At 40.8% G+C, this 72,089-nt stretch overlaps 2 protein-coding genes across 2 annotated transcripts; one reads left to right on the plus strand and one right to left on the minus strand.

The window, feature by feature from the left end:
- Positions 1-26,763: 26,763 nt before the first annotated feature.
- On the plus strand, positions 26,764-28,026 carry LOC133807089 (uncharacterized). The gene is made up of 3 exons (XM_062245237.1): positions 26,764-27,401; positions 27,518-27,661; positions 27,763-28,026. The coding sequence occupies exons 1-3, from the start codon at positions 27,030-27,032 to the stop codon at positions 27,802-27,804; spliced, it is 558 nt and encodes a 185-aa protein (XP_062101221.1). The 5' UTR covers positions 26,764-27,029; the 3' UTR covers positions 27,805-28,026.
- Positions 28,027-28,186: 160 nt separating this feature from the next.
- On the minus strand, positions 28,187-32,407 carry LOC133807088 (uncharacterized). The gene is made up of 2 exons (XM_062245236.1): positions 32,252-32,407; positions 28,187-29,688 (listed from the first exon to the last, which is right to left on the minus strand). The coding sequence occupies exon 2, from the start codon at positions 29,686-29,688 to the stop codon at positions 28,711-28,713; it is 978 nt and encodes a 325-aa protein (XP_062101220.1). The 5' UTR covers positions 32,252-32,407; the 3' UTR covers positions 28,187-28,710.
- Positions 32,408-72,089: the final 39,682 nt, after the last annotated feature.

The raw sequence follows: 72,089 nt of genomic DNA on the forward strand, positions 1-72,089 counted from the left end.
ATTGACAATGCCTACTGTATATATGGGGCAAAAACAATTATTTGGGAGACTTGATCACTCCCTCTAATCTCTCTCTACCCTCATTCCCTCTCTAGCTCCAAGAATCTCTAGTTTTCTCCAAGAACTCTCCAAGAAAGTGCTTGACTTAGAGAGTTGAAGGCTTATTTAATCTCAATCCTCATTTTCTCAAGAGAAGGCCTCAAGCATCAATGGTGGCTGGGAAATAGAGTATTAGGACAGCGTTTCTCAACGTGTATAAGCATTGGTTTGTGTTTGGTTTTGCTCAAGGGTTTGCTCTAAGGATTGTTCAAAGTGGTGATTTTCCTAGGGTTTGAAGCTTCATCAAAACTTAAAGAACACCATTGTTCTACTTGGGTTTTCATGTTTTTTCTCAATATTTTTTAAGTCTCTATCAATCCAAATTTTGTGTAGATTCTATTTTTTGTGGTGGTGTTATCTCACTCTCCCCCAACATTCTAATACTCTATAATATGAGATAGCATATCATGGAAGAATCTAACTCTCTTTCAGCTTTGAGATTCATGACACAAGACTTAGTTAGATTGGATATATTTGATAGGACTAATTTTGTGCGTTTGCAAGACAAGATTAGGTTCTTGCTCACTACTTTGAAGGTCTACTATGTCTTGGATAAATACCTAAAGGCCTTGGAAGAGCCCAAGGAAGATGATACTCAAGAACTTGTCAAAGAAAGGAAGAAACGTGAAGAAGATGAGTTGATATGTAGGGGTCACATCCTCAATGCCCTCTCGAATAGGCTCTACGATCTCTACACCAACACCAAGACCGCAAGGAGATTTGGGAGGCCTTGGAAAAGAAGTACAAAGCAGAAGAGGAAGGTACAAAGAAATTCCTTATTACTCATTATATGGATTTTAAATTTTATGATGATAAGCCTTTTCTCCCACAAATTCATGAGCTGCAAATTATTGTGAATAAATTGTCTACTCTTAAAATTGTTTTGCCAGAGCAATTCCTTGTTGGTGCCATTATAGCCAAGTTACCTCCTTCATGGAGAGGCTATAGGAAAAATATGCTCCATAGAAATGAGGAGATTTCTTTGGAGGAGATTCTCAAACACGTGAGAATTGATGAGGAATCTTGTTCTAGAGATTTGAATGATGAGAAGTCCAATGGAGAGGCTTCTAAGGCCAATGTTGTGGCAAATCCTCCTAACAAAGGCAAGGGAAATGGCAAGAACAAGGACAAGGGTCAAAAACCCTTGGGGGCAAAGAAGAGTGAGGGGCAATTCAAGAGTTCCAAGGGACCTTGCTGCAATGACCCAAATTTCCTGGTAAGGCTCAAGGCCTTGATTAGGGGGCTAGGATGACAAATCTTGGAATTATGTGATATTTATGTGTATCATTATGTGATTATGCGAGTTATATCATAATTTGACTTTATATGCATGTTTAGGTGTATTAAATATGCATGTGGATCCCATTTCTGTGTTAATTGGGTGATTTTCATATTTTGGCCATTTCGGGTATATTTGACATATATGTGGCATGTGTATGGTGCTTCATTATTATTTAGTTATGCTAGGGTTACTCAACATGAGACGATCCTAGGAAGCAAGCTAGTGAGAAAGTCACAACGGGATTCATACTTGACTCAGAGTGAGTCAAGGGGTATTTTGGGTATTTAGCACAATACCGGGATATTGGGTAATGGGAATAAATATTTGATGATAAATTGGGAGTTAGTGAGACCAGGGGAAATTATGGGACTTTTGACTATTTTACCCCCGGGGGTGTTTTCGGGACCCCGAGCATTAGGATTTACTTGAGGTTATTTAAGCTTGAAGTAACCTGCCAGAAACATAAAAAGAACATTCTCTCTTCCTCTCGTTCCCTTTTCGTCACTTGATCGCATTTTCGAAGGAAACTTGAGTTTTAGGACTCCGATTCAAGCGATGATCAAGGCATAGCGATTCTAGGGAAGATTAGAAGCTTATTAGCCGGAGGATTTAGCGAGAGAAAACTTAATTGGAGGTAATCCAAGTATTAAGTTCTTAGTTTTAAAGTTTTTAAGCTTTGATTGAATTTTATGTTTTGATGAGTTTTTTGATGAATTGAAACTTGGGTTTGATTGGTTTTGGGAGATTAGGATGTTTAGGAACTTTAATTTTGAGATTTGGTTATGTTGGGGTCGAGTTTAGAGCTTTGAAGCTCGAAGAACACGAAGAGAGAAGCCCAGAAGTTTGAAGTTTTGGTTTGGGTGTTGCAGCGCTAGGTTGGTAGCGCTACAACGCTAGGTGCTCTGTTTTGGGGGAGTTGGGTCTGCTTGTAGCGCTACACAATCTTTAGAGATTGGTTTTTTGGTACTTTTTGGGGTTTTGGCCCGAGGGCTTGGGGGATGATCCCACCACCTTGTCTGGTGGAATTGGAGGTCCCGAGAGCGCGAGATTGATCCTGGGATTTGGTTTTAGAACTTGAACTCATTGAAACACCATTTATGGTTGTAACTAGATTAACGCTAGGGACTTGGAAACAGGATCGTGCTCGAGGGTCGTTCATTGGTAACCTGTGCTTGGACCAAAGATAGGAAAACTGCACCCAGTATGTGATGCATGTGATGCATAAGATACATGTGATTAGGACCTGGCATGAATGTTGAATATGAGATTGATCAGAGCTTGAGTCTATGTAATTGTGCATGATTATAATTATGCTTTTTATTATTGATTAAGCATGCTAAATGCCTTATATCTGAATATTGGACATATGATACATGTCTGTTTGCATTACCTCATTGAGGAAGCACTGGCTTATTAGTCAGGGAACGACAATGGTATCAATATTGACTGTGAAGCTGTGGCTCATTAGTCAAGTTCGACAGTAGTACTGAGCACTGGTCGTATGGTATTGGCTTATGAGTCAAGAACGGTATTAGCCTATTTAACAACAGCCAAAAAGATTAGATCTAATCGACATAAGCATTATCATCATAAGCATGAAATGCTTGACTGACCTTAAGTTCGATGAAAACAAAAGCGCTTGTCTAGTCTAAAGGCTAGTTACATAGAGTCGGGGCTATAAGCTCAAGTGATCGATACGTCACATGGCTAGGAGGGCATGGGACCTCAGAGATAGACTTATCATTCATCTAACAAAGATAGAATTATTAGTCACCTACATAAGGAGAAAATTATTAGTCATCTACCTCAGAGATAGACTTATCAGTCATGTAACAGAGACAGACTTATCAGTCATCTACATAAGGATAGACTTATTAGTCATCTATATGGAGAGACTTATTAGTCATCTATATAGAGAGACTTATTAGTCATCTACCTCAGAGATAGACTTATCTGTAACGCTCTGCTAATTAGGGTCCATTATCAGGTGTGTTTTGAAACCAGTGCTGGACTTATTAATAAGTCATTTGGACTAAACATGTGATTAAGCCACTAAGGTTTGGGTATTAAAACTTTTGATCATTTCATAAACATTTCCATTAAGTTAATATCCAGTTCTTTACATGGGATCCCAAAAACATTAGTTTAAAAGCCTGTTACAAAACTCAGATTACACATTAGGCTGTCCTAAGCGGCAAAAGCTAGGTTTAACCCTAGTTCCTCTGAGCATCTCGGCCGTGGTGGACGAGCGGACTGCATATGTACATACCACTGCTAAAGCCCTCCGACTCATGGCTGGTTGAGCTTCTCTTTACCTTTACATGCACCACAAAGCACCTGTGAGCCAGAAGACTCAGCAAGAAAACATAATCAACAGTTCAGTGAATAAAACAACCATCAAACAGTAATAACTGAATCCAGTACGTTCAATAAATCCGGTTGGAGACCATAGAGTCACACAAGTACATGTCACACTTTCTTTCAAGTTGTTGGCATCCGAGCCAGTCAAGTGCATGTTGCACTCCCAGGGTGGCCCAGCCATGGTGGCCTGCACTCCACGTGCATTATGCCAATCTTAGCTTATAAACTAAGTCCCTTATGCCCTTGACTTATAAGTCAAGCCACCACGTGCCTCCAACTTATAAGTTGAAGCCTTGGAATTCTCAACTAATAAGGATCTCCTAGAGCCCATCATATTCTCAACTAATAAGTTGATCTCCACTTAATATCCTAATGATACCCTAGTTTATAAACTAAGCTTCACAGTCATAACAGACAGTCACATGTCTCATATAGCATACTTATCAAATAGTCACACCATGCATTATAATACATTCACTCAACAGTCACAGGCATAATTATAATTATGCACGTTACAGCATGCCTAATCAGACATTCGAAACATAATTATAATCATGTTCATAACCTTAACTAAGCTCTAATCATGTATTCACATAAAAGGTGCAGTTTTCTTACCTTTGGTCCGTATTCGAGTTATTAGCGAGAACCCTTTGAGTACAATCCTCGATTCAAGCCTTTAGCGTAAACCTAGTCACAACCGCAATAAGGAAGCTCCATCAACAACATGAAAATAAAAGCTTCCAGACCAAATCTTAGCCACTGGGACATCAAATTCCACTTAACAAGGAAGTAGGATCGATCCCGAGCCCAAATGGTTAAGTTCCCAATCTAAAAATCCCATTTAAGCCAAATTTCCCTTTAAGAGCTGCGGCCCCTCACACCCGAGCTGCGGCTCGCCTCTAAATCCAAAGGCTCGACCTCCTTGGAATCCAACGCGCACCACGGCACACCCTTGAGGCGCCGCGGCCCGCCCCTGCATTCGAGCCCTACTGGCTCCAAAATCTTCTTCGCAGGCCGCGACTCACCATAGAAGAGTCGCGGCTCATCACCACGAGCCCAGAAATTTCTAGGTTTTTCTGCAACCGAAACTCATCCAATTTCATCCCACTCCTCCAATATAATTCCCCCAACCTATATATTCATTCTCACCAGTAAAACCCAACTAATTATCATGATACAACCTATCAAAACCCCAAAACCCAATCTCCCAATTATCAAACATGCATGAACACCATAACTCTAGATATACCAACTGAATTAACATGATATCCTTCAGTTCAAAATCCTTACCTTAACTATATGACTCCAGTGACAATAACTCCTAGCAATCCCTTGGTTTCAAGCCTTCCCTCCAAGCAAGATCCTTCAAGATGATCAAAATCACCAAAGCTCCAAGAGAGAAAGTGTAGAACGAGAGAGAGAAAGAAAGAGCTACTGCATTTCTTTCCTTTAATTCTCCAATCTTCTGATAATTACCCAGCCATCTATATCCTAAACTGAATGGTTATGACTAATTTGCCCCTTGCCCTTAGCCTATTCAACAAGTGCACACAAGGGAAATTTTGTCCTTGACCTCAAATCCCGCTATCCACAATTTACATCCTATAATTCCCGCTACTTCCAATGTTCTCACTCGGTTACCAATAAATTCCCATTACCCACTAATTCCCGGTAATGTACTAAATTACTAAAATACCTCTAAGCTCACCCCGAGCCGGGTATTAAGACCCCGTTGTGACTTTTCCGCTAACTCGCTCATCGGGACCGCCTCTCGTCGAGTAGCCCAAATATATCCACATAATAATGTGGTCTCAATCACACAAGCACATATTCGCATTTATACCCCAAACGGGTCAAATTACCAATATACCCTTCTTATAAGAAACGGGCCCACATACACATATTTAATATCTTTAAAATACAAGCATAATTATAATTCACATATTAACTCAATTATTGTCTCCCGGCCCCCTAATCCAGGCACTAAGCCCTATTAGGAAATTTGGGATGTTACATTATCAGTTATCTAACAGAGATAGACTTATCAGTCATCTACATAAGGATAGATTTATTAGTCATCTATACAGAGAGACTTATTAGTCATATACCTCAGAGGTAGACTTATCAGTCATCTAATAGAGATAGACTTATCAGTCATCTACATAAGGATAGACTTATTAGTCATCTATACAGAGTGATTTATTAGTCATCTACCTCAGAGATAGACTTATCAGTCATCTAACAGAGATAGACTTATCAGTCACCCATACAGAGGTAGACTTATTAGTCATCTATATAGAGATAGACTTATCAGTCATCTATGGATAGACTTATTAGTCATCTATACAAAGTATGACTTATCAATCATCTATTTGGAGATAGACTTATTAGTTGTCTACCTCAGAGAGACTTATTCGTCATCTACCTCAGAGCGAGAGACGTATTAGTCATCTACTCAGAGCACGGGACTCCACAAACATTTATTTGGAGTTGTTTGCATGCATGAGTAGGGTTATTACTGCTAGGCATGCCTATTATGATTTAGTAACATGTTATTACCTGTTCATGAGCATATTGAGTTTTCTTGCTGAGCTTCGGCTCACGGGTGCTATGTGGTGCAGGTAAAGGCAAAAGAAAGCTAGACCATCCTTGAGTTGAAGAGCTTAGGTGACGATGTGTACATATGCAGCTGCTCAACCGCCACGGTCGATGGTTTAAAGAGGAACTAGGGTTAAACCCTATTTTGCTGCTTAGGTCGGCTGGTTGTAAATATTTTATTACAATTATCCTTTAAAATATATTTTTGGGATCCTAATGTATACAGTAAACTTTTAGTGAAACGCTGTATCTTAACCAAAATTTTTAACCCTAAACCGTTAATCATACTTAGTTACACATTTATGGCTAAATGACTCGATTAGCGAGTATAGCACTGTTTAAAATGCACACTGTAACGGTCCCTGGGTAGTAGGGCATTACAAACTTGGTATCAAAGCGAGCCAAGGTTAAGGGTTCTTGTAGACAAGCTGGGCATGTGCACTCGTCACTAAAGACAGCTTCACTCAGGGTATGGTAACTATTTATGTGGTTATGTGCTTAACTGCTTAAATAGAATGTAAATGCTTTACCTGCACATTGTACTAGGGAGCATGAGATTCTGATAGAGCCTGTGATTATATGATTACATGCTCCGTGAATATATATATATATATATGAATGTGATAATTGCATGCTGGAGTTGGAAGCATGGTGTGTATGTGGGAAGAGCAGGGGTTATGAATTGATGAACAAATGCCATGGGCATGTGTTTTAGCACTACAGTGGTTTGTGAATGTAGTGTGGTAAGATTTTTTCCGTGGGGAAAGATTTTGATATGCTCATCATGTTTAATGGGTCAAGTTATTGACTGCAGATTCAATCAGCAGGTATGTATCCAAGGCAGATAATGAGACCTGGTGGTGGTTATACTGGGGCTGGGGATCACAGCCAGGGTTTGAGTTCTTCACTTGCCCCTCAGAATTTCCAGCAGGTGTTTACAGATATGCAATTAAGATTGCAGAGGCAAGTGGAAGAGATTAGGTGTTTGAAGCAACAGCAGAATCTGTTAGGGAACACCTCTTCCTTTGTTATGTCAGGAGTGGCACCAGTTTTGGCTCAGCCTAGGGTTGAGAACAGGTGGGAATTTCTTTGTGGAAGATTCCAGGAGTATTACCCTCTAGTCTTTGAGGGAGGCCTAGATCCATTTAGAGCTAAGCAATGGATGGGCATGATCGGTTCCATTCTCGATAGTATGGGGGTGGTAGGTCACGATAGGGTGATCTGTGCTATATATGTATTGCGGGATGATGCCCGGACGTGGTGGGAAGTGTTATGCCAGACACGAGATACATTTGTGATGGATTGGAAAGAATTTAGGCAGCTGTTTAATGAAAGATATTACTATGATGCAGCCAAGACTACTAAGATGAATGAGTTTCTGAACCTGGTTCAGGGAAATGCAACAGTTTCCGAGTGTGTTAACATATTTGATGGGTTGACCAAGTTTGATTTTGATATGGTACCCCCAGATGTAGCTCCGAAGGAAAGGTTTATCTAGGGATTGAATCCCAAAATAACTCAGGGCATTAGAGTTGCCCCAATGCATGAAACTCTACCTATGCTCAGGTGGTAGGGAAGGCTCTTGTTGTTGAGAGCACATGAAATAAGATTATAAAGGAGGGTGTTGGAGAGCGTAGTACTCAAGTAGTGACACCTCCGTTTATTAGAGCGAGGAAGAACAAGGATTGGAGATTTTTCCCAATATGCGCTCGGTGCAAAAGGCGTCATGTGAAGGGATGCTAACCAAATGTATGTTTCTTATGTGGGATAGAAGGGCACCTCAAGAAGGATTGCCTAGAACGAAGGATAGATGAGAAAAAGGGGGTGGACAGCTCAACTCTAGCTCGAGTGTTCTTTCCGATGCAGTCAGAGTCGAAGACTGAGACTGAGGCTGGTTCCTCAATGGTGGCAGATTGCATGGTTATGCTGTGATGAGTTAGATTATGGTGGAAATGACTCATCAGTTGTTTTGATAAAGTTGGTTATGACTAACTTTCATATAATCCTGGATATGGATTGGTTAACCAAGTGTGGGGCAATGCTAGATTGCAAGGAAAAGATAGTAACTCTTGGGTTTGAGAGTGGGAAACCTTGGTGGTAGTTGGCACCGTGCATGGATTTTGTATGCTAATGGCATCTATATTTAGAGCTAGAGATCTAATGTAGGATGATGCATAGACCTCCTAGCTAGTGTTGTGGATACCACTTAGGTCATGCCAATGGGATCAGGACAGACTGGATAGTCTGTGAGTTTCTGGATGTATTTCTAGGGGATTTGTCAGGATTACGTTTACCCAAAGAGATAGAATGGTAATTGGATTGGTGCCAGAGAAGGAATCAGGTCTAGGGTACTGTATTGAATGGCTTCAGTAGAATTGTAAGAACTAAAAGACTCAGTTATTGAGTAAAATGGTATTCTCCAAGGTGGATCTTTGATCTGGTTATTACCAGCTAGAGATCAGGGAGAAGGATATGCAGATGACTGGTTTTATATCAGATAAGGGCACTAAGAGTGTTGAGTTGTTTTGATGAATTAGATGAATAGAGTATTCAAGAATTATCTGAATTGGATTTGTGATTGTCTTGATCGATGGTATTGTGGTATAATCTCAGTTTGATATTTTCCAAGGCCAAGGAACGCCTTAAGGGCAGGAGTTTCCTTGGACGGGCAGGATATTATATGCATTTTGGGAAAGAGTTCTGAGTCATCTTACAGATCAGAACCAATTAATAGGTTGTTATGACACCTCAGTGATAGGGAAAAATGGATTGCCTATGCATCATGTTAGTTAAAGGATATGACCAGAACTAGAGTAGAGTTACTGGTAGGCCAGGTGGCCAACGTTATGTTTGAGTTACTCTTGTAGAAAGGATTAAGGGAAAATAGTTAAGTGAACCACATATGGGAGAATTGAGGGGAATGGCTTAGCTGGATTACCTAAGGATTATGCAATGTCAACTATGGGTTTATTGTGGTATAAGGATCGGATTTGGAATCTGATGGACACTGGGATTAAATGGGAGATTCTGGATGAATATCATACTAGTCTCTTATTCTTTTCATCCAGGCATCATGAAAGATGTGTTAAGATCTGAAAGCCTTATATTGGTGGCCTGGGATGGGGAGGGACATGACTGAATACATGGCAAAGTTCTTAACCTGTTAGCAGGTCAAAACAGAGTATCAGAAACTAATAAGGCCATTGCAGCCTTTAAATTTTTCATAGTGAAGGTAAGGAAACATCGTGATAGGTTTCGCGATGGGGCTGCCCAAGATAGTGGGTCAGCATGAGTTGGTTTAGGTCATTATGGACCAATATTTAAAGTGAGCCCACTTCTATCAGTAAGAACGAGTAATACAGTTGATCAATTTATAGATCTCTATGTGAGAGAGGTAGTACGCCTTCATGGAATTCGAAGTCTATCTTATTAGATGAGGATTCTGTTATTACTTCCAAGTCTTGAGAAATATTGTAGAAGGCAATGAATATAAAATTGGAATCTAATACAGTTTATTATCCTCAGACTGATGGTAAATCAGAGAGAGAATTATCCAGTTATTGGAAGGGCATCTTATGAGATGGGTGAGATGTTATATATGGATCCTGAGGTAGTTCAGAGGATCATTGAGGATATTAAAGAAAGGGTTAGATCTTGGATGCTCACTTCTCAGAGTAAATGGAAAAGTTATGTTGATTTGAGATGCAGGAACATGGAGTTCCAAGTGGAAGACTGTATCTTCCTTAAAGTATCACCATGGAAAGGGGTGAGGAGTTAAGGGCAAGTTGAGCCTTAGATTAGTAAGACCGTTTGATCCTGTATAGGAACGGTCAGATTGCCTATGGATTGGCCTTATCTTTGGCATTGTCAGCAGTATACAATGTATTTTGTATTTCCATGTTGAGGACATGGGTTGGAAGAGACTCATGTGTTGAGTCATGAGAATCTGGAGATTGAGGCTAAGTTATCTTATGAGGAGCTAGCCAGTTTATATATGAGACAGAAAGAACAAGGTTCTGAGGAAACAAAGTTGTACCTTGGGTTAAGGTATTATGTAATGACCCACTAATCTAGACTAATTGGACCATTATCGAAACTATACATAAAACTTACATTTTTACAAAAATACCATAATTTATTGAGTAACTTGAAAAATAAGAGTTATTTACAAAGAAACAGAATACTAAGAAGGATTATGGGATCCCATTGTTTTTAAAACAAAACATGATTTAAAATAAAAGACATTACATAATAATGCGGAAAATACACATAAAAACCATAAAAACATAAAAGGAGACTATATCCTCGAATCGAATAACGCTCGGCCCCTTGACTCCATTCATCATCGATACACATCCTCCAAGCGTCACGAATCTTACCGCCTCTAAACTTATTTTCCTGCACATAAACAGAAAGGAGTGAGCCTAATGCCCAGCAAGGAAAACCTAACACATAGTCATATACATAATTTCATAAGAAAACATAAAGACATATCATAACACATAATTCACTTATTATAATGGCCATTATTACTTGGGGTCCCATAGACTAAACAAGCTTATGCCCATGAGATTAGTGGGGTCCTACCAGCTAAATAGGCTTATGCCCACAATCCTTTTGGGGTCTTGTTAGTCAAATAGGCATATGCCCAAGCCTACAACATACACATCAATAACATATAACATATGAAAGCATAACACATAAAATAGCATAATCATAAACATGTAGATTCTAGCCTATTTTCCTTACCAAAGTTACCGAGATTATGGACTGAGTTGGGATTGTTGGAACACTCCTAAAACCATAAGAAAGAGTAAGTCTAAAGAAAGGAGATGAAATGAAAGAGATGGAAAGACTAAACCATAGAAAACATACTTACCGACTTATATGCTTAAAAGCTTGGATTCCCTAACCAAAATAAGAATAAGGTTAGGGGACTGAGTAGAAGGTTTTGAGAAAGGAAATAACATAAAAATACAGAAAAGAACTAGAGTCTTGGGTTTACCTCAAAGATTGCAAGACCAATCTAACATCCACCGAAATACTATAGCACTCACTTCCCAAAGTGTTTGATAAGCTTATGATGTTTAAGCTTATAGTTTTTCCCCAAACCAAGTGTTTACACTCTCACACTCACTTAACACTAGCAGCCTCTGAACTTAGAGCAAATGGTGAATAATGGCTGGGTACTAGGTCCTATTTATAGAGTTTGGGAATGAAAATATCTTGATTTTACTTGAATAAAAATAATGGCTTTTTAAGTGAAAATCATTTGAATAATCGTTCAGCAGAGGCTGAAGACTCGTTCAGAAGATGCTGGACTGTTGAAGGAGTTTGAATGGCTGAAAGGAAAAGAATTCAAAAGTATTTGAATTCATGCTGGTGGAGGCGATATATCGCCCCCTATAGGCGATATATCGCCTGGACCTTTGTTCCCGAGGCGACCGTGCATCGATTCGTGTTTTCCGTATCTACGTGCTGCGACATATCGCCCCCTATAGCTGCGATATATCGGCATACGCTGAATATTTAAACACGAATTTACACATTTTTAGCTGAGTTTGAATGGAGTAAACAGCCTTGACTAAGCCCTCAACGTGCTCAAAGCTGCTGACTGACCCTATACATTCAAACTTTTACCCTTATTTAATTTAATCCTAAAAAATACTTAATCCTTAATTACCATTCAAAACATGTGCTTAAAATCCTATTGGTTGATGTCTAAACCTTATAATATAATAATATAATCCTTAATATCAGACACATTAATCAAACCTTAGGTTATACTTAATATTCTTAAACTATAGGTTAAACTTAGAAAATCTATAAGTACTACTATGAGTGTCCAAATAACTCCCGGTCTGAACCAAAAATCCAAAGTAACCATGATAACACTAAACATACTATAATACTACTAAACAATTAGCTAAGTAAAGTTCTTGGACTCTACATATTATAAGGAAATAATAGGGTCGAGAGAGTGACCTGGGAACTGGAATCAGATATGCGGAATTTATATTCCGGGCTGTTCAGATAAATTTCGAGGACGAAATTTCTGTAAGGAAGGGATAGTTATAATGACCTAAATTTTCTAGTAAGGCTTAAGGCCTTGATTAGGGGGCCAGGATGGAAAATCTTGGAATTATGTGATATTTATGTGTATCATTATGTGATTATGTGAGTTATATCATAATATGACTTGATATGCATGTTTAGGTGCATTAAATATGCATGTGGACCCTTTTCTGTTTAATTGGGTGATTTTCATATTTTGGTCATTTCAGGTATATTTGGCATATATGTGGCATGTGTGTGGTGCTTCATTATTATTTGGTTACGCTAGGGTTACTCAGCACGAGACGATCCTAGGAGGCAAGCTAGTGGGAAATTCACAACGGGATTCATACTTGACTCAGAGTGAGTCAAGGGGTATTTAACACATTACCGGGATATTGGGTAATGGGAATAAATATTTGATGATAAATTGGGAGTTAGTGAGACCATGGGAAATTGTGGGAATTTTGACTATTTTACCCCCGAGGGCGTTTTCGGGACCCCAAGCATTATGATTTACTTGAGGTTAATTAAGCTTGAAGTAACCTATCAGAAACATAAAAAGAACGTTCTCTCTTCCTCTCGTTCCATTTTCGTCACCCGATCGCATTTTCGAAAGAAACTTGAGTTTTAGGACTCAGATTCAAGTGAGGATCGAGGCATAGCGATTCTAGGGAAGATTAGAAGCTTATCAGCCAAAGGATTTAGTGAGAAACAACTTAATCGGAGGTAATCCAAGTTTTAAGTTCTTAGTTTTTAAGCTTTGATTGGATTTTGTGTTTTGATGAATTGAAGCTTGAGTTTTATTGGTTTTGGGAGATTAGGATATTTGGGAACTTTTATGTTGGGGTTGGATTTGGAGCTTTGAAGCTCGAAGAATACGAAGAGAGAAGCCTAGAAATTCGAAGTTCTGGTTTGGGCGCTGTAGCGCTAGGTTGGTAGCGCTACAGCGCTAGGTGCTCTATTTTGGGGGAGTTGGGTCTGCTTGTAGCGCTGTAGCACCCAAAGGTAGCGTCTTAGCACTACACATTCTTCAGAGATTGGTTTTTTGGTACTTTTTGGGATTTTGACCCGAGGGCTCGGGGGATGATTCCACCACCTTGTCTGGTGGAATTAGTGGTCCCGAGAGTGTGGGATTGGTCCTGGGATTTGGTTTTAGAATTTGAACTCATTGAAACACCATTTGTGGTTGTGACTAGGTTAACGCTAGGGGCTTGGAAACAAGATCGTGCTCGAGGGTCGTTCATTGGTAACCTATGCTTAAACCAAAGGTAAGAAAACTACACCCCGTATGTGATGCATAAGATACATGTGATTAGGGCATGTCATGAATGTTGAATCTGAGTTTGATCAGAGCATGAGTCTCTATAATTGTGCATGATTATAATTATGCTTTTGATTATTGATTAAGCATGCTAAATACCTTATATTTGAATATTGGATATATGATACATGCCTGTTTGCATTACCTCATTGAGGAAGCATTGGATTATTAGTCAGGGAACGACAATGGTATCAGTATTGACTGTGAAGTTGTGACTCATTAGTCTAGTTCAACAGTAGTACTGAGCACTGGTCGTATGGTATTGGCTTATGATTCAAGAACGGTATTAGCATGTTTAACGCAAGCCGAAAAGATTAGATCTAATCGACATAAGCATTATCATCATAAGCATGAAATGCTTGACTGGCCTTAAGTTCGATGAAAACAAAAGTGCTTGTCTAGTCTAAAGGTTAGTTACATAGAGCCAGAGCTATAAGCTCAAGTGATTGATACGTCACATGGCTAGGAAGGCATGAGACCTCAGAGATAGACTTATCAGTCATCTAACAGAGATAGACTTATTAGTCATCTACATAAGGATAGATTTATTAGTCATCTACATAAGGATAGATTTATTAGTCATCTATACAGAGATACTTATTAGTCATCTAGATAAGGATAGACTTATTAGTCATCTATATAGAAAGACTTATTAGTCATCTATCTCAGAGATAGACTTATCAGTCATCTACATAAGGATAGACTTATTAGTCATCTGTACAGAGTGAATTATTAGTCATCTACCTCAGAGATAGACTTATCAGTCATCCATACAGAAATATACTTATTATTCATCTATATAGAGATAGACTTATCAGCCATCTACATAAGGATAGACTTATTAGTCATCTATACAGAGTATGACTTATTAGTCATTTATTCAGAGAATGACTTATTAGTCGTCTACCTCAGAGAAACTTATTTGTCATCTACCTCAGAGCGAGAGACTTATTAGTCATCTACTTAGAGCACGGGACTCCACAAACATTTATTTGGAGTTGTTTGCATGCATGAGTAGGGTTATTACTACTAGGCATGCCTATTATGATTTAGTAACATGTTATTACCTGTTCATGAGCGTATTGAGTTTTCTTGCCGAGCTTTGGCTCACGGGTGCTATGTGGTGCAGGTAAAGGCAAAAGAAAGTTTGACCATCCTTGAGTTGAAGAGCTTAAGTGACGATGTGTACATATGTGGCTGCTCGACTGCCACGGCCAAGGGTTTAAAGAGGAACTAGGGTTAATCCCTATTTTGCCGCTTAGGTCGGCTGGTTGTAAATATTTTATTGTAATTATCCTTTAAAATATATTTTTGGGATCCCAATGTATACAGTAAACGTTTTAGTGAAACATTGTATCTTAACCAAAAAATTTAACCCTGAACCGTTAATCATACTTAGTTCCACATTTATGGCTAAATGATTCGATTAGCAGACATAACACTGTTTAAAATGCACACTATAACGGTCCCTAGGTAGTAGGGCATTACACTTGCTATGTGTGTGGCAAGAATGACCACTTTGCTAGAGATTCTATGTTCAAGAGGAGCCATAACAATGATGCAAAGGTCAATTTGGCTCAAGAGGAGCTAGTGGCCATACTTAGTGTGGTAAATTCCATTCATGGAAAGGTGAGTGGGTGGTGGTATGATACTTGTGCCACCATTCATGTAACCTATGATAGATCTCTATTCAAGACCTTTGAATCTTCAAAGGAAGGCCATGAAATTCAAGTGGGCAATGAGAAAAGGTCCAATGTTGAAGGAAATGGAACTATTGACTTGCTCTTCACATCCGACAAGAAGGTTTTACTCACTAATGTTTTGTATGTAACAGAAATGAATGAAAACCTTGTGAGTGGCAATTTTCTTGGAAAACCAGGAATCAAGGTTGTGATAGATTCCGGCAAGCTCATTTTACCAAAAGACAATATTTTTGTTGGAAATGGATATGCTTGTGATGGCATGTTTCAATTTTGTACTTCCATTGATAATGTGAACAATAAAGTCTCTTCTTTTTGTTATATGCTTGACCCAAATTATATTACTTTGTGGCATGTTAGAATTTCACATATAGGATTTAGCACAATTAAAAGGTTTGTCAAATGTGGATTAATTGATTGTGATAATGTTGAACATGAAAAATGTGAATTATGTGTTAAATCTAAAATGGTAAAGAAACATTTTCCTAGTGTTGAAAGAAACTCTAAGTTGTTAGATTTGATACATAGTGATTTATGTGAACTTAATGGAATGTCAACTAGAGGAGGAAGTATATATTTTATTGCTTTCATTGATGATTGCTCTAGGTTCACATATGTATATTTGCTTAAAAATAAAGATGGAGCATTTGATGTGTTTAAAGTGTATAAAGCGGAAGTTGAAAATCAACTTGAAAGGAAAATTAAAATACTTAGAAGTGATAGGGGTGGTGAATATTTTTCAAATGAATTTAACTTGTTTTGTGAAGAACGTGGAATAATTCATGAATGTACAACCCCTTATACTCCACAACAAAATGGTATAGTAGAAAGAAAGAATAGAATATTTATTGAAATGATTAATGCTATGCTATTACATTCTAAATTGAGTTTTAGTTTGTGAGGTGAAGCCTTGCTATTCGCTTGCCATATTTTAAATTGTATTCCCATGAAGAAAAATAATATATCTCCATATGAGTTATGGAAAGCAAAGAAACCAAACATTGATTATCTTAAAGTGTGGGGGTATCTTGCTTATTGCAAGAGCGTTGATCCAAAAAGAACCAAGTTGGGTCCAAGAGCTATAAGAAGTGCATTTGTGGGCTATGCCCAAAATAGCAAAGCTTATAGATTATTAGACTTGGAGTCTAATGTAATAATTGAATCTAGAGAGGTTGAGTTCTTTGAGAACATTTCATGCAATGACAACAATTTAGAACCAACTCAAACTTGAGAGCCTCAAGAGGAGACTCCTATAATAGTTGGTGAGCAACCTCAATTGCCTAGAAGGAGCCAAAGGCTCAAGGATTTGGGATCAAATGAGAAGTGTTCTCCAATAGAGACACTATACCTTGTTGAAGGTGATAATGAGGAAGTTACTTGGAAACATCCAATAATACTTCAAATAGAAGATGATCTTAAGACTTTCAAGGAAGCAATGTCCTCTAGGGACTTTTCTTTTTGGAAGGAGGCAATTAATAATGAAATTGATTCAATTATGTCAAGCCACACTTGGGAATTGGTTGACCTTCCAAAGGGATCCAAACGAATTGGATGCAAATGGGTATTTAGAAAGAAATACCATACCTATAGCACCATACAAACCTTCAAGGCTAGTGTGGATGCCAAAAATCCACCAAATAAAAACTCTTTAGTCCCTGGTTGGAACATAGGGATAAAGGTCACTTATTCATGTTATTGGGCTCGAGCCTATAGGCCTTGTCGAATACAGGAGATCATCTCATGAGAAACAACACATTATGAGCCACAAGGTTTGGCCCTGCTAAGCTGAGGGGCCACAATGAACACTGCAAGAGGATAGGTGCACAAGGCCCTCACATAGTGAGGTCCGACGTGCCCGCGCAAGGCTGACACGCTCATGGGTCAAGATGCACTCATACGCGTAAACGCTGCCAAAGACGCCCGGGACATACACCTGTGGATGCTCGATATTCCACGCTTATAAAAGACCCAAAGAACGCACTTAGACCCCCATACGCCTGCACTCTCATTGGGTCCTCGGGCCATCAGGCACGCGCCCCCCAGCGAGGCCCTCATGCGCGCGCGCCCTCTAGTGAGGCCATCAAGCGCGCGACCCCAACGAGGCCCTCCTACGCGCGCGCCCCCTAGCGAGGCCATCAGGCACGCGCCCTCAGCGAGGCCCTCATGTGCGTGCCCCCAGCGAGGCCATCAGCCGCGTGCCCTCAGCGAGGCCCTCATGTGCGCACCCCCAACGAGGCCATCAGGTGCGCGCCCCCAACGAGGCCCTCCTGTGTGCGCGCCTCCTAGCGAGGCCATCAGGCACGCGCCCCCAGCGAGGCCCTCATGTGCGCGCCCCCAGCGAGGCCATCAGCCATGCGCCCCCAGCGAGGCCCTCATGCGCGCGCGCCCCCAGCGAGGCCGTCAAGCGTGCACCCCCAGCAAGGCCCTCATGCGTGCGCCCCAAGCGAGGCCATCATACGCGGGCGCCCCCGTGAGGCCCGTAGGCCACCATCTTCTCGGGAGGCCGTTGCACCATCACGTCACTAGTCTGGATCCATGCCGCAAGGAGACAAGTATAGCTAGGCCCTTCGCCACTAGAAGTCTTGCAAGGCACGGCCAATGCATGGGTCATTACCACCTCGCATCTATGCCTTGCAAATGAGGGTCACATGGCATTGATCTCATGAGGTACGGAGTCCACTGACGAACTGAAAGGAGTTAGAGTACGGACATAGTACCCACGTCAGATAAGTAGTGGAGGTACGAACAAAGTACCATGTGTTGTCCTCACCAGCCACTCCTCTGACACCCGTACCAGGCAGGTAGTGGAGGCATGACCAGGTACAGGAGGTGAGGTGCTCCCATGATCTCTGACCTTGTACCAGAGCCGACACCACTACCCCTGGAACCACTCTCCTGTTAGTGTACTTGTGTACCATCTGGTCCCTTGGACCACCATGTACCCAGGGCCATTAGAGCCTACTATAAAATGAACCCCACTTCCACAGAGAAGGGGGTTGGAAAATTCATTGTATGCAGAGGCTATTGAGAAATATACCAAGGCTTGCTCCATTGTTGATCTGTGTTTACTTTTCCTTAAAGTTTATTCTTAGTTCTTATATAAACATCACCTGACTTACCTTTGAGTTTTCCGATCTAATTTTGTTGACGAGATTTTACCGTCAACATCTAGGCTAGTAGCTAAAGGTTTCAAACAAAGAGATGGAATAGATTACTTTGACACATATGCACCGGTAGCAAAAACTACTTCTATAAGATTGTTGTTTTCCTTATCATCTATATATAACCTTTATGTTCACCAAATGGATGTCAAAATGACATTTCTAAATGGGGAACTTGAGGAGGAGGTCTATATGGAACAACCGAAAGGTTTTGTTTTTCAAGGAAATGAACATAAAGTGTGTAGACTTGTCAAGTAATTATATGGTTTGAAACAAGCGTCAAAACAATGGCATGAAAAGTTTGATAAATTCATTGTTTCTAATTGATTTAGACACAACAATGCAGACAAGTGCTTATATTCTAAGACTTGTGGTGACTTTGTCATACTTGTCTGCCTATATGTAGATGATATGTTGATTTTGAGTAATGACATGAAAGGAATAATGGAAACGAAGAGGTTTCTATCCTCTAACTTTAAAATGAAAGACCTTGGAGAGGTGGATACCATTCTAGGTATCCAAGTTAGAAGGAATAGTGGGTGTAACGCTCTAAACTCCAGGGACCGTTATAGTGTGCCATATAAACAGTGCTAAACTCGCTAATTGAGTCATTTGGCCAAAATCGTGTAACTAAGTATGATTAGCAATTTAGGGATTAAATTTTTTGGTTAAGATATAACATTTCCCTAGAACGTTTATTGTATATATTGGGATCCCAAAAATATAATTTAAAGGTCTATTACAAGAAAATATTTACAACCAGTCGATCTAAGCGGCAAAACAGGTTTAACCCTAGTTCCTCTTTCAAACCTCGGCCGTGGTGGTCGAGCAGCTGCATATGTACACATCGCCACCTAAGCTCTCCAACTTAAGGATGGTCTAGCTTTCTTTTGCCTTTACCTGCACCACATAACACCCGTGAGTCGAAGCTCAGCAATAAAACTTAATATGCTCATGAACAGTAATAACATGTCATCAGATCATAAGGCGCACGCCTAGCAAATATATCCCTATTCAAGCAGGCAAATAAGTTCACGTAAAGATGCGTATCCAGGATAAAGAATCTTGCCCTCCTAAGTGGATGACTATCAAGTCAATCCTAATCAGATAAGTGATTTAACACTGGTGGTTCCAATAATCATACTGGGTTTATAGCCCAAAATAGAAGAGTGACAGTTGTAAAAGTCACTACGGTGGGTTCCGTTCCCTTTATAAATAAGTGATCCTTTTACCAGCTTAAACAAGATAGGTATCTGGTGAAAGAGTCACCAGCATAAACCTACCGAGTAGATAAGTGATTCTTTCACTAGCTTAAACAAATTGAGTGACCACACGGTCACTAACATGGGATTCCGCTCCCTTAGCCATGTGACAAAATAGTCACCTAGGCCTTTGGCCTTGGCTCAGAGTAACTAGTCTTAGACTAGATAGGCGCTTATAATTTTCATCGACCTTCAGGTCGGTCCAGCATTAATGCTCCTAGAGTCATTCAACGCTGATATCGATTAGATCTAATTTTTTATCGGCCATGCGTTCATGACGCTTATGCCGTTTCTGACTCTCAGGTTAGTAATACGCGACCAGTGCCGACCTTGACTAGTCAGTGCCATACACAAGTAAGCAATGCTACCAAACATATATCACATGTCAAATATCCGAATATAAGACATTTAGAATGCTTACTTAACGATTGCTAGCATAATTAGGATCATGCATAAACACAGAGGCTCAAGCTCTGAACAATCTCATATTCAATATTCATAGCATGACCTAATCATATGTCTCTCGTGCAACACATGCATCACATTGAATCACTTGACATGCCTCAACAATAACCATGCATGTCACATTTAATCATCCAACATGCATCAAGAATAACCATGCATGTCACATACATATGGTGTAGTTTTCTTACCTTTGGTCTAAGCACTTGTTACCAATAAACAAGCCACAAGCACGATCCTGATTCCAAGTCCCTAGTGATAACCTAGTCACAACCATAATATAAAACCTCATCAAAATGAGTAAATAAATACTTCCAAACCCAACCCAAGCCTCCGGGATGTCGAGTCCCACTCAACTAGGTAGTAGGATCGATCCTAGGCCCTCAGAGTTAAGTTCCCATCACAAAAACACAATTCTGGGCAACTTTTTCCTTAAGGGCCGGGGCCCTCCATGGACCATGCCATGGCCCGCCACCCTGGCAGAGCCTATCACCACCTTCAGCAAGCTAGGGCCGCGGCCCAACCTCGCACCAGCCTAAAAACTTCGTTTTCTCCTTTCTAAAACTTTCCAAAAACCTATCCAAACATCTCCAAACTAAAAAATCAAAGTTCCCAAACATCCCCATGATCCAAAACCCATAAAATCCAAGTCTCAAATCAATCAAAAACTCATCAAAACACAAAATCCAATTCAAGCTTAAAAGCTTAAAAAACTTAGAACTTAAAACTTGAATTACCTCCAATTGAGTTGTTTCCTAACTAAATCCTCCAGCTAATAAGCTTCTAATCTTTCCTAGGATCGCTATGCGTCGATCCTCACTTGAATCCGAGTCCTAGAACTCCAGTTTCCTTCGAAAATACAATCGGAAGACGAAAATGGAACTTTGAGGGAGATAGAGCTTACTGAACGTTCTTTTTATTCCTTTAAAAGGTTACTTCAAGCTTAAGTAGCCTCAAACAAATCCTAATGCTCGGGATCCTGAAAACACCCGTGGGGACAAAATAGTCAAAACCTCCAGAATTTCCCTTGATCTTACTAACTCCCAATTTATCATCAAATTCTTATTCCCATTACCCAATAACCCGGTAATGCTCTAAATACCCCTTGACTCACTCTGAGTCAAGAATAAATCCCGTTGTGACTTTCCCACTAGCTTACCTCCTAGGATCGTCTAATGCTGGGTAACCCTAGCATAACCAAATAATAATAAAGCACCACACACATATCACATAAATGCCAATATGCCCGAAATGACCAAAATATGAAAATCACCCAATTACTCAGAAATGGGTTCACATGCACATTTAATACACCTAAACATGCATATTATTATTTAATAACATAATAAATCAATTATGGCCCTCCTGGCCTCCTAATAAAGGTCCTAAACCTTATTAGGAAATTTGGGGCATTACAGTGGGGGTTATGTGTTAAGTCAAACCCACTATGTTGAGAAAGTGTTCGACAAATTCAGCATGCACCATTTGATTCAAATATGAAGTTTTAAAAGAATGAAGGAAGAGCGGTGGCTCAATTGGAATATGCAAGTGCAATAGGTAGCCTAATGTACACCGCTCATTGCACAATAGCGGATATTGCATATGCAGTTAGTAAACTTAGTAGGTTTACTAGCAATCCAAGTATCAAGCATTGGAAAGCTATTGAGAGCATACTTGGTTATCTTAAGGGTACCAAGGAGTATAGTCTTCACTATACAAACTTTCCAAAGATACTTGAAGGATATTCCGATGATAATTGGATATCGGGAATTGGAGATAATCTCTCCACCACCGGTTGGGTGTTTACTCTTGGAGGAGGTGCTTTCTCATGGGGCTCTAAGAAGCAAACGTGTATATCACACTCAACCATCGAAGCAGAGTTCATAGCTTTAGCGACAACCGACAAAGAGGCCGAGTGGATTAGGAATCTCATGATGGATATTACTTTAACCACGGATATGGTATCGACAATTTCAATACATTGTGATAGCCAATCCACACTTGCTAGAGCATATAATAGTGTGTATAATGGAAAGTCTAGACACATTAGTCTAAGACATGAATATGTGAGACAATTGATTCAAGGTGGAATTATATCGATCTCATATGTTAAAACAAGTGAGAACTTACCAGATCCATTTACAAAACCTCTTGTGAGAATGTTAGTAAGTTTTACTTCAAAAGGGATGAGATTAAAACTCCTACAAGAATAGATTCACGATGGAAACCCAATTCTCAACTTGTACAAATCAAGGGGAAAAGTTCAACGGGTAAGAACAAGTCATTGATAAGTGAATAGTTTCAACACTAAAACTTATGATGAGTTCCATTGAGATGGTTAGTGTTGGTTGCTACCGAGTTAGGGTTAGGCCTAGGGCTTTTAATGAAGTTCAGTTGAGTGTAACAAGCACCTATAAAGGTAGCAATGATGTTGTAAGAACTTCACCTATGTGGACTTAGAGGTGGTGTTGCCTCTCATGGGAGTTGGAGTTTCTCCCCGGAAAGTCCATGAAGAGATGAAGACATGGCCATGATAGTGCTAAGCGAGAAAGTGGGAAAACAAAAGATGTGGTGGAGGTGTGTGAGGTATCACCGATGTTATCATATGGAATACTTGGTTCAAGCTCTAAGCTACTAATGATTTCGATAATACTTTGTGGTATTTTCACTAAGATAAAGTTCAAACCGAAAGACACTTTATTTTATGCACCAAAACTGTTTAAGCTAGAGAATGTAGCTTGTATTTAACCAAGTGGGGGATTGTTATGATTGGTTAAATACAAATGGTAAAGTGTTAAAATACAAGCAAGGTATAAACACTTAGTAGAATTCACATAGTGTAGATGTAAATTTGAGTTTCAAATTGTAGGCACTTATAAAATGAAAATTTGGGTCCAAAGTGATACATAAAAATATCTAAGGGTTCCCAAAAAGTTTGGTGGCATTTTGAGTATTTTTTGGACCTTTGGAAGTGTCCAAAGTCAGGCGATGCGCTGCATGCTGTATTATGTGGATTTACGTAAATGCTATAAATTGCGTGTTTTGCAAGTCTAATCCTATTGGTTGGACCTAATGATGGTGCCTACTTTATATATGGGTCAAAAATAGTGATTTGGGAGACTTGATCACTCTCTCTAATCTCTCTCCACCCTCATTCTCTCTCTAGCTCCAAGAATCTCTAGTTTTCTCCAAGAACTCTCCAAGAAAGTGTTTGACATAGAGAGTTGAAGGCTTGTTCAATCTCAGTCCTCATTTCCTCAAGAGAAGGCCTCAATCATCAATGGTGGCTGGGAAATAGAGTATTAGGACAACGTTTCTCAACATGTATAAGCCTTGGTTTGTGTTTGGTCTTGCTCAAGGGTTTTCTCTAAGGATTGTTCAAAGTGGTGATTTGCCTAGGGTTTGAAGCTTCATCAAAACTTGAAGAACATCAGTGTTCTACTTGGGTTTGCATGTTCTTTCTCAATCTTTTTTAAGTCTTTATCAATCCAAATTTTGTGTAGATTCTATTTTTTGTGGTGGTGTTAACTCACTCTCCCCCAACACCCACTAAACTTCAATGCTACATCATAAAATATTATCAAAAATCTCACAAAAACTGACGCATCCTCCCAATGTTTTTCGGATGGTGGTCCCTCCTTTGGCTTCCCATCTTTTTCAACCTCATTAAAATATTTCGAATAGTTTCCATCACCTTCCATTCTTTCAAATGCCTTTCGAAATTTGAGCACACAATTAAGCATGAGGAATGTGGAGTTCTACCTTGTTTGGACATCTAAACAGAAAAGTCCCTTGCATTCGATCCCTTCATCTTTCACACATTCCTTAAATGTTAGAAGCCTAGAAGGGGAAGACCTAACATATCTCACCTCATTTCTAATTGCAGTAATGGACTCATGTTTTCCTTCAATCCTTCGCTAACAATTAAGTTTACTATATGATCACAACACCTCACAACGCTAACAATTAAGTTTCCAAAATAAGTCATTTATCTTTCTCCCTGAACTTCTTCTTCAAGTATCTAAAGGCAACATCATTAGAGGAAGCGTTGTCTATCGTAATGGTAAAAAACTTAGATATACCCCAATCATTCAGACATCGCTCGATCTCTTTACCAATAGTTTCCCCTTTATGATCTACCACTTGGCAAAAAGTAATAATTCTTTTTTGGTATGCCCAATTATTATCAATCCAATGAGCTGTGATGACCATGTAATTCATATTTTGGATGGAAGTCCATGTGTATGTAGTAATAGATAACCTTTCTTTGCTCAAAATCTTTTTCAATGTTACATTTTCTTCTTTATATAACTTTAAAACATCCCTAGCAACAGTCATTTGAGAAGGGATCGCAAACCTAGGTTGAAGAGTTGTCACAAATTTTTTGAAGCCCTCGCCCTCAACATGTCTAAAGGGTATCTCATCAAACTCAATATATTGTGTAAGGGCTATCCTACAAGCTTCTTTGTTATAAGCCAATGCTACTAAGCTTGTTTCCCCCTCATTTTCTCCCTTAATCTGTTCAAAACTAAAAATATTATGTTTTTTGGTCATCTATCCTCCATGAACTAAGCTCACAAACGTTCTTAAAATAGTTCCATAGATGACTTGTCCCATGTTTTATCGCGTCACAAAAAAAATTAGATCCACAATATTTACACATACACTTAGGCGGAGGAGGCTCTTCCAAATGATTGGTTGTTGATGGGGGTGGGGGAGGAGGAGGGTCTTCCTTGGTGAAATGTTCCTAAATGGAAGATCATTTTCCTTTTTAGCAGGGAGATGAGCCTTAGTGTGAGGTTTACCCTTATTCCTTTTACCCCTAAGTTGACCTATATTTGTGAGGTTTTCAGTGGGAGGTTGATCTTCATTCTCTTCCGCATGAGTTTCATTGGGTTGATCAGTATCCATTACCTAATACAAATGATTTAACAAAAATACATAACTAAACATAATCAACATAACAGCACACAAGCCTATAATCCACTACAACTGAGCAGCACACATTCACACACAAGCCTAGAATCCACTAAAAGAAAGATAATAGATTAGGATTTACCTCAAGCTTTTGAGTAGAAGCGAACTCTTCAAATTTATCGACCACTCACCTTCTTCTCAAACTCACCACCAACTTGTAAATTCACAAAAATAAACAGTAAAATTTTAGCATATCACCTTAGACATATATATATATATAAACCAAATAATTAAATTGATTAAATAGATCCTAAACAAAATAATTTTAAGCTTCTTTTCGACTGCCTTTGATTTGAACACACACAAATAATGATATGCATATGTCTATTTGATATTTTATTTATGCTCAACTTTTTATATGTTTTGTTCTATATTTAGACCAAAAAAACTTTCAAAATCATTAACATAATTTTCTAGCTCCCTCTGTTTTATCTCTTCTATAATTTTCTTCACTCCTGTATCAAACAATAATATTTGTAAATTTCATAATACTTTAAGAGTGTATAGTATATACTTGTACCAAAAGAGGGAGGAGCCGAGGAGGTGAGGTCTAAGGTGAGCTCCAAGTCCAAGCCGCTGCTACTGCCGACCTGCCGTGCCTCCGAGGTCCGAGGAGGAGCTACGATGCCGACCAACCGACTTACTTGAGAGTGTGAGATAGACAGAGAGAGATGAGACGAGAGAGCCGACGAGAGGGTGAGGGAGGGACAGCAGGGGTCGAGAGAGAGAGGAGACAGACGGAGTCACGGAGGGGCCGAGGGGTCACGCTTGGGACGGAGGGGCTGGGGTTGGGGACGGAGGCGCCGTGGCACTCAGTGTCGAGGAAGAGAAAGTTAACAGAGAGAGAGGTATATGCTATACGGGCTTGGGGCTTAGGGGTTAGGGTTAGTTTAGTTAGAATTAGAACTTTAGAAAAAATTCAAGGCTTTTTTTTTCGGATTCCATTTCGGATTTCGGGTTTAACCCGAACCGAAACCCGATTGGGTTCGGATCGGTTCGAGTTCACCCAAATTTTTTGGATTTTTGGGAAAATCGGGTTTCTCGGGCTTGGGTCGGTAAGGTTTCTCGGGTTTTGTGGGTTAAATGTTCACCCCTAGTTGATTTTACCCTCTAAAATGTCACGTGGGGCCCACAAAAAGCCTATAAACCCTACCTAAAAATTGAACCAAACGTGGAAAGTACTTTACATTCTCATTCCCACACTAATAAAATCCCATACCAAACTCTCCATAAAAGTTTAAAACTAACACAAATCAATTAACATTAAATATAATTAAAATAAATGACATTTTTTTCAAAATCATTGGGAAATTTAATTCCATATAGTTAACTTAAAAGGAGATTGCCATATATTTAGAGAAAATTAGAAAGCCATATTTATGTTAAAAAGTGAAGGAAAAAAAAGTCATATTTCTATTCTTGTAATTTTCACTACTAGAAACCCCAAAATGGGCTCAACATCTAACTTTCACCCTTTATTGTGCTAGGATTTTAGTCTTCTAGCCCAATTAATACATAGATTGGTCTTAGCCTTAAGGTGAAAATCATAAATGACAAATCAAGGCATTTGTATGTTTCTTTTTTTGCCATGCAATGTATTATTAAGAGTTATCTGTTTTGGAAAACACGCATTAAGAAATTTCTTGGCATAATACTTTCCCTTGTTTGTATTTTGAGTCCGTTACATCTCCAAGAAATTTTTCTTTCATTTTTTATTTTTCATTTTTGAATCAGTTTTTCAAAGCAAGAATGCACTCAGATAGAGCCTCAAGAGAAACATATTCTTTAGAACAGAGCAAATCAATGGGAAAGAAATTGAAAGACGAGGAGGAAAAGAAGAAGAAGACTATCAAGGAAACAACAAAGGTACCCAACAAAACAAACGAAGTCATCATCACCGTCCACGTCGAACAACCATGGCCATGGCCTCGTAAAGAGGCTGGTGATATTCCTTTTAAGAAGAGTGCTAAATCAAAGCTGATTTTCCCCCCAAACCAACAAAAAACAAAAACAAGAGGGTATGATCGCCGGGCTCAGCTGCTTGCCTATGCTCAGCAACTTAGAAAATCCGATTCAAAACAGCTACAATGGCCAAAAAATGGTTCCAAGCCAAAGCACAAGGTGAGTGGAGTAGTGCTTTATGTCTTCTTGTTTTTGTAGGTCCATTTCTAATTTTATATGCATTGCTTGTGTGTATGTTATATGTACGAGTTGAATCTGAATTCTATTTTATGCAGGTGAACGTTCAGGTAGGATTCCAGAGAATAAGAAACCGAAAGAGATATAAGCGATTAGTGCCAGAGGTAGACATATCATGCAATCCAAAATCCATAATTGGCAGAAAGAAGAAAGCCAACAAACATACGGATTCTCCCTTTGTAGTAAATCACTTGACCTGTTGAATTCTTTTATTTTCCCTTTTAATTCACTTTTAGTTAAGTGATTAGGTATTTGATTGCCTTTCTTTCTTTCTTTTTCGCAGGGAAAGGTAAGAGGAATTTTGAGAGGACTCTGCAAAGATTGAAAGGGGGACTAAAAAAAGATCGATGGAAAAAGTTAGGTTTTTTTTGTACTCCTTTCAATAAAAAAAACTTGCTTAGATTAATATGCCATGTGTTTGGGAACTGGTCTAATGCACTGGACCCACTTTTTTCTACTGTTTTTGTTTCTGAGGAGAGTTTGAGATCCAATATTCATCTCATTTATTTGTTATGCCGAATCAAATGTACGTACTAGTCTCTGCAGTCAGAACCAAAGATCATTATTGATGGAGAATAGTTATTGTTTCCGTTATAGAGAAAAAAAATCATTTTTACATAAAAGATAGCTTCTTATATGTTATGCTCAAAAGATTTGGATACACACTCTTGGTCGTTCAAGCATACTGCAAGAAATTGGAAACAAAATATACAATCTGTGCATGGAAATCGATTAATTTGAAAACATGTCTAAACACCATACATTCAAATGAAGAAGCTACGACCGGAAACATGACTCCCGCTCATCCAAAAACAATAAGGCTGGCTGGTACAAGAATGAAAGAAAGCTGAGGTTGAATTGGAGGCCAAGCAAAATGGAAAGATAAGAAGCCCCCATCAAACTCTATCCAAAGGAAAGTATGTTGAATGAATCATCAGTGCAGTAAAAAGAAAGAAGAATGTGTGAAATGGTTTAGAAAAGGATTTCTCCTCAGATGGCAACTGAGAAGTGAGTAATGACCGAAAGAGAAACCACTCCATACACCAACAGTCTATGGACACCTCTGAAATTTTCTTTGTTCTCCCCCCAAAACTAAAAACCTAAAATCAAAAGATAAAATCCCATTGAAATTGTAACTCCTACAATCTAAAATCAGTTATCCATAACCCATTTAGAAAAGCTGAAGCTGGAATCCTAACTTCTATTAAAATTGATTTCACAAATTCACAAACTAATTGTTGTTGTTTCCTCCGCTGCGTCTTCGGCGTCTCCTTGAAACCAGTATTCTTGTTCTCTGGAAACCACGTCCAGAGGCAGCACCATAACTGGAAAATGCAGAACGAGGCCCCCCAAAATCGTCCTCTCCAATAGAGGAAAAGTCCCTGTGGAATCTACCACGTGAAAAATTACCACCATTCCGTCCCAAACTAAATGACCCTAAATTAAAATCCTCCAAGTAATCATCCAGTTCAGAATCGTAATCACTGTAAAAATTACTCTGGTTTGGCTCAAGAACATAATCACCAAGTACCACTGCCCCTGGTGTTGATGATATGATTGTGCTGATGACATCACTCCGCTCTCTTTCACACTCAAGCCTCTTCCATTTCTCTTCAAGGATAGGATCCACTGCTCGAGGTCTTGCAAGTGGATGCTTCGCCTTAACATGCTTTCTGAGCTCTTTATAACTTCCAACAAATGGGCACTTGTCCTGCATGCAGCTTCTCTTCTTTGCATTTAGATACTTCCTTGCTGGTTCCACAACTGTCCAACCTTTCACCTGGCCCCGACAAAGTGGGCATAAAAGCTCTGGTGCTTCGACACTTTCATTGGGCTGCCCTGCATCTGAACTCGAACGTATATTACCAACCGACTCATTCGCCTGTTCTGAAATTTGAGTAGAGGCTATCTTTGTGTAGGCTTTCTTGTATTGTTCAAGACAATTGGAAAAGCGATTACTAGTGGCACACATGTAGGGACGACAGCCCTTGTTATATGATGAACAAAGAAGAAGTACAGCATTGTGAGGAAACTCCATACATACTGAACACGATGCATCTTTCCAATCTTTCTTCCCTGACACTTTGTGGCTTTTCTTCTTTGGATGAACAAGTTTGTGAGTTGTCCAAGTATTGGATGGTAATAAATGTCGATTAGCCCTGGAACAGTTTGCGTCAGATTTTCGTCGTAACTTGTTAACTTTGGCCATCTACAGTACGAGTAATAAAAAGAATGATTAAAGAAAAACCTTCAGACTGATTTCTCTTGTTAATGATAGTCAATTATATGGTAAGATATTGATCAGGTAAACACAATGATTGCAACAACAATCGCAATAAAATTTTATTTATTTATCTATACTTGTAATCCAGATGGACCATACATACAACATAGGTCTCTTGAGGTATTGAACCTCAAACCTCATATGGGACAAAACCATGAGCCTATCACTTGATCTAACGCTCAAGAATCACAATTTGTAAGTTTCTTATAATAAAAAAACCTAGATTTCTTAGGCCTTAACAAATTTATATACAAGTCACAACAATATTAGGTCAATTCCTCAATTGGCTGGGACCTGGTACAAAGTAGCTATGTCTTTTAAGTAAACCTAACTTGTGAGGTAGTTCAGACTGTTAAATAAGCATTTCCAAAATGAAAGCAAAGGTAACATGGGAAGAAGCAGCACACATGAAGATTCTTTTGCTGAAAACGACCATAGCATCTCCCAAAGTTGTTTTACAATTTTTATCATCTTCTCAAAAGTTTGCCCAAAAAAAACAAACTAAAATCTAAGAAGTGCAACAGGTAAATCCCACCACTCCAGCTCGTGATAATATAAGATTACTTTTAGTGGCATCGAGGAGAGCAGATCATCGGTGCACATGAAAAAGTATATGATTTCGCACAATACCAGTAAAAATATGGGTCTGACACATTCCAATACAAGCCATGCCCTCCCTCCCTCATCATCATCAACCTCTCTTCCTTTCTCTCTAAAAACTCGTCTCCATTGCTCAACAAAGAGAGCAATCACATTTCACCCTTTCTACTAAACATCTCTCTAAATGAAAAGCAAGACTAAGGTTCAAACAATTTCTGCACAACTCAATGTGCTGGACTTGCTACAGGACCCTAAAACAATTGCTGCACAAGTCATGCTCTCTCACTCTCTCTCCTCCCCTCATCATTTTCATCAACCTCTCTCTACAAAACTCCATCTCCATAGGACGACAAAGAGAGCAATAACATATCAAAGCACAATAAAATTTATTACAAGAAAGAAAAAAAAAGACAATCAAATATCAAAACACAATGAATCACATATCAATGCACAATGAAATTTATCCAAAGAAAAAAATGTCAAGGGCTTTTTCTAAATGTATATAAAATAAGATGAAGAAATCATAAATTATTTCTGTTCCAATTATATTTCTATAAAAAATATGAAGAAATTAAGATTAGAAATAGCATTTTAGTTGTTATTATTATTCTTTTATGCATAGACCAATCAAGTGGTGCAACATACCAAATAAGTAGAGTTAACTATTAGGTACGTACGGCCATACAAGAATGATAAAAGTAGGTACTATAAGAAAATTTGGGGTATTAATGTAACAGAACAGAATCATCAAGGATTATCACCATAAAATATCCTAATATTTTTATATAAATTGTTGCCTATTTCAAACACTATGTTTTTTTCTCTTCCTGAGAAAAACTTCTCCGTGTTAATATTGTGAAAAATACATAAAATGAGAACAGAATTGATCTCAGTGCACCTGCTATATCAAACACTTTGAGAAGCTTAGTTTTATCATAATTGAAACTAGAGGAGATTTTAGCACCTAAATGAGCTAATTAAACATCTTGGGAGCGATGAGCATAACTGTAAAGCACCAACATGAACAGTGATACATATTTTGCAGATCACTTTAAAACAAAAATCAGATACAATGAAACCAAGTGAGAAGTGATAATCATAGAGAGCAAACTAGGGAGAAGCCACTGAGCACGATAAACCATAAATTAAATTTCTTAGGATAACATAATTTATGAACAATGCATATATTAGTAAAATTCTTCGGAGGTAAAATTACAAAAGTAAATAAAAAAAACCAAAGCTGCATTTTAAAAGTAAGGAGAATAGAGACTAGAAATAGGAAAACTAAAATAAAGAGAAGAGAGTCAAGTGAATTTTTCTGGCAATGGATGGCCAGAACTGACAGGCATACTCAAATCCCTGATATTTGAGATCGCCACAAAATGAGTCTTTGATAAGACCGGGTTACATGTAATTCTTGCCACCGGTGAAAAGGTCATATACATACAAATACAAACACCAACACGAATAGTAATAAATAAATTTACAGATGCTACCTGTTGGAAAAAAAAAACATGATAATCTCAAATTCAAATTCCAAATCACAGTTCATGACAATCTCAGCTTTGAATTTGAGATTGCAGATACACAAAACGGACACGCACAAGTGTATATAGCTGTATACGAAAATACAGATAAAACTATATAGCATCAATTTTCAGTTAACTAGAAATGCGATCGATACATATAATAACATCCAAAGCTAATAATGAAAAATATACCATAAAATCAAGAAGATGCACAAAAAATGATACGATTATGAACAAAGAAAAGCAAAAGCATGAAAATGACGCAATAACCTAAATTGATTGATTCAGAACACTAAAACCCTAGAAAGCTTAATCTGATAGAACGAAAATATTTTTAGAGAGAGGGAGATCGACAATACCTGGAAAGGTGGGAGAAGTGGGGAAGAGAAGAGGAGAGGAGAGGCGATGGCGATCTTGGCGGTGACGTTTTCAGTCTCCGCCTTGGCTTCCTGGGAAGGGTTGGGTTGCGTGTGCTGCTAAAGTGCAGTGTCCCATATGTTAAATGAAATGTATACGTATAATTGTATATATACAGAAAGACAGATCTGATTGGAATTTTTTTAATAACTCTCATTTTTACGCTACTATTACGATAGCCTAGCTAGCTCACTCCTGTGAATGTATTTGGGCCCAAGCCTCAAATGGGCCTTTTTTTTTTTTTTTTATGTAGCTCTCCGATTTGTCGCTTCCATGGCCAATGATCATTCTTTGATGATTTGAATATTTTCAAAAGTTATTTTACCTTCTCAACTTCTTCCTTCTTCCTAGTCCACGTATCTCATTTGTGTTTACTTGCAAATATTACAACTTTTGTTAGTTTATATATATATATATGACGATGGTCATGTAACTTGCGACATCTATTGTGCTAGGTGGAGATGAAGCTTTTTGAGGTTGCTGGTAGTAAACTCAGTGGTCGTCAACAATGAAAGTGGTGATGGTGGTTGAGAAAAGGAGGATGACGGAAGAGTTGGGTCGGTTGATGATGAGGTTTTAATGGAGAGAGAGTCGGAGAAAGGAAGATGATGGAATATTAAGATGTCTGGTCGAATCCACATACTCAAAATACATTATTATTTTTTATTTTGTTTTTAAATATAGTGAAGCTATACCTCATCAATTTTGATAGACTGTAAAAGCAAGAAAAAACAAAAAAACGTTACTTGTGTTCTTTTATAAATGATTGACTAAGTGGTGCTTTTTTGTAGAATACTGACACGTTAATATATATACATTTCCAATATAATACAACTAAAGAGATTAATGTATTATGTATATCTATAAAACAAGCTTTTTGGTAATTAAAAAACAACTAACATGTAACGACCCGAATTTGCTAATCAGGCTTAGGAGTCTTGATTAGTGTGCCTAGAGGGCAATAAGTGGGTTGATGCGCTTATATGTGAATTTATGTGTATGTATGATTATGATGCATGTTTAATTGAGTTAAATGCACATGGGCCCGATTGAGTATTAGGGGCATAAATGTGATAAAAGAGATATATGTTGTATATGTGTGATATGTTTGTACAGCACGATTTGAGACAGTCCTGGGAAGCGGTTAGCCGGAGAGTCACAACAGGGTTGATGTTTGGACTCGGGATGAGTTACGGGGTTATTGGGACATGAAAATAAATATTTGGAGATATATTTGAGGATAGAATGTCTAGGCGGGAATATTTGGAGCATTTACCATTTTACCCCTGGGGACGTTTTGGTATCCCGAGCCTTGAGGTAACCATATAGATTTAAGCTGAATAAAACAAAATAGGGGAATGGTTTAGAAACTTAAGGAACCAACTTTAGCTTATTCTTCCCAATTGAAGTTAGCTTCTATCTCTTTCTCTCCTTCACTCTCTAAGGTTTTCAAAGGGAATTCTTGGTGCAAGCTAGCTCAAGCAAGGGATTCAGCTGTGATAACTTAGGAGCTTAAGGCTTGAGGATTAAGGTTCAATTTCAGAGGTTTAAATCAGCAAGAGGTAAGCTTTTTCATGGAAGTTATGTCAAGTTTCAGCTGTGTTTCTAAGCTTTGCATGTGGGTAGAATCAAGGCTGTTTTTGGGTATTCTAGTTGTATTTTTGGAGCAGATTTTTGTCGGGTTTTAGTGTTGATATTGGGCTGGAATGATGGTGTTATTATCTAGGAATGTTAGCCTGGTTTTGGTGGGAATTGGCTTGAAGAAAGGATAGAAAACTGAAGTGGAAATCTGGGTTCGTTGTGGGCGCCGCGACCCTAGGAGGGGTGCACCGCGGCCCGTGTGCGCGCGCAGCCATGGAAGGCCGAGAGATTCACGCGCGCCGCGTCGCCTGGTGGGCGCGCCGCGGCCCGTGTGGGGGTCATTGGGGAGCTAGCCTCTGTTTCAAGGCTAGCCGCGGCTCTAGTGGGTGGGGCCGCGACCCTTAGTGCCAGTTTGGAGTTTTTAGGGTATTTTAGGCTTGGGAACCTAAGGGGTAAGGCTCGGGATGGATTTTATCACCCAGATTGATAGAATTCAAGGTCCCGGAGGTTAGGGTTATGGCTCAAAGTTATTTATTGGGTTGGAACTTGATGGACGGATATTGTTAATGTGTTGTGACTAGGGTTTCGGCGAGGCTCACGTTAGAGGACTGTGCTCTGGCATCGGTGCTCAGGAAGCTCGGAACTCAGGTAAGAAAACCCCTGTTTCCATAGAGCTTATGTGCAGGGCTGAGCCCAATGTGTTGAATGGAAATGATATGCAGGGCCGAGCCCTATATGCTAGAATTGCAGAGCGTAGCTCTTTATCTGTTTATCCTTGAATTCTGTACTTGTTGATATATCATGTTTGATATTATGTGAGTGATCGGCATGAGCCGGGAACGGTGTAGACCGAGAACGGCGAGGGGCCGGGAACGGCGTCAGGCACGTTGAGTGCTAGGCCGAGAACGGCAAGGGGCCGAGAGCAACGTTGAGCACGTGGGGTGCAAGTTGCCAGGGCGAGTCCCTAGAAGGATACCTGGGATATCCTCACGGTATGGTCCGCGAACCCAGGGCTTGGTAAGCACCTGGGACGGCTAGGCCGTATGTGTTTAGCCATTGGTGGCCTATTTATATGCTTGACTTGTGTATTGCATATGTTATCTGTTTTGGGTTTTCTTGTTGGGCTTCGGCTCACAGATGCTTTGTGGTGCAGGTAAGGGTAAAGAGAAGATCAACCAACCATGAGTACAGCAGGCGTGAGGCGGCGTGTACATGTTTGACCAGCCTGGCTGCCACGGCTAGGGGAATTTGGGAGATGCTTGTAAATGAACTTAGACTTTGTCGTTTAGTCGACTCAGAACAATTTTGTGTTGTAAATATTTTCTAAACTGTGTTTTGGGATCCCAAGTGTAAAACTTTTATGGTTTACTATGAAAACTACTATTTCTAATGTTTTTCTTTTATTTATGGCTTAGTTGCACGGTTTGACTTAAAACCTCGATTAGCGAGTTGAAAGCACGATTTTAAACTCACTTAGTAACGACCCTAAGGAAGTAGGGCGTTACAACTTGGTATCAGAGCGAGCCAAGGTTATTGGTTCTGGAGATTGACCGAACATGTACACACGCAGTCAGTGACAGGCTTAACTCAGGGTTGGTTGGTAAGATTGGTTGATATGTCTGAAAATGTGTTTGCATACCCTGTTTGCCTGCCTATTTTGTTAGAGCATGATGAATGAGTTAACATATGCATGATGCTAGGGCACGGCTCGTTGTGTGTTATATGTTATATGGGTTATTATGTGTGGATTAATGATGTGCCTGGGAGGTGGTTTTGGATGTTGTTATCATGCCTAATGAGCGGCGTCGTTGGTTGCAGGCACATTTGTTGAGATGCCTCGTCAATCAGCTAGACTCCGTGGCAGTAGGGCCGAGGATGACAATCAGGGTCAGGACCCTCCACCTGCCCCTCAGAACTGGCAACAGATATTGGCCGAAATGGAGGCCAGACTGCAGAGAATAGAGGAAGAGCTGCGACAGATGAGGCAGCAGGCCCCGCCTCAGGTTACTGGGCTGCAAATGCAGCAAGCTGCAGTGCCAGTGCTTGTTCAGTCTACTTTGGAGAATAAGTGGGAACCTTTGTATGAAAGGTTCAGGAAGCAGCAACCTCCTACCTTTGAGGGTGGTTCGGACCCACTGCTGGCAGAGCAGTGGATGACACATGACTTCCTTGATCTTGGATTTTATGAGGGTCGAAGGAAGTGAAAGGGTTGCTTATGCAAGCTATATTCTTAGGGTTGATGCTCACATCTAGTGGGAAGTGGTAAGCCAGCGGAGGAATGTTGCAGTCATGACATGGGAGGAATTTAAGGGTATCTTTAATGAAAAATACTATAGTGTGGCAGTGCGAGCTGCGAAGGTTGATGAGTTTATCAACCTGACTCAGAATCGATCAACAGTAATAGAGTATGCAATAAAGTTTGATAGATTGGCGAAGTTTGCGCCAGATCAAGTGTCGACAGATGCGGATAGGAGGGATAGGTTTGTGTGGGGGTTGAATGTCATGATCGCCCGCGATGTGAATATTACCTTGGATCCAGTGACTACTACTTATGGCCAAGCGGTGGATAAGGCCCTTACTGCAGAGAGGGCTGAGGATCATATATGGAAGGACAGCGCTGTTAGGCGCGATACTAGGAGGACGGTGCCTCCTTTCGTTGGGTCTAGTCGGGGCAGTGGCCCCAGTGAGCAGAAAAGAAGGGTGCCAGATTTATTTACTCCTCCTAGTTCTGATAGGAGAGTGCGAGGTTCACCTACTGGCCGTCAGAGTGGCAGTGATAATTTGAGGAGTTTTCCTATGTGTCCACGGTGCAGGCGTCGACACCAGGGTGAGTGCAGGATCAGGGCCTGCTTTGTTTGTGGGAGTGCCGACCATTTGAAGAGGGATTGCCCTCAAGTTAAGAAGGAGGAGCAGGAGCATGTCAGATAGTTGCTTGTGGTCCAGGGTCACTACGCTTGACACCTGGCACTACATTCCAGGCCCCGAGGATGGTTCTTGTAGACCCAGATGACTTGAATGGAAATGACCTAGAGGACATCGTAATCATAGTCCTCGCGACGTAGTCCTCCTCGAGGACTTACTTCTCTGGAGGCGATGCACGATTAACACGGGTAAGGCCTTCCTTCCGGGGAGATCTAGGCAAACTCAGAGGGCTTCATTACCTTCAGCAAATCTTAATTACTCTTTAATGACTGCCACGTGTCACTTAGAGAAAACACGGGCATCATTTGCCCCCCGAGTCTTCACTTGTCCTCGGACAGTGGAGACTTATACTGAGAGGAGTAATTTCGAGGGACGTTCGAGGGGGAGACGTTTGGGCTTCTCGAGGCATAGCACCTACAAAAAGGTAATGCCACGTGTTGACTCCCTATTGCTAGGCCCATTAATCAGTGCCATTTAATGAGGAGTCTTTTCCGCGCCCAAGACGTCCAATCCGTACCTTAGGCATCCTTTCGCTCTGTACCCGAGGTATCATTTTCCTATGCTAGTATCATTTTCCTATGCTATGATCATGATCTGTGCCTTGATAGTTGTGACTGTTGGATCACGCTTGAGTGCCTACTTTGTAGGTGAGCAACGACTACGGAGGGGTTGCTTCTCCTCCAAGTTCTCAAGTTTAAATATCGACATTTGCCTCCCATTTCCTTTTACACTAGTGTTTGACATTTTTTCCATTCCAGAGCTCAGAAAAACCTCTCCACCAACTAAGAAATCCATTATCATACCAGAGTCTCTCCACTCGTGACCCAGGAAGATTGGAGGGAGTCAAGCTACTTCTGGGTTAAGCGCACAAAATACTTCCGTGTTTGGACATTGTTACAACATTTATCAGCGATTCATTTCGAGTAAGTTCTTACTTTCTCTTTCCTGTTTGGATGCTCTTGATGTTTTGTGGGTTTCTATTTATGCTCTTAGGATTTTAGGATTTAGAGGTCATTTTGACCTCTTTTACTGTCCTTATAGGTTCATGATAGTGTCAAAACTGGCCGAAATAGATCATTTAGGCTCTTTAGCGTTTTTTTGCATTCTGGGCATTCGACCAGAATCTGGAATTTCCATATTCTGGTGAAGTTCTTGAGTTTCAGTGGTGTTCTCCGGGAACCGATTTAGGGTTCCGAGGACACTCCTTTCCCTTTAGAATTACTTTCCTCCTCCACTCCCTAGAGCAGTTGTCTTAGGGGTTCTCATGTTTTGGCCCATTTTCCTTCGGTTAAAATGTTAACTACTTGGTTTTGTTTCAGATGTCCGAGGAGCTTTACCAACTACATCAACAAGGTTTCTACGCATTTGACGGGGAGATCATATCCATGGCCCGAGAAGATGGGTGGAGACCGAAGGATATGAGAGCACCAGCCCGGCGCAGGATCGGGCAATAGTGGTAAGGGAGGAACCTCCAGCAACAGAGAGGCCAGCCTGTCGGGGTGCCTTGGAGGAGGATGTGAACAAGGGCCCCATCAATGCCCCCTAGTGTTATGAGGTTGATGGATTCGAGGTGGAGCAACTTCCCAGTAAGCTGAAGCACCACGGGGCCCTGAACTGGATCATAAACCATTACCAGATCGGCAGGGATATTCTCGTGTGCCTATGCCGAGACAAGAAGAGGGCACACTGGAGTGTGAATGGTATCAGGGCCTGGAGCCAGTCTCACCTTCAAGCAAGGTCGACACTGCCCCTTCACCAATATTTTTTGGACTTCTTGAAGTCCGTGGGCATTGCCCTGTTCCAATTGTCCCTGAATGGGTATCATGTCCTCACAAGGTTGTACATCCTATACCAGAAGAGGAACTGGCTTGTGCCTTCTCCAGTCGAGATTCTGTACGTGTACAGTTTTTGGGCCTGCTTGAGGAAGAAACATGGTGACGAGTACTATTACACCAACCCAAATTTGGTGTACAAGGCTCCCAGCTACAACGAGAGCCACGCGCGGGACTACACAGACCATTTCTTCTTCACGAATGGTTTCCTGACGCGAACCATCCCAACCTTTCTCCTCAAGTTCTCTAGGGTTGGTGAGTATCTTTGTTTTCCTTTGGTTTGTCCTCCCATGCCAGTTGTCTTCCCGTACTTAGAAATATCCTTTTGTTAGGTTCTTTCCACCGAACACTATACCTCCAAGAGTACAATAATCGCTTGTAAGAGATGAAGAGTCTTCCGGATGCAGAGCTAGAGCTGAGCTTCCTGGTGATGGAGGAGAACTTACTCGCTGTAGGACTTCTTTGGGAAGGGCAACACATCGACAATGTCGACTTGACCCCATTCTGGAACTCCAAGCAGGCTCGGGAAGAGGTATCTCACCACATCAATTATATAGATGGACTAGTCCATTTCCAGTATAATCAGCAGATGCAAGATGAGCATTTAAAAAATGCTCATGCTGTCCAAGCAGCTGAAGAAGACTGGAGGACCAAGAGCTTGAAGAGGAGCTCCAGGCGAGGATAGGGTCTTCATCCATTAATCAAGGTAAATCCCTAATCATAGTGTATAATGCTAGACAAGTAGGAGACGGGGTAAGTCCCGAGCAAGTGTGGTTCTCCGTCACTTCTTTGGTGTGGGCTCACATTCGACCGCCACTAGACCATGGAGGAGTTCCAAGACTATCAAGACATGATCGATGTCTACCTCCACCATCTAAGGAGAAGGTTGCGCCCACGAGGCTTTATGCCATTGGACGACGTGACGTCCTTCCACGCAAGGTGGTTTTGCCAATATGAAACTAACACAACCTAGGAGATGGGTAGGCTAGTGAGGGAATTCGCCCACTCCATTCTTCACCCGGATTATCCATTTAGTGGTGGGCCTCCTGAAGAGTTCACGTGCTATTGACTTATATTTTAGTTGCTTGCCCGTTAATGCTTGTCTTTCATATGGTTTTATAGACACTAACTATTTGTCCTTTTGTAGATCAAATGGGTCTGACCGATTCCATTCATGCAAGACAAAGGTTGCAAGGACTAGCCCAGATTCATGTCCCTACTCCACTAGTTGTGGTGCCCGTAATTTCGACAGTTGCTCCCATAGCTTTGGCAGTGACTCCCGTAGCTCTGATAGCTACTCCCACGATTCTTGCCTTGGATCTCGTGGTCAGAGATGAGATCCCAATGGTTGTGGATCCACCAGTGATCGATCTCAATGGTGGATCTCCCATCCCAAGAGAAGGGATGTCTAGAGCAGAGATGAACCAGCCGCCTCTCGAGGTGTCAAGCAGCCATCCGGCTAGGACTCCTCGCCTGGTGATCTTCCTCAAGCACTACGAGGGGGAAGAGCTAGAAAGGTACAAGACGGTGGTGGAGTACTTCAACACCCACTTGGAGGAAAAGAATGAAGATTTCAAAGTACTGGTGGAGTATCTTCACCAAGAAAAGCCTCCCCAAAGCCAATCTCCCTAGCTCCTCAAGTCGGGCAAAGCTGGAGTCCCTCTTCGCAAGGAAGCTCGAGTGCTGCATTGCTCCATTGGTGGCTGAGCTTCTGCAAGGGGTGAGTGCCTCTTTTTGCGTGATGTCTTCTTGCATCTACGCGTGGTTAAGGGGCGACAACGAAATTTGCCTCATCGCGACATGCTGCTACGCCTCCGCCCAAGTAAGCCTCTAATCCCTATATGATTTGTTAGCATACTTGTGCTTTGGTACTAACTTTGTCTTTGTTGTTCAGACTGTTGCCTTATGCCAGCGCATGGGGGACGTTGTGACCACGAGGTCTATTGAGCGGAGCCAAGCTCGGGAGGAGCTGGCCGTGCTAAAGGCTCACCAGATGATCTCTCCCAAGGAGCATTCATGGCTCCAGAAGGCTTTCAATGATGATAAGGCTCGCTCCCAAGGGCTGGAGAAGCGAGTTGCCAAGGAGAAGTCCCGAGTCCAAGCTGTGGAGGACATTACATCCAAGTTGGTTGAGGAGGTAACTGGTCATTGCAAAGCTGCCGAGGAGGTGCGGCCAAGGCACTGGAGGATGCCAAGGCTACTCGGGAGGAGGTTGCCAAGGATTTGGGAGATGTCTCCAATTCCGCCGATGAGGCCGCTAGGGCCCGGTGGGAAGCCTCGCAAGCAGTGGCTGCTTCCGAGGTGGAGGACCTAAGATGCAAGGTCGATGAGCTCAACGAGTAGGTCACCAAGCTCAACCAGGAGGCTGATATTCTTGTCGAGGACACCCTCTATGTTGTATGTCTAAGCAACATGGAGATGGATTTGGCCTTTATTGGTGACCCCAACATGAGGTTGCTCTTCAAAGAGCACTTTCGTGTGGATGAGGCCGTCGTCGCTGCTGCTCAGGCTATCACAGAGGTAGGTCAAATTCCTGAGGTTGATCCCATCATAGATGTTATCAAGAAGGTCCCTCCTGGTGATAACTAAGCCGCCTCTTTGTAATTTTTGTTTCTTTTTAGTTGTAAATGGGCATGTGTGACATCTCTTCCCTTTTTCTGGGGTATTAACATTCTAATACTCGAGTCCCCAAGCACAAATGTGTATATGTAATTTTTGAGAATGGCTTTTGCTTGCTCTATTTACTTGCCTTCTTTGTTTTTTTACTTAACACATTTTTAAACACTGTTTAGTAATACTGCAAATTGGACTTAAAATTTACAAGATTTTCCTTCCAACTTTTAACGTAACGTGATATCACAAAAAATATTGATTTTCTTAACCTTTTTTTGTCCACCATACGTGGGCCTTCGTCTCACGAAACCTAGATCTTGGTTGCCCTAGTCGGTACAACTTGGGACTTGTGCTCGAGCCTAGGCAACTTGGGTCTTGTGCATTCCATAAGTTTTTGGCTTCCTAACGCTTAGTGTTGCTTCACGGGCACTTAGTCCTCAGGAAATAACTTTAGGTACCAAGTTTGGGAAACTTTATGCATGTACCCGAGTCTAGGTGACTCGAGACTTGGAAGACCAAAACAACTTAGGATGTTGGGAACTTAGTGTTGTTTCAAAGGCACCTGGCCCTCGAGAACTAAAACTGAGTCTGGGAGACTTGGGGGTATTTTTACTAAAGTTACGGTAAGTTTATACTTTCCTCCGAGCATAGGCTACTCGGGGCTGCTTAAGTTTCTGGAAACTTAAGACTTGGACTCGAGTATAGGCGACTCAGGTTTTATACCTTTGTCCTTTTTGGAAGTCGGGCGCACAGTCCGGGAGACAAGTTGAGTTTTTCACCCTTAGGCTACTTAGGATTTTTTAATGCTTAAGTTTTGGCAACCCAAGGCTTGGACTTGAGTATAGATGACTCGGGTTTTATAATTTTCACCCTTTGGAAGTTGGGAACTCCTTATTGCTCCGCAGACACATAGTCCTTGGGAGATAAGTTGAGTTCTCCAACCTTAGGGTACTTAGATTTTTATGACGCAAGGTTTATCCTGCTCTTAACAAGCTTAGTTCCCTAGGTTATTTCGCTAATTCTCAAAAGCCTCGACTCTATGTTTACTCCGCTCATAATAAGTTTAGTTCCTTAGGTCGTGCTCCATGAGCGGTTACCTTTCGAGGCAACCCAGCTATGCCTCCCAAGTGATTGGAGAATAGTCTGCGTTCACTTGTCCAAGCTAGCGAGCGGGTGCTCCTCGGGTAGTGAAACACAAGTAAATAAAAAAAATAGTACAAGAAAATGATCAGAATTTCATCTATCGTGTTTTGTACACACGATTTCTATTAATGTGTCTGGAGGCTACAATTGATTACAAAATTTAGAAAATAAAATTGCTCATATCACTGGTAATACTGACGAAGATGCTCGACATTCTAGGCGTGGGGCACTAACTCCCTGTTCAGTCGGGCCATTTTGTATGTCCCAGGACACATGATGCTCTCAAATTGGTACATGCCTTCCTAGTTAGGGCCAAACACTCCAGCCCCTGGATCTCGGGTTGCCAGGAAAAATCTTCACAATACCAAGTCCTTGACCTCAAATTTTATGTCTTTTACTTTGGAATCGAAGTATCTAGTTACCTTCTGTTTGTAGGACGCTACACGTAGTTGTGAAGCTTCTCGGAGCTCCTTAACAAGGTCCAACGACTCCCAAAGTAAAGCATGATTCGTGATCGGGTCGTAAGTATCTTTTCTGTGTGTGGAGATTGCTACCTTAACTGGGAGCATGACTTCATACTCGTACACCATGGAGAATGGCGAATGGTCAGTGGAGGTCCTAGCAGTAGTGTGGTAGCTCCACAATGTCTTAGGCAGCTCCTTTGGCCAGGCGCCTTTCGCCTATTCCAGCCTTTTCTTCAAAGTGGCTTTAAGCTTCTTGTTGACCGCTTCCACTTACCCATTTGTCTGAGGATGAGCTACGGAGAAGAAACTCTTCATGACTCCATGCCTTTCACAAAAGTCAGTAAACAATTCATTGTCAGATTGCAGGTCGTTGTCAGAGACTATCTTCCTCGGGAGCCCGCAATGACAAACGATGTTTTTGATGACGAAGTTCAGCGCCTTCTAAGAGGTGATCGTAGCAAAAGGGTCGGCCTTGACCCAATTTGTAACTTCCTCCTAATCCAGGCCTGTTACACTGTGTGTTGGGAATATATGTGTTTACCCAAAAAATATTTGCTTGATGATGTGGCACGATCCGCCCATCTTTTGAATATAGGAAAACCCTGGCCAAGAGAGAATGGATTAGGTATTTGGGGAATCCTCCTTAATAGACAAAATATTCTTATTATGTTAATGTCAATTGAATTAATGTTATTAGCTGTGAATTTGAACTTTTTGGTATTTTCCGTTTCTTTGGATGATATGATCGGGACGCACATGGATAACACGTGACTGTTTAGTGATGACAGTCTGGCCGACCAACGATTAGGAAATAGTAAGCTACTCGATGGACATAAAAAATATGCTGAACAGTAAGGAAGAAGATGTGTTGACATATTCGACCAAGTCTGATCGTAGGAACGAAGCTAGAATTCAAACGCACTTATAAGTCGGATATTTCAAAGATATTTGACCCTCTTTATGTGTAACTATTATATTTCTGTTATTATTCAAATATGCTTGTAACAAAGATTGAACACGACCCATCGACCCATATGAACATCCTTGAGCCTATAAATAGGACTCATGAGACTCATTTAAAGGACACGTGATAATTTATATTGAGAGAGAACAAGTGCTTTTATACACGACTTTTGTATTCCACTTTGGAGCTTGTGAAACTTAGTGAAACATAGTTTGCTCATCGTAAGTTTCAAAGTTTACATCAATAAAATTACAAAGTGGACGTAAGTTATTACCAATATCTGGGGCCGAACCATTGTGAAATCTTTGTGTCGTTTAGTTCTTGCATTCAACTTATTAATTCTTATCGTTTTTAGTGACTCCATGTCATTGGCTAAATCACCGGTCAACATTTTGGTGCTTTCATTGAGAGTTGAACTCAAGAACTTCAGGATAAACAATGGCAAAAACCTTCAGGAAAGCGGGTCAGACGGGACAGACATTTGAAAGTATGCCAAATCAACCTCCTCCACAAGATGTAGCAGAGGATGAGCAACAAGTGGAACTGGAAGAGGAAGAGATGGATGCTAAAACCTTGCAAACAACTTTGATAGTATTGCAAGAGGAATTAGCTACTTTGAAAGCTAATCAAGAGAATGTGACCGAAATGATGGTGCTGCAACAAATGGAGATTGACCGGAAACGCCGAGAACTGAATGAGCGGTAGGCTAACATGGATCGCCGGTAGAGAGACGCCACGACAACTTTAGAAGCAGCCATTTAGTTGGCTCGAGGACAACCTGCACCAACCTCTCAACCACCCTCACCAAAATCCGCAGTTAGACCATCCCCAGTATCATCACAATCCCCCACATCCAAGGAGTTTGCAAAGACCAAAACAACCTCCCGCTGCTCGGCAGGAAAGACCAACCCAAAATCCTGGCAGAAACAACTAGTAGCAACCACCCTCTCACTCTGGTCAGGATAACGTCCAACAACATAGGCAGAATAGGGACGAGCATCGTCCAAAAAGCCATAGACACCAAATAGCTGGGGAACAAAACCTTCCTGGCAGAGGACAACGTCCCTCGGAAAGCAGAAGGCAGGTGGACTCAGGCTCTATGGTCCGGGGTCCCCCACGGCATACTAATGTCAGAGGACCTAACGACCAACGCAGGCCCCCATCTGTTTATCGAGATGGACCAGGAAGAATAGAGGGGAACAATGCGTACATCAAGTCACACACTCATAGGTCACAATTCAGAGATGACCATGACTACAATGAGGCGGACTCTAGTAGGAGGAACAATGGTCGGCAGCAGGAGGAGAGAGACGGAAAACAAAATCCTCTGCCAATGGAGAACCGACTAACGAGCCAAAATACTGGGGGAGAGCTTAAACAACCCAATGTCTTTGACCGACTAAGTGAAAGCAAGCAGAGACGTAGGGATGAAGATATGAGGGATGTACTCAATAACCAAAGGGAAAGACATGACGAGTACTTCCCCCCAGCCCCAGCCGCTCCAACAATACCAGATGTTGTACAGGATCAGATAAATGCCTTGAATTAGGTCGTGCAACAGCTAGTCGGGAATTAAATGTCCCACATAGAGTATGATCGAAGAAATGGCACCCCATTCGTTAATAGAATTGTTGTGGTAGAAATCCTGAGCAAATTCAAAATGTCAGTTCTACCTAATTTCACGGGAGGAGAAGATCCAATATCTCATGTGAACAAGTTTGAGATACAAATGGACATTCAGAAGGTGTCTGAAGATGCTCGGTGCAGGATTTTTCCTGCCACTTTATCTGAATCTGCTCAGGAATGGTATTTCAAGTTCCCTCCGGCCAGTATAGTTTCCTGGGAGATGTTCGTAAAGGAGTTTTACGGATAGATTTATGTTGGTCGAATACATCCAATAGAGGCTAATCAGTTGGTCGACATTTGACAGAGGGAAGGAGAAACTCTCAAGGAGTATATAAAGCGGTTTATGCGAGCGGCTGCTCGGGCCAAAATTGTTGGAGACGAGAAAAAGATGATGGCAATCACAGCTGGAGTGCAACACCATTCTCCCCTCTGGAGTAGTCTACAGAAGAATGGAGTCAAAAGCACTCAAGAATTCCTGGATCGAGCAGACAAATATATCAAACTTGAGGAGGCCATTGCCAATGAAGGAAAGTCCCCAAAGGCTGACTAGGGTAAGAAAGAAGACCCGGCCAAAGTCACTAGTGGGTCTGGTAAACCCAACAACAACGAAAAAGGTAACAGTAAGAATGAGGGAAAAGGCCTAACACTGAACCAGCGACGCTTGATAGCAAGTGCCAAAAAAAAAATAGATACGAACCAAGGTTCACCAATTACACTGCCCTGGTCGATAGCTGAGCTAAAGTGTATCAGGCTAGTCATACCACAGTTCCTTTTAGGCGACTAGTCCCGATTAGGAAAGACATCCAAAAGGGATACGACCAATTTTTGTCATTTTCACAACGACTATGGCCATGATACCAATGAGCGTAACCATCTTAAGGACGAGATCGAGTTCCTTATTTGACAAGGACATTTGAGGAGATATGTACGAGCATGAGGAAGTTCTCAATAGGAGGCTCACGGAGACAATGAGCAGGCACTTGTACGCCAACGCTCGCCTCCTCTACTACCAACTCCTGTCGCTAGTACATTGTTAACTATCTGCGGAGGACCACATATATCAGGTGACAGTGGTAAGGCAAGGGAAAGATATGCAAGAACTCTACGTCACGATCAGGACATCGAAATGCGAAATGTCGAGGAGCGAACTCCCAAAAAAGCTCAAACAGAGGAAGAATTACTAACTTTCTCCGAGTTGGGTGCACAACATGTCCGATTTCCCCACTCAGATCCTCTGGTCGTGGTTGTTCAGATCGCTAGCATGATGGTAAAATGAGTGTTGGTGGATATAGGAAGCTCGGTCAACATTTTGTACAAGTCTTCATTGGAAAGAATGAAATCGTTAGTGCAAGATTTAGAGCCATGCAACCAAACCATTTACTGTTTTCTCTGGCGAAGGGCTAGCACCAACAAGGTCGATCAAACTCCCAATCACAGTGGGAACCGCACCTGCAAATAGGACATTGCTCGATCAAACTCCCAATCACAGTGGGAACTGCACCAACAAGGTTGATCAAACTCCCAATCGCATATAATGCTGTGATTAGAAGGCCCATACTCGTCGATCTGTGAGCCGTAACTTTGATCTGGCATCTGGCCATGAAGTTTCCAACCGATGTAGGAGTTGGGTGCGTGTTGGGAAACCAGCGAGAAACCAAAGAATGCTACAATTCCTCAATCACAAAGACAAGAAGAGGCGGATCAGGAAGCGAAGTCGAAAAAAGGTTGATAGTGGTAAATGAGACGCAAGCCCAATCAGGTGAATAAGTCACCAAATAGGGCATTGCCCAAAGTGAGGATAGGGACTTGGATCATCGCTTTGAGGATTTTGAAGAAAACATTGGGCCTGTGGAGGATCTCGAGGAGGTCCAACTAGAAGAGAAAGATCCGACCAGGGTTGTGAAAGTCAGTAAAACCTTAGAGACAACAATAAAAAACAAACTGGTGGAGTTTTTGAGGAGGCACCGGGAGGTATTTGCTTGGTCGCATAAAGATATGGTTGGGATAGACCCAACAGTGATTAGTCATGTCTTGAATATAGACAAAAATCATCCATCAGTACAATAAAAAAGAAGGCTGCTCGACAAAGATAGATCTAAAGCCCTAAAAGAAGAAGTCGAGAAGCTGAAGGAAAATGGATTCTTGAGGGTAGCATTTTATCCATCTTGGGTCTCTAATCCCGTACTAGTTCCCAAGCCAAATGGTAAGTGGAGGACGTGTGTGTATTTCACAGACCTTAATAAAGCTTGCCCAAAGGATTGTTTTCCACTTCCAAGAATTGACCAGCTGGTCGATGCTACATCAGGACATGAAGTTTTATCATTCATGGATGTGTACTCCAGTTATAATCAAATTAGTATGCATCCACCTGATGAAGACCACATTAGCTTTTGAACAGATACATGACTTTACTGCTACAAAGTAATGCCCTTCGGTTTGAAAAATGTTGGCGCAACTTACCAGCGACTAGTCAACCACATGTTCAAAAAACTGATCGGCAACAACATGGAGGTTTACGTCGATGATATGCTGGTCAAGTCGAGAAAGGCTGGTGAACACATCAAGGACCTACAGGAATGCTTCAACATCCTGAACAAATATCAGATGAAGCTAAATCCTCTAAAGTGTTCCTTTGGTGTTGGATCAGGAGATTTTTTGGATTCATAGTAAACTCGCGAGGAATTGAAGCCAATCACGAAAAGATTCGAGCACTGATCGAGATGCAGTCACCAGCCAAAGTCAAAGATGTGCATAGCCTGATAGGAAGAATTGTTGCCCTGAGTGGATTCATATCTAAGTCTACGGGCAAGTGTGTCCCATTTTTTAATCTACTCAAAGGAAACAAAAAGTTTGAATGGACAAAGGAATGTGAACAGGCTTTTCAGGCGCTCAAAGCCCACATGTCGCAACCACCCATTTTGTCCAAGCTGGTCGAAGGAGAGACTTTGTACATCTACTAAGCCATAACAAAGTGTGATGCTAGTGCAGTTTTAATTAGAGAGGAAGACAACATTCAAAAAGTAGTATACTACTTAAGCAAAAGGCTAGTGGGAGTAGAATTACGATATCCGCCAATAGAGAAATTAGCTCACTGCTTGATACTGGCGTCTAGAAAACTGCAACCCTACTTTCAAGCTCACCCTATAATAGTGCTTACTGATCAACCACTACGGCAAGTCTTGCAAAAACCAGAAGCCGTTGATCGACTATTAAAATGGGCAGTTGAGTTGGGGCAGTTTGAAATTTCTTATGCACCTCGAGCAGCCATAAAGGGACAAACCTTAGTGGATTTCGTTGTTGAATTCACCAGACTCCCTACTAGTGAACTGATGATAGAGACAGATTATCAAAATCAAACCCTGCCTGGAAGTTCTTCGTAGAAGGGTCCTTTAACGAGCACAACACGGGGGTAGGGCTAATCTTAATCACCCCTGAGGGACATCAGTTTCATTGTGCGATCAAATTCAAATTTACAGCCTCAAACAATGAAGCCAAGTATGAGGCCCTGTTCGCAGGATTAAGACTAGCCAAGGATATGAACATAAAGTCACTAGAAATATACAATGACTCCCAGCTAGTAGTTAATCAGATTATTGGGGAATATCATGCTAAGTGTCTTAAGATGGTTGCTTATTTAAACAAGGCGAAGGATTTACTAGCACAGTTTGAGAAGTATACTCTCCAGCAAATACCTCGCGACCAGAATTCAAACGCCGATGCCTTAGCCAAGTTAGCAAGCACCAAAGATGCTGACACTTTGAGCATAGTACCGGTCGAATGTTTATTGGCACCAAGCATTCAAGCGGAAGAATCCTCGCTAGTAATACAAATGTCCGACACATGGATGACTCCCATCATACAATATCTCAAACAAGGATTGTTACCAGCAGATAGGAATAAGGTAAGGACACTTCAAAGGCAATCGACTCAGTTTATCTTGTTCGATAGAATCTTATATAGACGAGGATACTGGATGCCTTTATTACAGTGTGTCTCTAAGGAAAAGGCTAAGGAATTGATGCAAGAAGTACATGAAGGATTCTGTGGAGATCATGTTGGGGGGGGGGGGGGGGGGGGCAAAGTTTGTCAAATAAGATTCTCCGGCAAGGGTATTTCTGGCCTACAATGATCGAAGATTCTATGGAATTCGTCAAGAAGTGTTATAAGTGCCAATGATTTCCCAAGATACCTCAAGCAGCCCTAAATGAGCTTAAACAGATGCAAAGCCCATGGCCATTTGTAGTTTGGGGAATTGACCTAATTAGATCTTTGCCTATAGGAAAAGGGAATGTCAAGTATGCAGTAGTTGCTGTCGAATACTTTACTAAGTGGGCTGAAGCTAAGCCACCCGCAACAATCACGACCAAGAAAGTATTGGATTTCATTGTCAAAAACATTGTATGCTGATATGGTTTGCCGAAAAAAATCATCTCAAATAATGGCACACAATTCGACAGCGACCTTTTCATCGATTTCTGTGAGCAGTATGGTATCACGAAGAGCTTTTTGTCAGTCGCTCACCCACAAGCCAATGGGCATGTTGAAGCTGTTAACAAAACTCCGAAGGACAAACACTGAAGAAAAGGCTCGAAGAAGCAAAGGGAGTGTGGCTAAAACAATTGCCAGAAGTACTCTGGTCGTATAGGACAACAACAACAACAGGCCATACACCATTTTCCTTGGCCTATGGGTATGAAGCCATGTTACCCATTGAGTTAGATCCACCATCGCATAGAAGGTTGACATACAACCAGAGCACGAACAACTAGTTATTAATGGAGTCTTTGGACTTTGTCAACGAAAGGCGCGAGCAGGCTCAACTATGAGTTGCAGCTTACCAACAAAAGCTCGCTTGATATTTTAACTCTAAAGTACTAGAAAGAAAGTTTAACGTGGTAGATTTGGTACTTAGAAGACTTTTTCTTAACACTTGCGATCAGGCTACTGGAGTACTCAGACCAAATTGGGAAGGGTTGTATCAGATTGAAGAAATCCTTCAACCAAGCACATACAAACTTGCTCGCTTAAATGGAGATCTCGTTCCTCGCTATTGGAATGGAGAACACCTGCGCAAGTATTATTAGTGAACAATTCTTTTTAAAGAGTTGGCTTGTATTAATTTTACTTTTTACAAGTTTGTGAATAAGGGCTAAACAATTAGATGGCTGGTCGCTTATAAGTGTAAGATCAATTTTTATCACTCGTACATACACGAATCTTGTCCATTTTATTACGAGAAATAAAAGGAACTGTGCGCATCTAGTTATTCTTGCCAATTATTATATCAATTACAAGTATTTGCTCAGTACGTGTGTTGTTTTGCTATATTATCATTGATTGTTCATAAGTAAGCGAGCAGTAATGTTCGCATAGGTATTGGTCATGGCAAGTGACCGAGAACCTTAGACTCCTTGATCACTTAGGGGGCATATAAGATACTAAGCGAGCAAAGCATATCAACATAAACATATGTAATCACACGAGCAAAATAAGGGAAAGAATACTACGACACTTAGAGTATTTAAAAAAAAAATTAATTAATTTAGTGAAATCTTAATAAAGTGTTATGCTAAGTTCGGTCATACGAGCAGATGTTATAATAACAATAATAGTGTATTAGAATATCAAAATGAAACATCTTTACATCACAAGCAACTACTGCTCGGATGTAATTAAAAATATTAAAAGATAAGTAAAGCTGCCTTAGGCAGCAAATTGTCTTAACATAGCGAACAATTTGTTCAGGTGTTTTAATTACATAAACAAAATTTTTATTGTGCAGCTGAAGAGGAGTCCTGTTGAGGCTATTGGTCGACTGAAGGTCCGGCTTCTTCTTCAGCACCATCAATGCCCGTCGCCAAGGAAATTTCAAGAGAGTCTAAGGCATTGTGAGCATTTTTCTCCTCCTCTAGGCGAGCAACACACTTGGCGAGTTCGGCTTGTTTTACCTGCTTGGGAAGGTAGTCAAAATTTGCCTCTGGATTATTCTTCAAAAACATGTAGAAGTAGTTGAAGGTGGCTCCTCGAAACCTCTCCAAGTTTTGGGAATTTTTCTCCTCGAGCAGTTTGACTCGCTCCTCTAGACCAGTTGCCTCCTTCATGCTTGCCTCTAGATCCTCTAGAAGCTTGGTTGCTTCCTTGTAGTTAGTCTCAGAGGCTTCCTTAAACTTCTCCTTGGTAGCACCAACCTTAGCCAGATCTTCTTGGCTCTTCTACACCTCCTCGATTAAAACAGTAGCATTGTCTTAAACTTCCTTAACCTTGGCCTCTCATGCCTTGATCTCCTCGTCATGCTATAAATCGACCTCCTCGGCATGACGCCAGCCATTGTTCATGGTCAGAATACCCTGCGAACAAGTAGAAGAATGAAGTTGTTAGAGCTAATAAAAGGAAATGTTGTTTGACTAAAATACAATGCAGAAGAAACTTACACTGAGGACTTCATTGAACCCACGAGCAAGGACCTGGCTGGGTTTCAACGAAGGAAGACAAGCAAAGGCCTCCTGGCTGCGATGGTGCTTGGACAATTTTTGCAATTTGTTGTTTGTTGAGCTATATACATTGCTCAGCAATTCTGCAGCCAAAGATCCCCCTGTCTAGTTGGTGGAAGGCTCAGTGCAAGGAGGAGGAGGAAGAGGCGTAATTGATCTAGAAGAAGTGGGAGCTGGAGGGACCTCTTGTCAAGCCCTTTTTCTTGAAGGTTCCCCACTGGCTTCTCTAGGATTTCTTCTGCTCGACTTCTTCGTACTTGCTGGAGTGCCTACCGAAGTGTAGATGTTGAATGTGTCGTCAGATTGCATGACTACAAAACAAAACAAATGAGCAGATATGTCAAGAAATAGTTTGGCATGATAAAGAAACAAACTAAAAATAAATTCTAAGTAGTATACCCGAACTATTATTACTGGTCGCTACATTATCTAAAGAACTACTACTACACATGCCTCGAAGAAGTCCAAGCTAAAACTACTGGTCATAAATTTAAAGTTGCCATCCCTATCAAATAAATGACAAAGGATGGGTAGTTTATCTAAGAGTGAGAAATCTATACCGTTCTCATCGGAGGATTCGAATATAGGAATAGTGTATTCTGGTAGTTTTTGTTTTCCCCTCCCATGTTGGGAAGGAGTATTAGCTGCTCAAGTGTTGGGGTTAGGTTCTCGGATGGTCACTCCCATTGGTCGACGCCTCTGGGGTTGTGACACATCTTATTGCTTCTCAGGGTTTTCTTGTCCTTCAGTGCCCTCTCTAGTGGCACTCCCTGTGGTTGATTCCCTCACTTCCTGGTGAGGTTCTAAAAGGTCGACCAACCTTAAGTTGCTCTTCGTGACCAACTCCTTGATGCTTTTTTCTATATTCGTCATGCTGGCCAAGGCTGCGAGTCTTATCTCCATCTTTAGAGTAGGGTCTGGCCGGTACCATGGACCTAGATACAGCGCAAAACAACTAAGGACAAGGAAAGATGAAAATGACTAGATAAATGTCGAACAGAGATTAAAAGTTTACCTCTTCATGTGAAGGCCATGTTGTCTGTGACCAAGTCGGTCGTGAGGAGGTACTTTTGGAAGTACCTTCCTACATTGGACTTGTAGGTTATGTCACTCATGAATGTGAGAGCGGATTCCTGGTGGTAGAAATGGAAGAACCCCATGTTATTCTTATTGGGGTTGGATTTGAGATTGAATAGATAGTTGATCTCATGAGGAGTAGGCACAGGCCATTTTTTGTGGTTGTATAGGATATAGAGTGCTGAAAGAACTCTATATCCATTGGGAGTTATTTGGAAGGGGGCGACCTCGAAATAATTGACCACCCCCCGGAAAAAGTCGTGTAAGGGCAAGATTGCCCCCGCTTCTATATGATACCTCGGCCAGGCGCTATAGGCGCCGCTGGGCATGTTTTCCTCTGGTCGGGTGTAGGTTTGTATAGAGTAATCCTAGGAAGCCTGTACTTCTTGGGATATTTGGCTACCATCCTCGTCGATATGACGCTAGGAGGGGCGGTGTACCAAGCTACCTTGGCTCGAGGGCCATCACGAGGACAAGCTTTGGGCTGGATATCTGGTGGTGAAAAGTTTAAAGGTTGAGGGTCGCTTGAAGGACCCTCGGTATTGGCTGTGGGCTGGTTGGTAGGAAATTTTGTGGGTTTATTTTTTCTACGAGCAATGTGTTTGACATGGCCCATATTCGATTGGTTTTGCGACAGATTGTGAGGAGGATTGGTCGTAGGGTTTGGGTGTGAGGCTGAAGGCTCATAAAAAGGAAGAGAAGGCTGTTCTTGATCCTTGAACAGCAAAGCAAGAAGATCGTCGTCTATTGGTCTCTCACCTCCCTAGGGATCATGCATGAATATCTGAGAAGAGCAAAGGGGAAGTGAGAATCTACAACCAATAGATAGAAGAAAGAAAAAAGCAAGGATAACGTTGCTCATGTATAAAAGTTAAGCTTTTATACGACCAACAACATCCTGATAAAAACACAATAAACATGTGATCAAGGCGGAAAAAAAAATCAAAAAGTGAATTTGAAAAGTTTTTTCAAAAAAACTTTTTGACTCCGAAAGTAAGCAGAAAAAACCCAGTTTTCCGAAAACACCCAAAATCAAATTTTCACTTCGATTTTGGACCCGAAATCAGCATAAATATACTCCCTATGTCTTTTTACTCATTGTCTTGTACATTATACTGCATAAAATCCTTCTTCTAGAATACTTATTCTATGTACTTTTTCCTAAACCTGATTACCCAAAAAACTTTCCAAGAATAATGTGAATCAGTTGTGGAAACGTGCAAATCAGTGCCAGAATGTGTGAAAATTCCTACAAAAGTAAAAAAATAGAGTCGAAAACTTACTTGAAGAATGAATTTGTTGAAGAAAACACGAGGATGATGCTTGAAGTTGATCGTAGATGTCTCAGATCGAACTGAGGATGCTGGTTTTCTGGGAGGTTTTTCTGAGTGTTCTTGAGGAGATAAAAGGTTTGGGTAAAAAATGAAAAGAAGTGAAAGGGCATGTATTTATACTGATCAGAGGTGTTTATTGTGTAATATGAGATTTGAGGGTTTTTGCATGGGGAATGGAAATAACTATCGAATTGTTTCTAGGAAACTGTGAAAGTTATAATTACTTATTTTTTCAAAAAAGTAAGTGTTGAGAGATGTGACAGGTCAGAGAGATTGCTGGTCGAGTAAATTTATTAAATGTTGATCGCATTAAAATAAACTTGGGAGGCAAATGTTTATCCAAAAAATATTTGCTTGATGACATGGCACGATCGGGACACACATGGATAACACATGACTATTTAGTGATGATAGTTTGGTCGACCAACGACCAAGAAACAGTAAGCTGCTCAATGGGCATAAAAAATATGCTGAACAGTAAGGAAGAAGATGTGCTGACATGTGCGACCAGGTCTGATCGTAGGAATGAAGACCAGATTCAAATGCAGTTATAAGTCGGATATTTCAAAGATATTTGACCCTCTTTATGTGTAACTATTATTATTTATGTTATTATTCAAATATGCTTGTAACAAAGATTGAACACAGTTCATCGACCCATACGAACATCTTTGAGCTTATAAATAGGACTCATGGAACTCATTTAAAGGACACATGATAATTTATATTGAGAGAGAACAAGTGCTTTAATACATGACTTTTGTATTCCACTTTGGAGCTTGTGCAACTTAGTGAACCCTAGTTTGCTGATCGCAAGTTTCAAAGCTTACATCAATAAAATCACTAAGTGGACGTAGGTTATTACCAATCTCTGGGGTTGAACCACTATAAAATCTTTGTGTCGTTTAGTTCTTGCATTCAGCTTATTAATTCTTATCATTTTTAGTGACTCCGTGTCGTTGGATAAATCACCAGTCAACAATATGGCTTTAGTTTTTGCAAATAAACAATGAATAATGATAATAATGCAATATTCTGAACCCTAGATGTTAATCAAGATTCAAATTTAAAGTATGAGTGCAATTTTTGAAAATCAAAGATACATGTTCATAATATAAATGTTAATCTTGAATATAATAAACTAAATGATTAAATGATGATAAGATGAACTTAGATACATTTAATCATCTATTCCAACGATGAAAAACATAATAGAATGACAAAATACATGATTAGGGTTAGAGAGATACAACATTTGTATTGAGCAACTTGAATCTTCAAACTTGGAGAACTTCTAAGGCTTATAAAAAATAAGAATATTATTGTCCGAAATATCTATTCCAAGCCTTCCTAATTGCTTGAAGCTTCAACTAAGTAGAATGAGATTTGGGATTGAACAAGCCTTGAAACTCATGCAAGTTAAGCAAGCTTGATGAGTTTCTTGGAGAAAACTTTGCTCTTAGAAAGCTAGAGAGAGAGTTGGAAGTGTGATAACGGGTTTTCAACTCTAATAACCCATATATATAGTGCAGGCATCATCATTAGTATAACCAATAGGATTAGAGCATTTAAAACACACAATTTGGAGCATTTTACGTAAACTGTATGGCCCTAAAAGACCGCCCAGGCGATGTATCGCCTATCAAGTGATGCATTGCCTGATAGTAGGCGACGTATCGCCACCCTCTCTGACTTTGGACCCTTAATGGTCCTAAAATTGCTCCAAATGCTACCAAACTTTTTGGGAATGTTTGGATACCTCATTGTATCACTTTAGACCTATAAACGTCACTTTTAGATGCCTTCTACGCAATCTCATGTTTTCACTTCTCTTTAAGTAAAAAACCGTTAAGTATTTTACACCTCAACGTCTAAACATCTTAACCATTATATTTAACCAATCTCAACATTCCCCCACTTGGTTAAATATAATCCTCTCTTCTCAGCTTAACAGTTTTGGTGCATAAAATAAAGTATCTTTCGATTTGAACTTCATCTTAGTGAAAGTATTACAAAGCCTTGTCGAAGTCATTGGTGTCTTAAAGTTTGAACCAAGTACTTCTTAATGATAAAACCAGTAACACCATACACACCTCCATTTGACCATTCATTTTCCCACTTTTCTTGCTTAGCACTCATATGGCCATGTGCTCATCCATTTCATGAACTTTCCAGGGAGAAACTCCAACTCCCATGAGAGGCGGCACCACCTTTAAGCTCACATAGGTGAAGTTCTTACAACATCTTTGCTACCTTTAGAGATGCTTGTTGCACACAACTGAACTTCATTAAAAGCCTTAGGCTTAACCCTCACTCGGTAGCAACCAACACTAACCATTTTTGGATGGAACTCATGATTTTGTTAGTGTTGAAACAATTCTCCCAATAACTTGTTCTTACCCATTGAACTCTTGCCCTTGATGTTCATAAGTTTGGAGTTGGGTTACCATCATTGGTTAATATATTATTCTAGTAGTTTTAGTCCCATCCCTTTTGAAGTAGAAATTACTAACCTCTTCATAAGAGGTTTTGTAAATGGATCCGCTAAGTTCTCACTTGTCTTAACATATTAGATCGATATGATTACTCCACGAATCAATTGTCTCACATACTCATGTTTTAGACTTATATGTCTATACTTCCCATTATATATGCCATTATATGCTCTAGCCAATGTGGCTTGACTATCACAAAGTATCGATATCATCTATACCTCATCCACGGAAATCGAGATCTCCAACATGAGATCCCTAAGCCACTCAGCCTCTTTGTTGGTTGCCGCTAGAGCTATAAATTCGGCCTCCATGGTTGAGTGTGAAATACATGTTTGTTTCTTAGAACCCCAAGAAACCGGTCCTCCTCCGAGCATAAACACCCAACTACTTGTGGAGAGATTATCTCCTACACTTGATATCCAACTCACATCGGAATATCCTTCAAGTATCTTTGGGAACTTTGAATATTGGAGGCCTAGCTGCTTGGTCCTTTTAAGGTACCCTAGAACTCTCTCATTCTCTTTCCAATGTTCCATTCTTGGATTGCCAGTAAACCTACTTAGTTTACTAACCACATATGCAATATCCGCTCTTGTACAACGAGCGGCGTACATTAGACTCCCTAATGCACTTGCATACTCAAGTTGAGCCACTGCTCTACCATTATTCTTTTCAAGCTTTATGCTTGAATCAAATTGTGTATTTGCCTCTTTGATTTTGAGATGACTAAACTTGTCAATTACTTTCTCAACATAGTGTTCTTGACTTAAGGCATAACCCCCACTATTTCTTCTCACTTTTATACCCAAGATGGTATCAACCTCTCCAAGGTCTTTCATCTTGAAAGTGGAAGATAGAAACCTCTTTGTTTCCATTATGCCTTTCATATCATTACTCAAAATCAACATATCATCAACATATAGACACACCAAGATGACATAGTCATCACAAGTATTAGAGTATAAGCACTTGTCCGCATTATTGTGTCTAAACCCATCATAAATTATGGCTTTATCAAATTTCTCATGCCATTTTTTCAGTGCTTGCTTTAAACCGTATAATGATTTAACAAGCCTACACACTTTATGTTCATTTCCATTTAGAACAAAAGCCTCTAGTTGTTCCATATAAATCTCCTCATCGAGATCTCCATTTAGGAATGCTGTTTTGGCAATCCATTTGATGAACATAAAGGTTATATATTGATGATAAGGCAAATAGTATTATTATAGTGGTTGTCCTAGCAACTGGTGCTTACGTATCAAAATAATCGACTCCTTCCTTTTGTTTAAACCCTTTGGCTACTAGTCTTGCATTGAAGGTTTTGTAATGTGCCATCGGTGTGCTATTTCCTCCGAAATACCCACATGCACCCAATTGGTTTTGAACCTTGTGGAAGGTCTACCAATTTGCATGTGTGGTTTGAAATAATTGAATCCATCTCATCATTTATTGCCTCTTTCCAAAAAGCAGAGTCTCTCGAAGACATTACTTCTTGGAATGTTTTGGGATCATCCTCAACTTGAAGAGTCATAGGAAATTTCCATGTGACTTCTTCAAGGTTTCCCTCTACTAGGTAGAGTGTCTCCATTTGGGAACATGTCTCATTTGATCCCAATTCTTTAAGCCTTTGGCTCTCCGAGGCAATATAGCTTGCTCATCAACCTTTGGATCTTTCTCTTTAAGTGATTCTCCAACACTTGTGGGTTCTTGAGAATTGCTATCACAATATAACATTTTCTCAAAGAACTCCACTTCTCTTGATTCAATTATCACATTAGACTCCAAGTCTAATACCCTATAGGCCTTGCTATTTGAGGCATAGACAACAAATGCAAATTTTACGGCCCTTGGACCCAACTTGGTCCTTTTAGGCTCTGTGCTCTTGCAATACGCGAGACACCCCCACACTTTATGTAACACCCTGGATAACCAAGGTCGTTACACTGTGTGATTACAAAGGTGAAAAACTTGCTAATCAAGTCATATAGTTGAAAATGTGACCCTAAAGTCGTAATTAGGTTAGGGTTAAAATATTTTGGTCATAAACAAGAAATTTCTCATTAAAATAAACGTTTAATACATGGGATCCCAAAATAGGTTTTAAAGGACAGTTTACAAAATTTCAAAGTTTATGTATAACCGCAAGCCACTTTAATGGAAAAATAGGCACTTTAGGTTCTCCTGTCCCTGTACCATTTCTCGGCCGTGGCGGCCGATCAGCTGACTATGTACATTCTTCCCCAGAGCTCTCCAACTCAGGACTGGTCCACCTTTCCCTTTCCTTTAACTGCACCACGTAGCACCCGTGAGCCAAGGCCCAACAAGAAAACCATAATGCAGAGCGTAAATGATAAATCAATAGTCAGATAATTCACAAATCATCAATCAGATAATGAACATGCCATAATTATCAGATTAATAACAATAAACATATCACACAATATTCAGGGTCGACGCCCTTAGGCTGCACCCTCTGATTATCCCACTGACTCAGGCTCGCTTAGGCCGAGCTCAGTGATTATATACTTAACCTCAGCTACTAGTGGCCAAGCCGTGTCCTTATGCGCTAATAATAATTCCGGCACTCTTAGGCCATTTATTTCATGTTCACATGGCATAATACCATCATACAATATTACATGCAAGTATAGGGAACTCTTAGTCCCAACATAACCACATGACTGGGTGCAGTTTTCTTACCTTTGATTCCGAGCGCTTTGGCTAATTGAGATGACCCATGAGTACAATCCCGTCCGAGCCCTAGCGTACGCCTAGTCACAACTGTAAAATAGAATCCTCATTAACATTCAATTCTGTAATCCGAATTTGGAACCAATCCTAAGCTCTCGGGAAGCTCAATGCCACCAAACGAGGTGGTGGAATCGACCCCCAAGCCCCCAAGCAAAAACCCTAAAAAAGAATACCCAAAACCCATTTTTGGAGGCAGGGTAGCACTATAGCACCACAAGAGGGGCGCTACAACACTACAGTCAGAGAGCCAACCCCCTAGAAACCAAGCATAGCGCTATAGCGCTCCTATCCTAGCACTACAGCGCTACAACCAACACATGCAAAACTTCTGGGTTTTTCCTTCGAACTTTCCCGAGCCAGAGCTCCAAAGACCCATTCCAAACTTCAACTAAACTCAAAATTGATCTTATATCTCACTATACCTTAGCTAAAACAACCTAACAACATCAAAAACTTGGCTACAAGCATCATCAAACACAGAAAAATAGAATTGAGCTTGAAGCTCAAGAACTTCATCTGAAACCCAGAAACTCAAATGATCAAGACCAGAAATTATTACCTTTAATGGGAGAATCCGACCCTAGGTTGCTCTTAGTGCCCTTCCAACTTTAGTTCCTCCAATCCCCAAGCTAAAGTCCTTAAATTCCCATCCAAAATTCAAGTTCAGAAATCAACCTCAACAAAACTAAGAAATCTCAAAAACAACCTTAAACCTTACCTTAATTTGAGAATTAATTCTAGCTAACCCCCTTCATTTACTTCAAGAATCAAAGTTCCAAGACTTAGCCTAGACTTTCTCCGAGTTCTTAGCTTCAAATTCACAAGAGAGGGAGAGAGAGAAATATCAATTCGTGACAGAGAGAGAGAGAGAGATAGGTTTGGTTGTCTGTTTTCTTCCTTCTTTTTCTTTCCTTTCCTTTTCAGCTTCTACCCCTTTCTACAACTTCCACTAGATTCTAAAATGAGTAGAATACATTATTTATCTCATTTTAAAAATCAAAAGACCCTTTTTCCCTCCCAATTAAATCCAAGTCTCTTAATCACTCCAAGGGCATTTTGGTCATTTGCTCCCAATTCCCGCTAATTCCTCGAGTGTCCCTAACGTTTACCACTTAAATCCCATCATCTAATTAATCACCAATTATTTTCCCCAATGTCAAATAGTCTCCAATATTTCCCAAATTCCTAGAAATACCCCCAGGCTCCTCCGAGTCGGGTATAAATCCCCATCGTGACTATTTCGCTAAACCGCTCGCTAGGATCGCCTTGAGCCATATGCTGCAAATACATCCACATAATAATGTGGTCTTAACAATTTATCACAAATAATCACATTTATGCCCTCAACGGGCCAAAATTACGAATATGCCCTTATAATCTAAACAGGGCCTACATGCATACTAATACTCATAATCATGCATCTCATATATCCATATAATCATATAAGCATGCTTATCACATAATCATGCATTAAATAATTTAAATCACATATAAACCAATTATGCCCTCCCGACACACTAATCAAGGCCCTTAAGCCTTATTAGTGATTTTGGGTCGTTACAACTATCCCCTCCTACTGAGAATTTCTTCCTCGAAATTTTACCTGAATAACTCAGGATATTGATCCCGCATCGCTGACTCAGGCTCCTAGGTCACCTCCTTGACCCTACTATTCCTCCGTAATACTTTAACCAGAGGAATTGTCTTATTCCGTAGGACTTTATCCTTCTGATCTAAAATCTGAACTGGTCACTCCTCATAGGACAAATCTATCTGCAATTCCCATTCTTTATACTTCAACACATGTGTCGTATCTGAGACGTATTTCCGGAGCATAGAAACATGGAATACGTCATGAATTCCCGACAACGACAGTGGCAAAGCTAACCTGTAAGCCACCTGTCCGATCCTTTCTAGGATCTCAAAAGGTCTGATGAATCTAGGGCTCAGCTTACCCTTTTTCCCAAACCACCTCACCCCTCGCAGTAGTGAAACTCGCAGAAACACGTGGTTTCCAACCTGGAACTCCACGTCCCTACGCTTAGGATTAGTGTAGCTTTTCTGTCTGCTTTGTGAAGCGAGCATTCGAGCTTAGATCTTCTCAATAGATTCATTTGTCTTCTAAACCATGTCCAGTCCCAAATACTTCCTCTCACCCATCTCGTCCCAATGAATGGGTGATCTACATCTCCTCCCATATAACATCTCATATGGAGCCACTCCAATCGTTGATTGATAACTGTTGTTGTACGAAAGTTCAATCAACGGAAGGTACTTACACCAAGATCCCTCAAAATCAATTACGCATGCCCTAAGCATATCCTCCAACACCTGAATCGTCCTCTCAGATTGTCCATCAGTTTGAGGATGAAAGGCCGTGCTGAACTTCAACAATGTCCCTATAGCCTTTTGCAAACTACCCCAAAACTTGGAGGTAAAGATAGGATCCCGGTCTGACACTATAGACTTAGGAACCCCGTGAAGACATACAATCTTTCTCACATACAGCTTTGCATACTGATCCACTGTATAAGTTTTCTTCACTGGAAGAAAATGAGTTGACTTGGTGTATCTGTCCACTATCATCCACACCGAGTCATGATGCCCCATTGTTCTGGGTAAACCTCCCACAAAGTCCATCGTAATATCCTCCCATTTCCACTCGGGAATACCCAAAGGTTGAAGCAACCCTGCTGGTCGCTGATGCTCAACTTTCACCTGCTGACAGGTTAAACATCTAGCCACATACTCCACCACATCCTTCCTCATTCCGGGCCACCAATACAACGTCCGTAGATCCTGATACATCTTTGTGGTACCCGGATGAAGTGAGTACGGGGTAGTATAAGATTCATCTAGTTTCTCTCGCCTAATCCCCACATCAGTCGGAACACAAATCTTACCCTGATACCATAGCAGACCAACCTCAGAAATAGTATAGTCCTTAGATACTCCTGCTAAGACATTCTCTCTAACTTCCTGTAATTGAACATCTACCAATTGACCCTCCTTAATCCGCTCCAGTAGGGTCGACTGTAGAGTAATGTTGGCCAACTGGCCCACCACCAATTCTATCCTCGCTCTGGCCATCTCATCAGCTAACTTTCTCGTTATCTGGGTGGAACTGAATAGCTGACCTAGGCCCCTCTGACTCAATGCATCAGCCACTATGTTGGCTTTCCCCGGATGGTAAAGAATATCACAGTCATAGTCTTTTACCAACTCTAGCCAATGCCTCTGCCTCATGTTCAAGTCCTTCTGCGTGAAGAAGTACTTCAAACTCTTATGATCGATGTATATCTTGCACTTCTCCCCATACAGATAATGCCGCCAAACCTTTAGTGTAAATACCATCACTGCCAACTCCTAATCATGGGTAGGATACCGCTACTCATACTCCTTCAACTGTCATGATGCATAAGCTATATCCTTTCCATCCTGCATCAACACACAACCTAGACCCAACCTCGACGCGTCGCAATAAACCACAAAATTTCCTTCCTCCGAAGGAAGACTCGGCACAGGTGTAGTAATAAATCACTGCTTCAATTCTTGAAAGCTGTTCTCACACTTGTCTGTCCAGACGAACTTCAAACTCTTCTGTGTCTATTCTGTCATCGGTGCAGCAATCTTCGAGAACCCTTCCACAAATCATCTGTAGTAACCTGCTAACCTGAGGAAGCTCCAAACCTCCGAGGCGTTCCTTGGCCACGACCAATCTCTCACTGCCTCCACCTTAGATGGATCCACCTTAATCCCATCTTTGCCAACTATATGTCCAAGGAATGTCACTTCCGGTAGCCAAAACTCACACTTCTTAAACTTATTGGTGCTCTCTCAACCTCTGCAAGACCTGTCGAAGATGTAACTCGTGCTCTGCCTCTGAACTCTCGATGAAGACAATGACAAATTGATCCAAGAAGTCCTTGAACATCCTGTTCATTAAGTTCATGAAGGTTGCTGGGGCATTAGTTAAACCAAACGACATGACCAGAAACTCATAGTGCCCATACCTCGTTCGGAAGGCCATCTTCGGTATATCCTCATCCTTGATCCTCAGCTAGTGATAACCAGATCCCAACATAGATAAAACTCAAAAGTAAAGCCCCCAATCAATTCAGTAGCTCAAACCCAAAAAAAACCCAAGCAAAAGCTTGGCCAAAGCCCCTTCAATCCAAAAATTAGAGTTGAGTTTTCTAAAATCCCAAAAATCAACTGAAAATCAGAAAACACAAAGATTTAGGGCTGGAAATCGTTACCTCTGTTGCCCCAATCGAAGGTGAGTCTTTCCCCAAGCAATCCCGAGCCTAAACTAGCCTCGATTCTCCTTAAACCGCAAGAATTCTCAAGAAATTTGAGAGAGAAAGTGTTGACTGATCATTTAGCCAACGACATGGAGTCACTAAAAATGATAAGAATTAATTAGCTAAATGCAAGAACTAAGCAACATGAAGATTTTATAGTGGTTCGGCCCCAGAGATTGGTAATAACCTACGTCCACTTAGTGTTTCTATTAATGTAAACTTTGAAACCTGCGATCAGCAAACTACGGTTCACTAAGTTTCACAAGCTCCATAGTGGAATACAAAAGTCATGTATAAAAACACTAGTTCTCTTTGAATACCAATTATTGTCCCTCCTTAAATGAATCCCACGAGTCTTATTTATAGGTTCAAGGATGTACATATGGGCCGTGTTTAAACTTTGTTATAACATATTTGAATAATAATAGAATTCATAATAGTTACACATAAAGAGGGTCAAATATCTTAGAAATATCCGACTTATAACTGTATTTGAACTCTGGCTTCGTTACTAAGATCAGACCTGGTCGCATATGTCAGCATATCTTCTGTCGTACTGTTCAACATCTTTCTTGAATCCATCGAGTAGCTTGCTATCCCAGTCATTGGTTGACCATACTGTCATCACTAAGCAGTCACGTGCTATCCACATACGTCCATATTGTGCCACGTCATCTAGAAAATATTTTTCGGGTAAACATTTGCCCCCCAAGTTTATTTTAATGCGATCAGCATTTAATAAACTTACTCGACCAACAATCCATCTGACCTGTCACATTTGTCAGTACTTACTTTTTCGAAAAGGCAAGTAATCATGACCTTTACAGTTTCCCATAAATGTTTTGATGGTTATTACAATTCCCCATGCATCGAAACCCTATTCCCATTATTACCTTCCATTACAGCCCCAGGCAGTATAAATGTAACGCCCTGGTTACTCTAAGACCATTACTGTAAACTTTAAACAATGCTTAACTCGCTAAATTAGTCATTAGGTTATAAACATGCATCTAGGTGTCATTAATAGGCTAAGGTGAAAAATTCTTGATCAAAAGGAAAGGATATATTTTATTTAAAACATAAAATTGTACATAGGCCCATAAAAACGTTTACAAGTTTATTTACAATCCAAAATGCTCATTACAGTGTAAAAATTACAACCCGCCGGCCTAAGCGGCAAAAATAGGATTAACCCCTAGTTCCCCTGAGAAACACCTTGGCCGTGGTGGTCAAGCGGCCGCATATGTACATCGCCACCTAAGCTCTCCACTCAAGGCTGGGTGAGCTTTTCTTTCCCTTTTACCTGCACCACATAGCACCCGTGAGCCAAGGCTCAGTAAGAAAACTTATTACTGCATGTATACAATATCAATTGATGATTATGATAATCATACTGGGCTTGTAGCCCTAATAAGATAATATCGAGATTCTAACAATCATGCTGGAGCGTGTAGCCCTAATCAGATAAGTGACTGATGAGTAAGTCACGAAATTAAACCAGATAAGTGACTATGGAGTCTCGAACTTGAATCAGATAAGTGACTAATAAGTCAACTTCTAAGGATCTGTTCCCTGTATAGATAACTAATAAGTCAATCTCTAGGGTTCTCCTCCTTAAATAGATGGCTAATAAGTCCATCTCTGGGGATCCACTCCCTAAGCCATGTGACATATCGGTCACCTTAACCTTTTGGCTCTGCTCTAGGTAACTAGCCTTTAGACTAGACAAGCGCTTTTGTTTTCATCGAACTTAAGGTCGGTCTAACATTTCATGCTTATAATAACAATGCTTATGTCGATTAGATCTAATCTTTTTGACTTTCATTAAACACGCTAATATTGTTCTTGACTCATAAGCCAATACCATATGACCAGTGCTCAATACCACTGTCGAACTTGACTAATAAGTCACAACTTCACAATCAATACTGACACCATTGCCGATTCTGACTAATAAGTCAGTACCATTCACAGATAAGCAAGATTGCTAAGCATTTAATATACAATCAATGTCCACATATAGAGCACTCAACATGCCTCCTCATTAATAACCATGCATGTCATATACTAGGTGTAGTATTCTTACCTCTGGTTCGAGCGTGAAATAATAAAAGAACGACCCTTGAGAACGACCATTCCTTTGATCCCTTAGCAGTCACCTAGTCATAACCAAATATGGAATTACATCAATAAAATAAATCAATAAAATGTTCATAATCTAAAACCTCGCTCCCGGAACCAATCCTGTGCTCTCGAGACTCCCAATCCACCCAAACGGGGTAGTGGAACCATCCCCTGAGCCCCCAAAGCCATCCCGGGCCCTAAAATAGGTCTTGCTGAAAATGACCTAGCGCTGGGGGCACTGCCCCAATTTAGAGAGAACCCCATTCTCTCCTCTGCTTAGTGTTGAGGCGCCAGAAGTGGCGCTAGGGCGCCACTGACAGACCAGAAAAAATTCTGGTCTTCTCCCCTGCAATTTCCCCTGAAAACCAAGCTTCAAAATCAACTCAAACATCATCCAAACCTATAATTTAACCCCAAAAATTCATCCATACCTCAACCTCATCAAAACCCAAGCAAACTTTCTCAAAAACCTCATTGAATTGCCAACTATCCAATCCAAAAATCTCAGCTGAAAACTAACCTTAAGAACAAAGTAAACTAGAAAAACAACCTGAAATCCTTACCTCAAACGTGAATTGAATCCTCTTCAATGGTTGAGCTAAGGTCCTAAGCTCCAAACCTTGATCTCCTAGCTTGAAACTTCAATTGGGGCTTCAAAAATTCAAAGGAAGAAGAAGGAGAAGGAAGGCTCTGTTTTTGGTTTAATCTTCTACAGTTTTCCTAAGTTTGAATATATCCCTAGGTCAAATGACCAAAATGCCCCCATGCCTAATTATTTCCTTAACAACCACCAAGGGAAAAATCGTCCTTTCCCGCCGATCTCGTTAATTATAATTAACGTCCTCCAATTCTCGTTATTCCCAATATTCTCAAATAGTATTAAATCATATCCCATTACCCTTTAATTCCCGGTAATGTACTAATCATCAAATTACCCTGAGACTCACCCCGAGCCCGGTAAATAACCCCGTTATGACCAAACCGCTAACTTGCATTCAAAGATCGTCTTATGCCAAATAGCTCGAAAAAATCCACATTATAATGTGGCCTTATCATAAATCACCAACATGCATGAAAATATACAAATATGCCCTCAACGGGCCAAATTACCAAAATACCCTTATAATGAAAAGTGGACCCACATGCATGCATTTATCATCATATAATAATATAATTCACATAATCATGCATATAATCATTTAATAGCATAATAAATCAATTATGGCTCTCCTGGTCTACTAATTTGACCATTAAACCTCGTTAGGGATTTTGGGGCATTACAACTATCCCCTCCTTACAGAAATTTCGTCCTCGAAATTTACCTGAACCGCTCAGGATACTGATTCTGCATATCTGACTCCAGCTCCCAGGTCACTTCCTCGACCTTGCTGTTCCTCCATAATACCTTAACCAAAGGTATCGTTTCATTTCTGAGGACCTTGTCCTTTCTATCTAGTATCTGGACAAGATGTTCCTCATAGGAGAGATCTACCTCAAGCTCCACAATAAACCAAATGGAATCATGTTGACCTACAGTCTTGGGTGACCCCACCACAAAATCCATCATGATGTCTTCCCATTTCCACTCTGGAATGTCTAGAGGCTGCAATAACCATGCTGGCCTCTGATGCTCAGCCTTGACCTGTTGACAAGTCAAGCACTTAGCCACATACTCTACTACATCCCTCTTCTTCCCAGGCCATCAATACAATGATCTCACATCTTGATACATCTTCATGGTGCCTGGATGCAAAGAATAAGGAGTAGTATGATATTCATCCTGAATCTCTCACCTCAAAGCAGTGTCTAACGGAACGCATATCCGACCCTTGTATCTCAACAAGCTCATCTCAGACACTGTATAATCTCTGGACACTCCAGATAAAACATCATCTCTAATCTTGATCAGCTGTGGATCACTCAATCAAACCTCCTTGATTCTTTCCAACAGTGTAGACTGTAGCGTAATATTGGCCAACTGGCCCACCAGCAACTCTATACCTGCTTTGGTCATATCCTCTACTAACTCTGGCTATCAGCCTCGCACTATAAATCTATCCCAGACCTTTCCGGCTTAAAGCATCAGCTACTACGTTGGCCTTTCCTAGATGATACAGAATCTCACAATCATAATATTTTACTAACGCCAGCCAACGCCTTTGTCTCATATTCAAGTCTTTTTGTGTAAAGAAGTACTTCAGACTCTTGTGGCCAGTATAAATCTCACACTTATCCCCATAAAGGTAATTCCTCCATACCTTTAATGCAAAAACCACAGCCACCAACTCTAAATCATGAGTGGGATATCTCTATTCATATTCTTTCAGCTGACGTGAGGCATAAGAAATCACCTTCCCTGACTACATTAGAGCACAATCCAAACCTTGATGTGAGGCATCACATTATATCACAAACTTCTCCTGATCTGTTGGAAGACTCAGAACTGGAGCTGTAATCAACCTCTGCTTCAGTTCCTGGAAGCTGTTCTCACACCTGTCTGACCACACAAAATTCTGATTCTTGCGTGTCAACTCAGTCAATGTAGTAGCAATCTTTGAGAACCCTTCCATGAAATGTATGTAATAACCTGCCAACCCAAGGAAACTTCTCACCTCTGAAGCATTCTTTGGCCTTGGCCAATCTCTAACTGCTTCAATCTTGGCTAGATCTATTTTAATCCCTTCTTTACTGACAATGTGCCCAAGGAAAGATACCTGAGATAACCAGAACTCACACTTCTTGAACTTTGCAAACAATCTGTGCTCCCCCAGTCTTTGTAGAACCAACCTCAGATGTTGCTCATGTTATGACTTTGACTAAGAATAAACCAGAATATCATCGATGAAGACGATCACAAACTGGTCCAAATAATCCTTGAACACTTTGTTCATCAAATCCATAAAAGCAGCTGAGGCATTATTCAATCCAAAGGACATGACTAAGAACTCATAATGTCCATATCTAGTGCGAAAAGTAGTCTTTGGTATGTCTCCCTCCTTGACCCTCAACTGATGATAACTAGAACGAAGGTCTATCTTTGAGAATACCCTTTTGCCTTGCAACTGATCAAACATATCATATATCCTTGGCAGTGGATACTTGTTCTTAATTGTTAACTTATTCAGTTCTCTGTAATCAATGCACATCCTTAGAGAACCATCTTTCTTCTTCACAACAGAACTAGTGCACCCCAAGGTGAGAAACTAGGTCTGATAAAACCTAAGTCTAACAACTCTTGCAGCTGTACTTTCAATTCTTTTAACTCTGCTGGGGCCATTCTGTAAGGTGCTCTAGACACTGGCTCCGTCCCTGGTGCCAGTTCTATCACAAACTCAATCTCTCTATGTGGTGGCAATCCTGGTAAATCTTTTGGAAACACATCCAGAAACTCACAGACTAGTCTAGTCTCTTCTGGTCTCACTGGCATGACTTGAGTGGTGTCAACCACACTAGCCAAGAATCCTATGCAACCTCCTTGCAATAGGTCTCTAGCCCTCAAAATAGAAATTATAGGTATACGAGGTCCATGCACAGTACCAACAAACACGAAATGATCCTCACCTTCGAGCTCAAAGGTGACCATCTTCCTTCTGCAATCTATGGTTGCCCCACACTTCACTAACCAATCCATACCCAGAATCATGTCAAAGTCAGTCATAACTAACTTTATCAAATCCACTGATAACTCCCTGCCCTCCTCTGTCACTGGCAAAGATTTGACCCATCTCTTGGATACTACTAACTCCCTAGTAGGTAATAAGGTCCCGAACCCCACAATATAATAATCACATGGTCTACACAGTCTATCAATAATCTACTAGCAAAAAAAGAATATGTAGCAGCATAATCAATCAAAACAGTATAAGGGGTTTCAACACTAAGAAGCTGACCTGTAACAACTCCCTAGTAGGTAATAAGGTCCCGAACCCCACAATATAATAATCACATGGTCTACACAGTCTATCAATAATCAACTAGCAAAAAAAGAATATGTAGCAGCATAATCAATCAAAACAGTATAAGGGGTTTCAACACTAAGAAGGTCCCGAACCCCTAGTAGGTAATAAGGTCCCGAACCCCACAATATAATACTACTAACTCCCTAGTAGGTAATAAGGTCCCGAACCCCACAATATAATAATCACATGGTCTGCACAGTCTATCAATAATCTACTAGCAAAAAAAGAATATGTAGCAGCATAATCAATCAAAACAGTATAAGGGGTTTCAACACTAAGAAGCTGACCTGTAACTATGAGGGTGAAGCCTCAGCTTCTGCTTGAGTCAATGCGAACACTCGAGCTGGGGCCGAGCTGTCCGCCTTTCTGGGTTCTTCTTTTCTTGCTTTTTGGCAGTCTTTCTTGAAATGTCCAATTGCCCCACATAAGAAGCAAGCTTTTGCCCTACACTCCCCCAAATGGCATCTCTTGCATCTAGGACACTCTAGATAAGTCTTCTAGGCCTTACTGCCACCCTGGTAGTCAATTGAAATACCACGTGATCGTCTGTCAAGGCCTGGAGCTGGGAAGGTATCAGGAACCTTCATCTTCTGATCACTGAGGCCTCCACCCCTACTTGAACCCATAAATGGAGGACCTGTCCTCCTCAACTCTCTTCTGGCTGCATTGTCCCACCATATCTTGTTTTCTACGCTCTCAGCTGTGAGCGCCTTCTCCACCACCTGTTCATAAGTAGTAACTCCAGCCACAGTGGTGATATGAACATCCAGGGCTAATCTAGGCTGTAGCCCCTGGGGAAACCTCTCCCTTTTGGTCCCGTCAGTGGGCACTAGCTCCATGGAAAACTTTGCCAATCTATCAAACTTCAGGGCATATTCAGTTACTGATAAACTCCCCTGAAGTAATCTGATGAACTCTTCAAATTTAGCAGCCCTGATGACATCATTATAGTACTTCTCATTAAACAGAGTCTGAAACTCTTCCCAACTCAGGGCATTAACATTTATAGTCTGGGATATAACCTCCCACCAAATTTGGGCATCCTCCCGAAACATGAATGTGGCACAGGCTACCCTCTCATTACCAGACACCCTCATAATGTCAAGGATGATGGTAATCATGCTCATCCATTGTTCTGCCTTTGCTGGATCTGCATTGCCCTAAAAAACTAGAGGTTGCTGTTTCCTGAACCTTTCATAAAGAGCTTCCCATTTGCTTCCAACCACTGGCAGCTGCTCAACTGTTGGCACCAATACAGGTGGTGCCTCAGGTAAAACGTTCCCTTCAGGAACTTGTTGTTGTCTTAGGAGGCAGATTTCTTATTCTTGCCTCAATACTCTGACCTGTAAGTCATTAAACAGCTGCTGCCAGTTATCAGGAGCTGGCTATGGAATCTGATTCTAGTCATTCTCTTGACCCTGTCTGTTATTCTGGCCCTGATCTTCCTGGCCAGCTCGTGAATCTATCTGTCTTGGAATCATTCTTATAACTTAAACCTTGCTGTAATAGTCAATGCAGCCAGTTAGGCAGTGATAACTAAATCTCTTGCCGCCTCACGGTCCAAGATCAACAGATAATCACCCATATTCCATAATTATACACATATACAAATGGATACATGATCATAGCATTTAGCATTTAACACGTATCAGTTAATAATTCATAATGAACAATTCTAATAAGTATGTTCTAGCAATATTAGTACTAATAAGCACATTCTTGCTTATGATGTAGTAGTCAAGGCCCAGCCTAATTAACATATCATATGTAGACAGGTAAAGCATTTAAATTCTATTTAAGCAGTTAAACACATAACCACATAAATAGTTACCAAACCATGAGTCGAGCTTGACTTCAGTGGCGAGTGTACATGCCCAGCCAGTCTACAAGAACCCTAAACCTTGGCATGCTCTGATACCAAGTTGTAACGCCCTGGTTACTCCAAGACCGTTACTGTGGACTTTAAACAGTGCTTAACTCGCTAAACGAGTCATTAGGTTATAAACGTGCATCTATGTGTCATTAATAGGCTAAGGTGAAAAATTCTTGATCAAAAGGAAATGATATATTTTATTTAAAACATAAAACTGTACATGA

Source organism: Humulus lupulus, chromosome X (genome assembly GCF_963169125.1).
Source record: "Humulus lupulus chromosome X, drHumLupu1.1, whole genome shotgun sequence".
Classification (NCBI taxonomy): domain Eukaryota; kingdom Viridiplantae; phylum Streptophyta; class Magnoliopsida; order Rosales; family Cannabaceae; genus Humulus; species Humulus lupulus.

What these genes read in the sequence shown, in the direction of transcription:
- LOC133807088 (XM_062245236.1), bottom strand. Translation starts at nt 29,688, where the DNA reads ATGGCCAAAGTTAACAAGTTACGACGAAAATCTGACGCAAACTGTTCC.
- LOC133807089 (XM_062245237.1), top strand. Translation starts at nt 27,030, where the DNA reads ATGCACTCAGATAGAGCCTCAAGAGAAACATATTCTTTAGAACAGAGC. An exon ending in GTTCCAAGCCAAAGCACAAG is followed by an intron (nt 27,402 to 27,517) that starts GTGAGTGGAGTA and finishes TATTTTATGCAG; the next exon opens with GTGAACGTTCAGGTAGGATT. An exon ending in ATACGGATTCTCCCTTTGTA is followed by an intron (nt 27,662 to 27,762) that starts GTAAATCACTTG and finishes TCTTTTTCGCAG; the next exon opens with GGAAAGGTAAGAGGAATTTT.